Here is a 72,089-nt window from a genome sequence, read left to right as displayed (position 1 = left end):
AAAACGATATTTATATATGTTTCACATTTATTCAAAATCACATTGGAACTTGTCAGAATCCTGAAAGGTTTATATGCCAAAATGAAATTTCATTGCAAGTATGATAACAGCTGGTAGTCAAAACAGGACATAAGCAACCATCTGTTTAAAAAACGACATAAGCTGTGCTAATAAACGAAAATATAATTACACAGTACATCATTTCTTTCAGGTTTACAACATGTAGTGTATTTGCAATACCATGTTTCCAAAAAGTGTTACTTTATACTGTATGTTATTAATTAATAAGTTACAGCATGAAATGGCCATCATGTTTTGAGTATTCTTACTAACGTACGTACAAACTGAGTCAATGAAGTTCAAACTGGTGACAAGTATAATAAGATAGATGTTGACAGCGCACACTATTACAATCATAGAAATAATATTGTAAATATATTTACTTATTAATGATTCCGATTATTCTCCTATTATTGTTCTACTGTTTATATTAATACACTTTATCTTCAAACCAAAGTCCTTATGTAATTATACTTGATTTAATTTTGTCAATTAATTTTACAAAGACTACACTAGAACAAAAAAAAATGTAATAATGTAACAAACGGTTAAAAAAATTGTATAGATGTGTGCGAAATTTTAAAATTAAGTTAATTTACAAAGTATTTTCATCAATAATTAAAATCATTAATTAATAAAACCTAAATTATTAATGCTGACGACATACATATGCACAAATACATATTTCTACAATTATATATATATATATATATATATATATATATATATATATATATATATATATATATATATATATATATATATATATATATATATATATATATATGTGTGTGTGTGTAAATGTGTATGTGTGTGTTGATTAAACTTATCAATGCACAGTTCGCTGTACACAGTAATCAAACATCTGTATTGACTCGTTTAGTGACTGTGTATTCCTTAGAAGACACACGTTTTACTGTAATAACAACATCTGCCCTTTTTGGCTGCTTTCCGCCCGATTTTCTAATAGAATAGACAAAAATAATAGTCCCTAGTTAAAAAGGTACATAATTAATACATCTACGTTTGTGTTTAAAAAAATGAATGGTAAGAAAAATCTTAGAAAAAAACAACAAATAACGCATTTCTGAATGAAAACTTACCTATACAAATATACCACACAAATGGAGCCGACGAGAAGAAAGAGTAGAACGTAGTACACCAAAGCTGATGTTGCAACTTCGTATACTGTAAGCATTAAAAAATATTAGTCATTCAAAAGTTTAAAAATAAATGTGTACACTTCCATACTTTACACATTCAAGTACAAACAGAAGTTCACATTAATTTGTACTTGTGAAAAATGACATACCTGATGGACACATTCCCTGTTCTCTTTCAATGCAGTCTTGTCCATTACACTTTTCTTTACATGAGTATTTACAGTGGTGGCCGTATGTCCATTTTGGGCAAGCTGTGGAATCAGGAAATCTTTTCGAATGTTTGTATTATTTTCATACGAAAGGCTAAACTTTACAAGATCCTTTTCCTATTAAATTATTGTGTTAAGTGTTTAGTGTGTTAAGTTTTGTGTATCGTAATGTTCAACCATCAAGCAACGCGGCTTTATGTTAATTCTTTATGTCAACTCACATAAATACCCACTGGTTTATCACATTTTATAGTTTTTTTTAAAATAAGCTTAACCTTTAACTACATCATGCAGTTGTACAGCAAGCTATTGAGTCTTAGTGAATCATTACATATAGAATACAATAACGAACCAGGTTTGATAGAGATAGATTCCAAACAGAACAAATGTTATAGGGTAAATTTAAAAAAATACAATACACGTTTTGAGCCTTGTGTTTTATATCTAAAGACAGTGTTGTAAGAGCAAACGTCCAGGCTAAACTTTCTATAGTGACGAAAAACATTTTTATTTATTAAGTTGTTAGGAGTACTCACATTTCTATAGCAGCTTGGACTACTCACACATCCAACATTTCTACTTGGACTAATTACACGTCCAATATTTATCCATTAGCTGGGACTACTCACACGTCCAACAATTCTACTTGGACTAATTACACGTCCAATATTTATCCATTAGCTGGGACTGCTCACACGTCAAACATTTCTACTGAGACTACTCACACGTCCAACATTTCTACTGGGACTACTCACACGTCCAACATTTCTACTTGGACTAATTACACGTCCAATATTTATCCATTAGCTGGGACTACTCACACTTCCAATATTTATCCATTAGCTGGGACTACTCACACGTCCAATATTTATCCATTAGCTGGGACTACTCACACTTCCAATATTTATCCATTAGCTGGGACTACTCACACTTCCAATATTTATCCATTAGCTGGGACTACTCACACTTCCAATATTTATCCAATAGCTGGGACTGCTCACACGTCAAACATTTCTACTGGGACTACTCACACATCCAACATTTCTACTTGGACTAATTACACGTCAAATATTTATCCATTAGCTGGGACTACTCACACTTCCAATATTTATCCATTAGCTGGGACTACTCACACTTCCAATATTTATCCATTAGCTGGGACTACTCACAAGTCCAATATTTATCCATTAGCTGGGACTACTCACACTTCCAATATTTATCCATTAGCTGGGACTACTTACACTTCCAATATTTATCCATTAGCTGGGACTACTCACACTTCCAATATTTATCCATTAGCTGGGACTACTCACACTTCCAATATTTATCCATGAGCTGGGACTACTCACAAGTCCAATATTTATCCATTAGCTGGGATTACTCACACTTCCAATATTTATCCATTAGCTGGGACTACTCACACTTCCAATATTTATGCATTAGCTGGGACTGCTCACACGTCCAACATTTCTACTGGGACTACTCACACGTCCAACATTTCTACTGGGACTACTCACACGTCCGACATTTCTCCATTAGCTGGGACTGCTCACACGTCCAACATTTCTACTGGGACTACTCACACGTCCAACATTTCTACTGGGACTACTCACACGTCCAACATTTCTACTGGGACTACTCACACGTCCAACATTTCTACTGGGACTACTCACACGTCCAACATTTCTACTGGGACTACCCACACGTCCAACATTTCTACTTGGACTACTCACTAACATTTCTACTGGGACTACTCAAGAGTCCAACATTTCTACTGGGACTACTCACACGTCCAACATTTCTACTGGGACTACTCACACGTCCAACATTTTTACTGGGACTACTCACACGTCCAACATTTCTACTGGGACTACTCACACGTCCAACATTTCTACTGAGACTACTCACACGTCCAACATTTCTACTGGGACTACTCACACGTCCAACATTTCTACTGGGACTACTCACACGTCCAACATTTCTACTGGGACTACTCACACGTCCAACATTTCTACTGGGACTACCCACACGTCCAACATTTCTACTGGGACTACTCACACGTCCAACATTTATCCCCGATCCAACCATTGGAACACAGCTCACAATTCCCAGACCTGACGTCGCATGCACCATCACCAACACAGTAACCACATTGTTGGTTGCAATTGCTGCCGTATAATCCAACAGGACAGGAATCTAAAAATAAAAAATAAATATGTTCATCTTTTTACAAAATTATAGGGCAACTTTTCTCTGGAAAGGTATTGTAATATTTTATAAGTAGTATACGCACCTGTCAACAACTAGCTTTACTTACTAATGTCACAGGTATGGCACAAAGTGTTGAAGCTTTCCTTATCATGCCCTACACAATTCATCCCTTCATGTTTTGGTGCTAGATTTTCACACAAGCGCCTGAAAGAATAAGTATAATGAAATGCAGAGGCGTAGCGAGGGGGGGGGGGGGGCGGGGGTGCGGAACGCACCGGTGACACCATTTAGAGGGGATGACACCAAGGCAAAAAATAGTAACATTTATAGAGAAAAACTTGAGGGGGGTGCAAATCGAAAGTTTGAAGGGGGGGGGGTGCAAATCGAAAGTTTGAAGGGGGGGGGGTGCAAATCGAAAGTTTGAAATTTGTCCACGGGAAGGGTCGACCTAAGGGGGGGTGCCACCATTAAGTGCCGCACCGGGCGACACCCGACCTCACTACGCCACTGATCAAATGTAGTAGCATGGACAGGCAAGAATGCTTACATTATTCAACTACGTGATAAATAAAAAAAACAATACATACATACTGTTTACATATAAGGAAAAATTAAACTTTTTTATTATTGTGCTGAGTTAGCAATCAATTACTGTTATAAAAATAATTCGTAAAACAACAAAAAAAAACAACAACAATTATTTAATTACATTCGTGTAGAATATGTGTCATTGCACCCGTCACACTCTGTCAGTCCCCATTGACCCCATCCACCATCCACTAAAACATAGACATGTATATATATATATATATATATATATATATATATATATATATATATATATATATATATAATTTATATCTGCTTATATGTGAGCTAAAGATCATAAAACATAATATCACTCATTGCACAGAATTTGCTAATATCGCAACAATATATGCTATATAAACAATTGAAAATCTATATAGATGTTAATAATATTTATTTTAAATTAAAGTTAGTTAAACATAAGTATTAAATCTGGACAGTGTCGCATAATGATTGGTGTAAGAGCTTCACTCGAAAATAGCAGAACTATAACGTTAAAGTCTACCGAACACTGGATAATGTATTTAACATCGAAATCTCCAATAATAACATTAATCCCACACTAGAATATACTAGAAGACTACAGAGACAAAATTATTGTAAACACGTTTGAATTGAACCAAATCAAAAAGAAAGTTCGTTAAAACTGAATGTCCAAAAATATACCGGCTATTTCCCGATTTGTCGCCCTGACCTGTAGTAAGTATAACAATTTGATTGTACGAAAAAAAATTTTTTACAGCAAATTTTTTTTTTAACAGTTGAAAAGGTAGTTTTTTGTAAATAGTTTCAATTTTTTCAGGAAATATAATTAATTATTTTAAAAAGTCACCTTCAAAAGTAAAATAAATAAAGCTTAAAGTAATAATTTACTATGTAAGAATTTTTTAAAAAATGTTAGCTTAAGATTCTATATTTTCTTTAATAAACTTATTTCTAAATACAATTGACAATACAAAATATACTATTTTAACTCTTAATACCGATCCAATGTGTGTATTTAACAAGCAGACTTTCGTATATTGAAAGCAGGGCAAGGCATACCAGACGTATATCCTACTGTAAGAGATTAATCAATGACCTGTACTACGAAAGCCATTATTGTTATTTATTTTCCAACTCTGAGTACCAAGATGAGCTGTAGGCAGAGACGTAGCGAGAGGGCGCGGGGGGTGCGGACCGCATCAGGTGACACCATTTAGGGGGGGGGGGGGGTGACACCAAGGCAAAAAATAGCAAAATATATAGAGAAAAACTTGATGGGGGGTGCAAATCGAAAAGTTAAGGGGGGGGGGGGGGGGTGACACCATCAAGTGCCGCACCGGTTAACACCCGACCTCGCTACGCCACTGGCTTTAGGTGCCGTGTTTAGAATAACAACGACATTAATATAAATTGATCTTGCGCAGCTACTTTGACATACGTTGATTCAATAGTATAGCTGCGTGAATTAAAAATAAAAATGCTGTTTCAATTAAGAACTTACGTTGTTACCATAAGCATAACCAACAACATGTAGATATGCACCCTTATCTTTCCAACCAAACACGTACAGACCGAAGTTACTGAGATTTGTGGAGTAAGCAGAATGCCAACCTGGTGGGATTCGCAAGTATCGAACTTGATACGGGGTATGATTGACATCCGATACTAGAGCTCTTGAGGAGGAATATAGGATAGTGTAATGAACAGTTCAATGATACTTTAAAATTTGAAGTTTGTTTTTGAATTTGAAAAAAAAATTGAGAAATTTTGAAAAAAATATGTTTATGAATGTGTCAAACATTTAAAGTAAAAAAAATTTTTTGTGAATGTGTTTTACTTGTATGAATCAAATATTTAAAGTAAAAGAAAATGTTTGTGAATATGTTTTACTTGTATGAATCAAATATTTAAAGTAAAAGAAAATGTTTGTGAATATGTTTTACTTGTATGAGTCAAATATTTAAAGTAAAAGACAATGTTTGTGAATGTGTTTTACTTGTATGAATCAAATATTTAAAGTAAAAGAAAATGTTTGTGAATATGTTTTACTTGTATGAGTCAAATATTTAAAGTAAAAGAAAATGTTTGTGAATATGTTTTACTTGTATGAATCAAATATTTAAAGTAAAAAAAATGTTTGTGAATGTGTTTTACTTGTATGAATCAAACATTTAAATTGAAATAAAATGTTTGTGAATGTGTTTTATTTGTAAGAGTCAAACATTTAAAGTAAAAAAAAAATGTTTGTGAATGTGTTTAACTTGTATGAATCAAATATTTAAAATAAAAAAAAGTTTATGATTGTGTTTTACTTGTATGAATCAAACATTTAAAGTAAAAAAAATGTTTGTCAATGTGTTTTACTTGTATGAATCAAACATTTAAAGTAAAAAATAAATTACCTTCTTCTTAAACCACACTTTCTAACCCTACGTGCAGATAAACTGGCAACACTTACCTGTAGTTTAGAGCGTTCTTATCGTCAAGTAAAATAGTTGAATATGTATCTTTATCGGCTATCATTATAAGATAAGAGCCCATGTGTCTAGTAGTTGAATTGTACGGAAAGGGTACGCTGTAGTGAGAGAGGGAGAGAGACAGAAGATAGTCACATTGATGTCAACATAGGAAAAGTAATATTCCCCTTCAAATCCTGGCAGTCTATGGGGTAATTGAAGTAGAGTTCACCTGTTTATGTCACCTCGGCATATGAAGTGATAGTGTGGTAAGCACTATGCCCAGCCGCCTTTACTTTCCCTTAACGAAGTTAAGTACCCATCAGAGCTGGGTGGACTCAGGGACGGTCAACATACATCGACACTAAAGTTGTTCACAGTCTTATTTTGCTACACAAACCTCATCCGAAACACATTATCTTTTCCTGTTCTCGCCCAAGAAGCAGATGAAGTAGAGTTCACCTGATTCAGATACTTCGCATGTGAAGAAAAAGTGTGGTCAGCACTATGCCCCGCCGCCTTCACTTTTGATCAGCTCAGATTCCCATCCGAGCTGAGCGGACTCATTAGAACTCAAGCCAATCGGGTTAGCCAAAGAGCTTTCTACTGCTAGGTCGCAACGTCCTAAATAGATGACGTATACTTTAAACCATTGCTCGCCCACACCCTGCCAGTAGTAACGGCCACTGGAGCTTAAAGTCTGAAAAAAACACTGCGAATGAGACAATACAGTCTTCATTAATATACAATATTAATGGCTTGGATTGCACCATATATTTTGTTGAAAAAATGACAGGCTAATTTCACAAACACCAACTACCAAACGTAAACACTCATCGACCTGAATCGTAACTGCCCATTGAATTGAACCCTGCCCCGAAAACGTAACTGACCAAACCACTGACCTGAACACGTAGCTGAAGTAGAACAATTCAACGGGAATTAGCCAAGCTAAAGCCATGCTTGACGTACAATCATTGCCCTTGATCAGATAGTAGCAATCAATAAGATTGTTAGCTCTAACGTGCATAGGGCGTGTGTCACTTATTACTATCTGAAATGGTAATTAATCTCATTAATTAAATATGTTATTGCAATACTTTTTAAAGCAATATTAAAAATTATTTAAAAATGATAATATATATGGCGTATTCAAATTGTACAAAAAGTACTCTAAATTTAAAGACGATTGAGTTTCAATATAATTTAAAAAAAACAACAGCTTGTATAATTTTTATTCCCGACAAACGAAATAATTTTAAATAAGCCGGGAGTAATCTCCCCTAAACTTTCTCGAATATTCTAATATAACACTACGTGGGATGTCAACTCGGATTATAGACATGATTTTTGTTTACTTAAACTTTTAAAAATAGAATTAAATCTAGTAGAAAAAAATTGCGCACCAAGCGAGCACCAAAACCAAATGTGCGTAATAGTGCGCAATATTATTAGTCCTTTATAAATTTACATGCGTTTTTTGAAAAAATCGGAAATAGCGTACATTAGTACTTCCGGTCAACGGAAATTACTCAAAATTCGATAGATGGTAGAGAATAAGATCTTTTAGTTACATGTGAAATTTCATTTATCTATCTGAATTAGTACTCAAGTTATAGGCTTTTGAAAAATTCAAAGTAGAAAAAGTACCACTTTCGGTTAGCGGAAATCGCTCAAAAGTTGATACGGATCTACGATTTTGATATAATACTTATATATGAAATTTCATCAACCTAGCTGTAACGGTACTCAAGTAATCGTGTTTACACACAGACACACAGACACACACACACACAGACACACAGATAATACGGACAAGATTGCAAAATTATGTTTTTCCGTATCAGTGAGGTGTAAAACGTCGAGATTTGTAAAAATCTCGTCGAGATTTTTAAAAATCTCGAGTTGCGATGGTCAAGGTTAGCTTTAAGTTGATTATTTGTGAAAAGTTTATACAATTCGGATAAGTTTAAAAACAAAACTCACTGCCTAACAAAAAAAGAATATTTAAACAAAAACAACCTAAGTCTAGACATATCTTGGTCGCAAACATCCTTTTTGTTAGACTTGTATTCTCTTTTTCGTAAACGGTATTAGTCAAGTTTGTATAGTGTTGTTTGATTTAAAGTGTTTTTTATATAATTATTTTTGAAGGGTTAATTTTAAAATTGTTTATGCTACTCTCATGCTTGTGTAGTTCCTTATAACTAACTCTTCACCTTCGCCGAATTTGTTTAATTTATATAATATACAATCTTTAAATTTCCATTATGAAAAATGGTAGTTTTTTTTTGAAACATTCGCTTTTAACACACAAATACACACACACACACACACATATATATATATATATATATATATATATATATATATATATATATATATATATATATATATATACTTACTCGACCTGAGTGATTAGAAATACACGTTTTATGAAATTTAAAAACTCAACTTAGCAAATATATACCGCCTGAAAATACGGTTACCGTTTCGCGTTGATTGCCATGCAAAGAAAAATAGGTTTGACTGTTGACTGTCACTGTAGTTGGAAAGCCATAATTTGTGGCGATTATCAACTCATCATTGATTTTAGGCGAATCAGACGTCAACAATCGATGTCTACTAAAGACGATGAATTCCACCGCCTTAAGAAATTCGAAATGGTTAAGGCTGTCTGTGAAAAAAAAAATTAGGGTTGTATTAATCAACTCAAATTAATAGCAATTAAGGTCAGGTTAACAATGATTTTATAGGCATCAAGCTAAACAAAATACATACATTTTATAAGTAACATAGTATTTGTTGTTTAATTATAGTGTTGATTTGTTCTTGTTTTCATTTTACCCAAACACACAACTAACAACCGCAAAAGAAATTAGTACACACAACTAACAAACGCATGCGAAATTAGTACAAACCGATGAAAGGAAAATTAGTTTTCTGCAAATCACATTGAAAAGTAAACTCTGATTCACACGGCACAACTATAGCTCCTATTGGATAATCCATAGAAAAAAAAATCTCTGAAAATAATGGGTTCAAATGTCAGAAACCTGCACTCACGGCCTAAATATATATATATATATATATATATATATATATATATATATATATATATATATATATATATATATATATATATATATATATATATATATATAAATATATAAATATATATATATATGTATATATATATAGGCAATTATATATATAGGCATATATTTAGGCATATATATCGTCCCCCTAGTATTATCTTGTTCTATCTCCCAAAATGTAGTTTTTAGAAAAACGCATTTGAAGTTTCATGGGGTCTGATTTCCCTATTAAAAATATTTTAAACTCATTTATTTTTTGATAAAATGTTAAAGGGCATTAAACAATGAGCATTGATGCTATTTTTATGACTTTATGTAGCAATAGAAGCCCAAAATAATTATTTTTCATTTTTGAGATAGAACAAAATACTATCAACTAGATCAGGATAAGAAAATTGTATAATGTTCTAAGTCAAATTTTGTTCTTTTACTTTCTCGTATATACGAAGTATAGAGAAAGTATTGTAATCGTGCACAAAAATCACTTGAAATTTTAACAATTTTCACCGTATTACACCTCAGTCCTTCATCACATCCGAAGTATAGAGGACTTATTTTAATCGGGCAAAAATTATCAATCCAGATTTATCAAAATTAAGAGGTTTTATGCGTAATCCAGTCTGAAAAACTGGGCTTTGCAATTCTGTCCGTATGTCTGTGTGTCTGTGTGTCTGTCTGTCCGTGTGTAAACACGATAACTTGAGTACCGTTACAGCTAGGTTGATGAAATTTCATATATAAGTATTTTATCAAAATCGTAGATCCGTATCAACTTTTGAGCGATTTCAGATAACCGGAAGTGGTACTTTTTCTACTTTGAATTTTTCAAAAGCCTATAACTTGAGTACTATTTCAGATAGATAAATGAAATTTCACATGTAAGTAAAAGATCTAATTCTCTACCTTCTGTTAAATTTTGAGTAATTTCCATTGAACGGAAGTAGTAATTTACGCTACTTCCGATTTCTCAAAAAACAATAATGTAAATTTTTAGAGTACTAATAATATTGCGCACTATTATGCACTTTTTTATTTGGCGTTCACTTGGTGTGCAATTCTTTTGTCTACGAGATTTTTATTCTATTTTTAAAACTTGAAGTATTTAAAATGGATTAAAAATCATGTCTATAGCCCGAGTTCCCATCCCCTGTTGTTTTATATAAGAATATGCGAGAAAGTTTAGGGGAGATCACTACCGGTTTATTTACAGTCAGTTTCAATAGCTTTCCAGAAGTGTAATGCACTTTTTTATGAGTAATAATATACTTTTGTATGAGTAATATCTTCTTTTTGTAAATCTGACTGTCCTTGGTCATTAATTTTCACTTTTTATCACTTCCATGGCAAAATGTATATATTAAAGTACATTACATGGCATGTAATGTTTTTACAGTTCTTTATAAGTGGGTTTGTGCATTAAGATGTAAAGTTTATTCTGTAACTTTGGGTTATCTGCATACATTAACATAATTTGATTTAGTCAGTGGCGAGTCTAGTTAGGGTGACACTCGGTGTGGTAACTGAGGGTGTCAAACCTCCACCGTCTTACAATTTTTGGTTTTGCGTCACCCCTCTACCCTATAATTTTATTTTAAGATTAACTGGATAAAGAATTATATTGCCTGTAAATTTTAGTGTTTTTCACATTGGTGTCGCCCTCTAAATGGCGTCACGTGCGGATCACACCACGCCCCCAGCCTTGTGATACAACTGGAATTAAATTATAAATAAAATAAATGCAAAACTCAGGAATTAGCTTAAAAATAATGTATTAATTTTACACAATATACACAGTTCCTAATGCAAAAACAACCAATCTTGTAATTGAATATTGAGAATATACATAAACACTTTCTTTTCTCATAATGATGCTGCGCAGCTTGAATACAGGCAGCGCCAATACTCATATCATTGACACTACATTACCAGGTCTCTGTTGTTTTTATTGTTCTCTTTCGCACTTCTCTGTGGATAGAAATAAAGATAGACTACATCAGTACAAAGTGCAAAAACAGAAGGACTTATCCCCCCCCCCTCTGCTACACTAATACCAAACTGAAAACCAAGAATAAACATATTCATGGTGTCACATGACATGGAACACAGGTAAAATCGCTCACAAGATCACGGAAAAAAAACTACGTCCACAGGGCCACAGCCCCACAGGGGCCGCAACTCAATGGATTAAAACTTCATATTTTTATCCCCCTTGGCTGGTAACCATATGTGTTACACAGCCCCCCCCCCTCACAAATAAATGTACAATGGAATTCACATTTACATTTACATTTACAACATACATAATAGTACTTAAAAAAAGTTAGGTACACTAGTACACAGACATTAAGTCCTTTCAACTCAAATACATTCTTCCCGGCAAACCGGTAGAGGCTCTAGTGCAGGTACTGGTCACCACTTGATGCGCCAGGTTGAGTCGCTCGACGGGTCGTCGTTGACGGGTTGACCTCCGCAGCTCCGCTGGTGGTTCTGGGTTGATCCAAGAGTCATCCTCGTCCGATGCCTCGTCCCTCGCATTCACCTCATCCAGATGTGGGGCTGGCCTGACCATCACCTTGTCTTGTCCGTCCCGGGCGACCACCTCGGGCACGAAAGGCGTTGCCTCCGGCCGAAGTCTGGTTGGGACCACTACCTTGATTGTCAGTTCCTCACCTTCATCTGCCTCACTGGTTGGGATGATCTCTCTCCGTCGCTCCCCCTCCGCCACAGTGGGTTCAGCACTCGACATTGTATAGTCGGGTCGCTGCCAACCACGGCGGCGTCCACCACGTCGTCGGCCTCTCCTCCGGCGGCGTCTCCGACCTCTGCTTGTGTCATGTCTGTCTCCCAAGCGACGATCTTGCTCGCGCTGAGACTGACATGCATGGTGTGGCTGTCTACCCTCCTCACGCGCACCCTTCGGCTGCAACCCTCCTCCACGGCGGAACACCCGACAGCCGTACCCCCAGCCGCTAGGCGAGGTAACCTGAGCTGTGGCTGCTCGACACTGTGATGATCTCGGTGGCGTAAACTTGGGCTGGGGGCTTGGCAGAACACGCATCAGCATCCGCTCCCCGACGCTGATGGACTGGCGTTTCCCTTGCTGCTGACTCCGTTGCCTAGCTGCTTTCCTCGGACAGTCGCGGACGAAGTGCTTCCTGGACCCGCACCCGTAACAAGCTCCCCTGTAAGGCCGTTGTTTCCGGGCTAGGATAGCTGCTGCCACCTTCTCCGCCAGACGGTCAAGTTGTTCCTCCGTGAGTATCAGCGGCGTCGTCTCTTGGCGAACAGCTGCCGTTAGTGAGTCTACCTGGATAGTCCTGTTAGCTGCTGCCGTGGCTACGACTGGGGACTCAGTTGTCCCATCCAGCCTTTTAACAGCTTCCAGGACGGACTCCATCTTCGGGCTAGCTTCCCCTGCAAACCCGCCCGTGGGTAGAAAGTCGGTGAACTCGTCCAGATCACTGTGTACTGGAGCACACACCTTCACCGTCATGGGCCGCTACGCACTTGCGTGTTGTAGCTCCGCCATCTTAACCCTCAACTTGGCCAGTTGCTGAGACAACTTCTCGAACGTCAGATCGCTGTTTTCCATCCTCCCTCTCAAGGTCAAGCCCCACGTTGGGCGCCAAATGTAACCCTCACTCAGTGGGGATGCTTTTACCCACTGAGGTGTTGTGGTTTAGACGGGCTGACCCTGAGATTAAGTACACACCGACACCGACAGTTGTTGTCAAGTACTCGCTTTATTTACAGCATCGAGCCATGACGGCGATGCAACACAGTAGTACAAAACAAACTAGCCAAGAGAAAAAAAAACTGTAGCCCTAAAACAAATGTAAATAAAAAGTTACATTCATGACAACACCACGTATAGGCTACAATATACACAGGTACAATAAAATATGTTTTGGCCAGTACACAGTACTGCAACAAGTACCAATACGTAGTACTACAAATAAATACTTATATTAATACTCACCCTAACTAGTGTGCACATGCAGCACTAGCAGGAATACACAAATAAGTATTTTAACAAACATAATTTATGTAACTACTCTACCTTCATTAGGTCTACATCTTGGTCACCGTGTCCACAGACAGCAGCCTTGCGTGTGCGACACGGCTAGGCATGAAACTACCCACATTCCCATGTCACATGACATGGAACACAGGTAAAATCGCTCACAAGATCACGGAAAAAAAACTACGTCCACAGGGCCACAGCCCCACAGGGGCCGCAACTCAATGGATTAAAACTTCATATTTTTATCCCCCCTTGGCTGGTAACCATATGTGTTACACAGCCCCCCTCACAAATAAATGTAATTACAATGGTTTTAAGACGAACAATGAATTACTTCACATTTTGATCTGTAACAAAGACATTGTTTTCATCATCCATATATTGGAACACTTCCTCATTATGATTTTGATAATATAAATACAAATAAACCCTACCGATATTATACTGCTAAACAATACAATTAATATATTTTTAATATAGGCGTATACTACGGTATACATTAACAAGATTAGGCCTATTATCAATTAAAATATTTTAATAAACAAACTTTGAACTAAATAATGTGTAAAATAACACAGTTAAGACAACATATAAAAGATAAATATACTTACGATTCAGGATCCGGTAATTCAGTCAGTTTATTTGCATGACAACCAAAATCGACTAAAAGATGTTCACACGCCGCCATTTTGATCAACGACGCACAAGTCACATGACTTAAACAGCTAATTTCATTGGCAGAATCGGACATAGAACATTATAATTCTAGCGTCTCCAAGGAAAATTTATACAATAATTATATACTGTTTGAACAAAATCATATTATAAAATTGACATAGAACAAGATTATACTGGCCAAATGCATCAACTTGTAGTTAGAACAATGTCAAATTGAAAAGTTAGGAAGCAGATGACTTAGAGTCACGTGGATAAGTGGAGATTGAACATTGTGCTTTCCTACATCATAGGGTCGAGTTTTTCGAAAAAATCAAAATTTGTAGTTAGAACAAGATAATACTGAGGGGACGATATATAGACATACATATATATATATATATATATATATATATATATATATATATATATATATATATATATATATATATATATATATATATATATATATATATATATATATATATATATATATATATTTATATATATGTATACATATATATATGTATACATATATATATATATATATATATATATATATATATATATATATATATATACATATATATATATATATATACATATACATATATATATATATATACATATATATATATATATATATATATATATATATATATATATATATATATATATATATATATATATATATATATATATATATATATATATATACATATAGGGGGTGTAGGTGTGTAAAAGTAAACATTAAAATACGCGTGTAAATAAAACCACAAGTAGCTACTTCCTCCTTCAGTAGTCTCCATTTCGTAGGAATCCAAACCACAAAGCATTTGACTGAATATCATAAATTCGTCTCTATTAGAAAAGAACAACATTGTTTTCAAACAGTAACATTTCGTGTAGTAATTGAAATACAATTTTAAGTTCGGATTTTTACTCAGTATGTTGTATTTCGTAATCTACAATCTAGAGTATGTTTAAATAAATGTAATGCTTTTATTTAAAAAAATTGATTAATTTTCCTCTTTTAAACTTTGTGTTCATTAGTGTAGATCAAATAATGTGGCGTTGTGGCCGAGCTGTAGAGCACTTGACTGTTAACCCAAAAGTCTCGAGTTCGTAGTTTAGATACATAGTATAATCTGCATTTCCCTACGTCTACCAAGCCTTGTGTATCCGACTCACAGTAGGGAAAGTAAAGGCTAGTGGGCGTAATGTTGGCCACATCATTCGCATATATGACGAAGTAAATACCATAGCTATATTTCCCACTGATGAAATAGACATAAAGCTTAAAAATAATGAAAGTGCGTTGAGAGTGTATTTATTCTTCTATTTTGTATCTAAAATCGTTTCCTTTTTAAAAGAGAGTTAAAAGCAGTGATTAATTAAATAAAAGAATTATATTCCATAATACTTATTCGTAATGAAGATAATTATGTTTTATAAATATGATCAATAAACACTTAGCATAATTAATCAGACATAATATTAAGACAGCGATTCTAAAACAAAACACCTAACCTATGGAGAATAGTTTGCCGTAGAACTGCGTAAGAATGGAAATACCAGGACCAGTACCAGATGTCAATTTTGTTATTGTCATCAGCAGATATAATAATGATTTGTTTGGCGTAATTTCTAAAGACAAAGTAAATCAGCATATAACACACAGACACAATCATATCTATCTATCTAATACTACTAAAAGTCAAGTTTGTTTACATGTTTGAATATTTATTTGTTTGTTTGTTTGTTTGCCTGATTGACTATTGCTCATGATTGCACTCATCGTGGAAAGCTGTAAAATAGTATGTAGGTAGAGAAAATTTTTTGTTTTAAGACAGACTGTTAATCACACATTTATTTAAAGACGTTAATTAATTTATTGATTTATTCATACGCAGAGTAACCCATTTTTTTTTAAAAAGATTAAAACGACCACTACACTCGGCGGGACCGTGACGTCACAGGTTTTTGTTTACTCTTTAGTACAATAAAATGGCGGCGTCTATCGAAGAAAATTGTGTTCCCATTCACAAGTTTAACGCGTTCTAAATCTAATTTTCTGTCGGTCATAACTTTAACAATACGTCCGTTTGCTGTAATTATTACGTTCCAACACTTATATCAATTTTCAACTGTCTTTTTCATTTAGTTTTACAATAAATTTCTCTAGATCTAAACATCAGCTGTCGAAGGAATGTTATGAATCTAGAATCTAGCCTAGATCTAGATTCTAGATCTAGGTCACTAGACTCAATGTAAATTCTAGATCTAGATTAATGTAAATTCTACATCTAGATCTAGAATCTATTTCGGGCCTTAATTATTTTATATAAATCTTTGTTTAGCTTCAATGATCATCTAATTCGAGAATACATGGGATTTTTTTGTTATCTAGGTTCTATATCTAGATATAATAGGATTACTCACTAACTTGGAGGCGTGGTCGGCTGCTAACAACAATATGGCGTACGGACCGGACGCATGTCTGCCGACCATTTTTAGGCCATGTTTACCACGAGCAAAATGGCGGGTGTTCACATTATTTAAACATTGTATAGGTGGCCAAGGCTAGATATGCCAGAAAAGCATTTTAAAATTTGCTTTGGAGAATGAAGGCTAAATTTTAAAGTCAGTGTCATAAACATTAATAGAACTTTTTTTTTTTTTTTACGTTTTCAATTATTTTTTCTTAAGCCCTATATGTGAATGATAAGGTTGACTATCAGGACCTCGCGGGGCACAGGGCAGGTGAAGTAGGGTTCATCTGTTTCTTTGTCCTAAGCAAATGAAGGGATAGTGTGGTCAGAGACATGCTCGGCTGGAATAGTTTTTGTTGTCTGAGACTTGGCGGGACACTGGGCAGGTGAAGTAGAGTTGAGTAGGTTACCTGTGACGTCAGTATATGAAGGGATAGTCCGAAATCGTTGTTTTCGGTGTTTTTAAAAGATAAAAAACATATTTTTGAATGTGGGGTCTGTTTTTGTGACGATAAGTGACACTGCAGTAGCGTAGCGAGGAGGGGGGGTGGGCGGGAGGGGAGGCGGGGGAGGTGGAGGGGGGAAGGGGGGGGGGACATATTGTGACCTGCTTAGGTCTCTTTATTTCCTTTTATTATTTAGTCTCCTGAGTTTTATTATTGACCTTGGGAGAATTATCAGTTCATTGGTACGCAGCGGTCAACTGAACTCAGTCACGGCATGTGACTTGGATTTTAATCCTTGTCAGAACCTCGGCCAATGGTTGTTTAGTATTGAGGATCCTTAACCGATCCTCGACCAATGGCCTTGCTACATTATAGTAGCTCCCTTGGGGTTTTATCTCTGATAAAAGGTCGAGACACGACTTCTAAAGAAGACTTTGACCTAGACTCCGGGAGGCAACAGTGCGGTGTGTGTGTGTGGTTTTTACTTGAATGTTTCAGTTCGTGGTGATATATATTAGTTCCTCACCATAGGAGTTGTTTATCACTCCAGTGTTTAAGATACATTGTTTAGGTGTGATATTTCACAAAGTTGTGTGATTTTTCCAGTGTTAATGAGTTATTGCTTAGGTGTGTTATTTCACCAAGTATATGGTCTTTCCAGGACTTATGATATTGTTTAAGTGTGATATTACACCAAGTTGTGTGATTATTCAAATGATTATGAGATATTGCTTAGGTGTGTTATTTCACCAAGTTGTATGGTCATTCCAGGTTTATGATATTGTATTTAGGTGTGGTATTACACCACGGCTTTACCTGTGACTTTAATATCTAATTGTTAGAGATATTACAGTATCATTGAGTTATCTGTGAGTGATATTTTTATGGTTTATTTTATTGCTCTTAATGAAGTTTACTTTGGTGTTGACTTATTGACTATTGTACATTCTTGTGCATAAATTAAAATAGTAGTTGTCAGTTTAACCTAAGTTGAGTTTCATCTATCCTACGTGTCAATACCCCTAGACTTTTGTGACAAGCCCACGTAGATGTAGGTGTGCTCATACTGTCCAGAAAGGTTTCTGTCTGACTACTTTAAACGAACATGGGGACGTTCGCCTATTCTGCGTCTGACAGAAGGCGTCCGTTACAAGTGAGGGCTCGACCGGTATTTTGATTTGTGTGCAAGTTTGGCACTAGTTTGAGTTTGTGATCTAGAGTTTGGTCAGAAGTTCAGATACGTTGAACTAGTTCTTGAGTAGTTGTTTTTGTTATCAGTTGAAGGTAAACATTGTTACTTTGTAGCTATGGAGGCTTTGTTGTTAAGTCCTACTGTGGAAGCAGTTGAGAACTTAAATAGGAAAGATTTGATAACAGTTGTCAAAAAGTTAAACCTGGACTATATTGTTACTCAGACCTCTAGGGTGTTGAAGGACAAAGTTATTGTTTACTTCATTAATGAAGGCATGTTAGATGAGAGTCTTCTTTCTGAAGTTTTGGCACGGGAAGTGAAAATTGTTGATAGGGAATTTGAGGCCAGACTAAAGTTAGAAAGAGAAGTTCAGATGAAGCGGTTAGAATATGAGTTTGGTATTATTGACAGTAGTTCGAGGTCAGAAGGTCCTTCTCAGTTGTCTGTGGCCCAAACATTGGCCCAGTTTTGCAAATTAGTCCCTAAGTTTGATGAGTCAGATCTTGTTGTATTTTTTAATACATTTGAGAACATGGCCGAAAGTTGTCAATGGCCTAGTAACGTAGTCACAACGTTACTAAGCACTGTTGTAATTGGTAAGGCTGCCACCACATACCAAGCACTCTCCCGGGAAGTCCAATCCGATTACAAAAAGGTCAAGGCTGCCATTCTGAAGGCTTACGAAGTAACCCCAGAAGCCTACAGAATTAAGTTCAGAAAAATTAGGACACAACAGAACCAAACCTATGTTGAGTTCCTTTTTGAAAAAGAAAAAGTCTTTTCAAGATGGCTCCATTCTGAGAATGTCGACGACTTCGACCAACTCAGAAGTCTGATACTAAGAGAAGACTTTCTCAACGCAGTACCTGAAGAGATCAGACTACACATCTTGGATAACCGAATAACAGACATCAAAAGGGCAGCAGAATCAGCTGATACCTACGACCTGGTGCATAAGAAGTCACAGGGTTCTGGTACCAAATACAATCCGGTACTACCCCTCATCAGCAACAATCCCCCTGCTGGCCAGTTGCTGAGATCTCGTCAGTCACCACAGAAACCCAGAGTCTTAGCCAGGCAACGACTGATCTGCCACTATTGTTCCAAGCCTGGGCACATCATCAAGAACTGTTTCCTGCGACAGCGAGACAACAGAGAGTATGTACGAACATCATCTCGTAACGCTCTCCCCCATCAAGCAAGTCCAAAGGGGAACCTCGCCCGTCGTGATGACCCTACACCAGCGTGTCCACAGGGAGGTAACGAAGTGACCACCACTTTCGTCCAGTCATCTTATGACTATCCTCTTCACCAACCGGTTACATCAGCAGCAACCAATTGTGAAGAATCGAGAACTGTTGGCTTCACGCCATTCATGACAGATGCTGTCATCAGCAACCCTGGAGATCCAGCATCATCGCGGAGCATCGTAGTCCTAAGAGACACTGGGGCTTCTCAGTCACTTTTGCTGAGAGACTCATTGAACATCGCTCCAGAAACCAACACCGGTGATGTCACCATCATTCAAGGAGTGGGAGCTGAACCAACAGTAGTTCCACTACATAAGTTCAACCTGAGACATCAGCTCATCCAAGGAGATGTCATCCTTGGGGTGATAGATTCCATACCTGTCCCAGGAGTACACCTGCTTCTAGGGAATGACCTAGCGGGAAGCAAAGTCCACCCCCATGAAGTTCAGAACCCGTTCTCTACAGACCCCGACGGTGAAAATGAACTGTTCTTTTGGCCGAGAATGCACAACGATGACACCCGTTATTGCAGACATTGTAAGAACTGTCAGTTGGTTGGGAAACCCAGTCAAAATATTCCCCAGGCCGATGAAACAGATTCTTGTGCTAGACGAAGCACTTAACAAGATTACCAAGGACTGCGTCACCTACTTCCCAGACCGGAGAAAGAAACAGACAGTGTATCATGTTAACTCACTGAAAAAGTTATGATAATTGTAACAATTTTCATTCCACAGCTAAAATTACTTTACCTGTATGTTCAAATGTTTTTGATGATGCTACTCTTAACAAGTTAAAGGCCCCAAAATTGTTAAATACTAAATTTTTGGCCCATTTAGAAGACCAACGTGTACATTTATCTTCTAATGAGAATCAGACATTCTCACAGGTAATTAAAACTTTACCCTCCATGTTTAGAGATGGCTGGTTATTATAAACTTTTTTGTAAAAAAACTTTTCAGCTGTAGCTGAACCACTTACGGCCTTATTGAAAAAGGGTGTTGAGTTTGAATGGTCAACTAAATGTCATGAAGCCTTTTTGACCATTAAGTCATTTTTATCTAATGCTCCTGTTATGGCTGCACCAGATTTCAGCAAGCCTTTTAAACTTGCCATTGATGCTAGCAATTTAGCCATTGGCTCAGTCTTATTCCAGGAAGACAACCGAGGGATCGATCATCCAATAGCCTTTTTCTCTAGAAAGTTAAATGAGAATCAAAAGAATTACTCCACTATTGAAAAAGAAGCATTAGCTTTAGTCCTGTCCTTACAGCATTTTGAAGTCTATGTCACCTCTTCCATAAATCCAGTCATGGTATTTTCTGACCATGATCCTCTTAAGTTCACTACTAAGTTGGGGCAGAATAACAACAGAATTTTAAGATGGTGTCTATTTTTCCAAAATTTTAATCTGGTAATTTCCCATATTAAAGGAACTGACAACAGTGTAGCTGACTGTTTGTCAAGAATGTAAAACAACTTTTGATGTTCACATGGATCTTGTGGAACTTTTTTGGTTAGTTATAACCATTTTGCAAATGTTATGTTTGATTAAACTGTAGCCTAGTGGCTGGAGTTCCAAGCTTTCAATCAGATCAGGATTGTACGTTTTGTACGAAACTGATTACTTGTTGAAAATGCCTGGTATTTTCAAATGAACCTTATTTAAAGGTGGTTTTGTATAATGTGCATTGAGTTGTTATAAAAATGTATCACATTATTCAGTTGATGTTGTAGTGGGACATTTAAATAAAGGAATTAAGTTGTAAGTTTCCCACATATTATATCCAGATGGATATGTTTTGTTTCCTTTGCATAAGGAACCTTGATGTATTCTTATTTTGGGAAGGATTGTTTCCCTTTGGTAAATTGTAAAGGTGAATTGTTTCCCTTTAATTTCTGAGGATGTTTTTTCCTGATATAGAAATTTTGTTAATTACTATAATTGGACATTTTTTGTGTCAGATTTGTTCCATATAGTCATTGCCATTTTTGTGTAACAAAAATGCCTCTCTAAAAGGGAGGGGATGTGACCTGCTTAGGTCTCTTTATTTCCTTTTATTATTTAGTCTCCTGAGTTTTATTATTGACCTTGGGAGAATTATCAGTTCATTGGTACGCAGCGGTCAACTGAACTCAGTCACGGCATGTGACTTGGATTTTAATCCTTGTCAGAACCTCAGCCAATGGTTGTTTAGTATTGAGGATCCTTAACCGATCCTCGACCAATGGCCTTGCTACATTATAGTAGCCTCCCTTGGGTTTGATCTCTGATAAAAGGTCGAGACACGACTTCTAAAGAAGACTTTGACCTAGACTCCGGGAGGCAACAGTGCGGTGTGTGTGTGTGTGGTTTTTACTTGAATGTTTCAGTTCGTGGTGATATATATTAGTTCCTCACCATAGGAGTTGTTTATCACTCCAGTGTTTAAGATACATTGTTTAGGTGTGATATTTCACAAAGTTGTGTGATTTTTCCAGTGTTAATGAGTTATTGCTTAGGTGTGTTATTTCACCAAGTATATGGTCTTTCCAGGACTTATGATATTGTTTAAGTGTGATATTACACCAAGTTGTGTGATTATTCAAATGATTATGAGATATTGCTTAGGTGTGTTATTTCACCAAGTTGTATGGTCATTCCAGGTTTATGATATTGTATTTAGGTGTGGTATTACACCACGGCTTTACCTGTGACTTTAATATCTAATTGTTAGAGATATTACAGTATCATTGAGTTATCTGTGAGTGATATTTTTATGGTTTATTTTATTGCTCTTAAGGGCAGGTTAAACCCCCCAAATTGAAATTTAGGTGTTAGGACTTTTTTGAGTGATAAGGAAGTTGTAACTAGCATAGTATATGAAAAAAATGCAAAAAAATCACTAAAAAGTTATGGTTTTGTGAAAATATTTTCTAAAAAGTGTCATTTTTAGGGTAAAATAGCTCAAAATTAGCTCTCATTGAAATCAAAATAACTCAGCTTCTGTTTGTCAGAATAACACAAGTCTTTAATATAGTGTAATATACGCAATTACAAAAAAGTTGAACTAAAACAATTAGAAAATAATAAAAAATGGAATTTAGCCAAATTTTTTAAATGTGAGACCTAAATTTTTTCCAAAAAGTAGGGAGTAGACTTAGCTTTTTTTTAATAAAATGATAAGTTTCGATGATATAGACATTCTTTTAGTTCACCTTTACAAGCAGTGTTTATTAAACATGTGTGCAAAATTTCAGCTAAATATCTCAAGTAGTTTTTGAGTTATAGTGATTTAACTGGTACTATTTTGTTGAAAAGTAACATTTTGAGAAAAACGCTAAATAGTGAAAAATATACTAAATTTGAAAAAAAACGAGAAAAAGCGAAAACTATACCAAATAAGTCATTTTTAAAACCTCCCAGTTACATAAATTGCATCTGGGGCCTCTTACTCAGCAATAAGAACATCTATTTTAGTTAGTTTTTAATTTTTATGTTGCTAAATGTTGCTTAATATAGGTCAATTACGTCATTAGTCTCATTAATTAAAAAATTATAAAAAATACTAGCAATACGAAATTTTGCAAAATCATTATACAAAAATGTTCAGAATTGAATGTAGTTTCAGAAACAATAGATTTTTCAAAAATCAACATTTCTGACTTAATTATGTATTTTGGGGGGGTTTAACCTGCCCTTAATGAAGTTTACTTTGGTGTTGACTTATTGACTATTGTACATTCTTGTGCATAAATTAAAATAGTAGTTGTCAGTTTAACCTAAGTTGAGTTTCATCTATCCTACGTGTCAATACCCCTAGACTTTTGTGACAAGCCCACGTAGATGTAGGTGTGCTCATACTGTCCAGAAAGGTTTCTGTCTGACTACTTTAAACGAACCTGGGGACGTTCGCCTATTCTGCGTCTGACAGAAGGCGTCCGTTACAATATGTTGGGGCGCCAAAATGGTTTGGAAATATAAATTGAAAGGTTGAGGGGGGTTCAAATCGAAAGTTTGAGTGGGGGGAGGAGGGAGGGGGGGGGGGGGGGGGTTGAAAATCGAAATCTTGGGGGGGGGGGGGGGTTAAAATCAAAAAGTTTGTCCCCGGGCGCCGGGAAGGGTCGCTATGCCTCTGAGTAACAGACGTGATGTTTTTTGATTGATGACCCCCAAAACCCACAGTTATCCAACGGATGACGGGTATTCTAGTATATATCTATAATATAATCGGGCTGAGCGTGTCCTTCCGTCCGTCATCGCTATAGATTTTGGGACTATAAAAGTAAACAACGCACCATGCTGTGCTTTTCAGTGCACCGCAGTGTCTTATTATAAGTAAAAGAGTTGGGTTTGCTTATATAATGACATAGAGCTATTTTATAATTTCCACTGTTTGTACAATTTTGCATAGCGTAAAGAGAATATTAAATACACGCACATTGCTAAAACATATTAAAAGGATCAATGTCAAATATCGTTTTCGTTAATATTCCTAGAAAAAGTGGATACATTTTAATAACATAATAACTGTAGGTTAGAAAAATCTAATTAAACTGTTTAGTATGTTTGCCAAGGGAGGTATTTTAAAAATAAATTGAACTCACGCTAAAAATGTGATTGCAGAATCTACAAGACGGAATAATTGTTGGAATAATATAATTAGCAAAATGTGAATGCAAATTATGCAAATTATGCAGACGTGTACGAGTACATTATTGTTGGAATATTATAATTAACATTGATTGATAAAAGTCTATCTTTTATATATTTTATTCACTGAATGTAAAGTTTACTACTTATAATTTTTAATCAACTATTAAGCACTATTATAGACGCGTCATCACGTTCATTGGGTGCGCAATGGTATTAGTTATGAAACTCTATTGTAAATTTTTAAAATTTAAAGTACTGGGGAAAAAAATGCGTGAATCGATAAAGTGATATAATATGGTAGGTAAAACACGGATATTTTAAACTAGCTGCATCCCGTGCTCCGCCACGGTAAATCTTTTTTAAATGCACCAACTTGGGAACAGAACAAAACTAAACACAACACAAACGAACGCAAAAAAAAAAAACACAAACGAAAAAACAAACACAACACTCATAACATAAACACAATTTAAATGCAATCATAAAGGCATATTGCTCACAGTCTAGCCCGTAGCGCCAAATCGCGCCCTTTCCGGTGATTTGCACCCCCCTCAAACTTTCGATTTGCACCCCTGTCCCCCCCCCCCCCCCCGCCCTAAAACTTTCGATTTCCACCACCCCCCACCCCCCTCGCAAATTGTTTCCAACCCACTTTGGCGCCCCCTAAGGTCGGCACCAGGGGACATATGCCCCCCCCCCCCCTCGCTACGCCTCTCCTATAAAACCCCTAGCTTGTTCGCAAACCGAAAGATAGAATAATAATTAGTAAGCAGTATAAGTAATAGGCAGTATTTAAAATATCCGTGTTTTACCTACAATATTTCACTTTATCGATTCACGCATTTTTTTTCCAGTACTTTAAATTTAAAAAAATTTACAATAGAGTTTCATAACTAAAACCATTGCGCACCTAATGAACGTGATGACTATTGACGCGTCTATAATAGTGCTGAATAGTTGGTTAAAAATTATAAGTAATAAACAGTAGGGCCTACATTTAGTGAATAAAATAAATAAAAGATTGCTAATTATAATTTTCTAACAATAATTTACTCTTACACATCCGGATAATTTGCATTCACATTTTGCTAATTATATTATTGCAACACTAATTCCTTCTATGACGACCGTATATTTGCATTCACGTTTTTTTATTAGCGTGAGTTTAATGTATTTTTAAATTACCTCTTTTGTCAAAATTAGAAAAAAGAGTTATATTAATTTGATTTTTCTACCGTACTGTTATTATGTTATTGAAATGTATCCATTTTTTTCTGGGAATATAAACGAAAATGATATTTGACATTGATACTTTTAATATGTTTTAGCCGTGTGTGTATATTTAATATTTTCTTTAAGTTATGCAAAAGAGTAAACACAGTGGAAATTATAAAATAGCTCTATGTCGTTATATAAACAAACCCTACTCTAATACTTATAATAAGACAATGCAATGCACTGCAAAGCACTACATGGTGCGATGTTTACTTTTATGGTTCCAAAATCTATAGCGATGACGGAAGGAAGGAAGGAAGGACTGACACACTACCAGCAGCGTTATATTATAGATACTGCTGGGGGTTTTATAGGAGAGGCGTAGAGAGGGGGGGGGGGACATATGTCCCCGGTTGCCGACCTAAGGGGGCGCCAAAGTGGGTTGGAAAAAAATTGCGGGGGGGGGGGGGGGGGGGGTGGTGGAAATCGAAAGCTTGAGGGAGGTGGGAGGGTGCAAATCGAAAGTTTGAGGGGGGGGGGATGCAAATCAAAAGTTTGAGCGGGGGGGGGGGGGTTAAATCAAAAGTGGTGCAAATCGAAAGTCTAAGAGGAGGTACAAATCGAAAGTTTGAGGGAGTAGGGTGGAAATTGAAATTTTGAGGGGAGGGGGTGCAAATCGTAAGTTTGAGGGGGGGGGGGGGTGCAAATCAAAAGTTTTTCCCCGGGCACCGGAAAGGGTCGCTATGCCTCTGTTTTTTTAGTCATTCATGTGTCAGACGCGTTCGGCGGCGCTCGGAAAAGGCGCAATTTGGCGCTACGGGCTAGACTGTGAGCAATATGCCTTTATGATTGCATTTAAATTTGTTTATGTTATGAGTGTTATGTTTGTTTTTTCGTTTGTTTGTGTTTTTTGCGTTCGTTTGTGTTGTGTTTAGTTTTGTTCTGTTCCCAAGTTGGTACATTTAAAAAAGATTTACCGTGGCGGAGCACGGGATGCAGCTAGTATAACATAAGCGGGCTGAGCGTATGTCAGTCCTTCCTTCTGTCATCGCTATAGATTTTGAAACCATAAAAGTAAACATCGCACCAAGCTGTGCTTTGCAGTGCATCGCATTGTCGTATTATAAGTAATAGAGTAGGGTTTGTTTATATAACGACATAAAGCTATTTTATAATTTCCACTATTTGTACAATTTTGCATAACGTTAAGAGAATATTAAAAACACGCTCATTGCTAAAACATATTAAAAGGATCAATGTCAAATATCGTTTTCGTTAATAATCCTAGAAAAAGTGAATACATTTTAATAACATAATAACTGTAGGTTAGAAAAATCTAATTAAACTGTTTAGTAATTTTGCCAATGGAGGTAATTTAAAAATAAATTGAACTCACGCTAAAAATGTGAATGCAAAATCTGCAAGACGGAATAATTGTTGGAATAATATAATTAGCAAAATGTGAATGCAAATTATGCAGACGTGTACGAGTATATTATTGTTGGAATATTATAATTAGCATTGATTGATAAAAGGCTATCTTTTATTTATTTTATTCACTGAATGCACTGTTTACTAATTATAATTTTTAATCAACTATTCTCCATTATTATATTAAGTCATCACGTTCATTAGGTGCGAAATGGTTTTAGTCATGAAACTTTATTGTAAATTTTAAAAAGTACTGAAAAAATGCATGCATTTATAAAGTGCAATATGGTCGGTAAAACACGGATATTCTAAATACTGCCTTTAATTTATTTTATACACTGAACGTATTGTTTACTAATTAATCCTATCTTTCGGTTTGCGGACAAGCTAGGGGTTTTATAGCAGATGCGTAGCAAGAGATGGTATATGTCCCCGGCCGCCGACCTTAGGGGCCGCCTAAGGGGGTTGGAAAAAATTTGCGGGGGGGGGGGGGGGAGGGTGGAAATCGAAAGTTTGAGGGGGGTTGGTGCAAATCAAAAGTTTGAGCCTCAGGCAGATGAGGCTCGTATATATATATATATATATATATATATATATAATATATATATATATATATACATATATGTATATATATATATATATATATATATATATATATATATATATATATATATATATATATATATATATATATATATATAAACAGTGTACGCAAACAAATAGAACAATTGAATAGCTGTTTGAATAAACATTAAACATAATTTGATTACAATACTAAAAATACACGGCATCATAAAGGCTGTAAACCGTATTAAAGTTAAGTCCATAAATGGAGCCTAACATCAATGGCACAATTTAAACTAATGAACGCTTGAAAATATCGAACACGGTACGGCATAGTGTAGACAAAACGTTCCGCAAGGCAATATGTATTAACACAAAACTCAGTACATAAATACGTGTCAAATTTGGAAACGTAAGTAGTCACCCAAACCAAGGTAGAACCTGCAACTTATTGAATAAGGTCACCGGTACCGCCAATATAGAATCGACCCAGAAGCCAGTCCGTTTATCGATGAACAAGACAGTTAAGGCAAAGGTGTCCGAGTCTTCTTGACTTCTGAACACGATCGATCTGTACTCCTGGGCGTTGCTGAAACAATTGAGATCACGTGTTACATACTTATATTTGGTTGCAAAATGCCATTTCACTTTCTCTTCTTTCTCAATCTATATACACCTCTTAATATATATATATATATATATATATATATATATATATATATATATATATAGGCCTTTATATTATATTATATATATATATATATACATATATATATATATATATATATATATATATATATATATAGATATATAGATATATATGTATATATATATATATATATATATATATATATATATAGGCCTATATATATAAATATATATATATATATATAAATATATATATATATATATATATATATATATATATATATATATATATATATATATATATATATATATATATATTCTTAGATTACTTAGATTACTTACTTAGATTTTTTATTTATTAAAGTATATATATACACTTATATATCTACATATACCTACATATCTATCTATTTATTTATATCTAACTATATACATATATAAATATAATATACATATATATATATATATATATATATATATATATATATATATATATATATATATATATAATATATATTCATAAACACATTTATGTATAGCTATTTTATTAAAATTATACTACTAATTAATTAACATATCCCCTTACTTAAGATCGATCGATTTGACACTCGTTTTGAATTTCCTCAAAGAAATATTGGTAGTGTAAATTTGAATGCCTTGAGAATATACGTATGCCTTTATTCTGCAAGTTACAATAAATGGATCATGCGACAGTGTAGCCAGAGAAAACTCAGCAACAGCATCCTTGTACTTGGGTACCCCCAAGACGAAGTAATTTGAATGAGTCGCACCTGTAGCGAAATATAAGGTGTTTTATTTCTTTTAAAATGTAGGAAAAGTGCAGAAAGTTTAAACTGGTCATTGGTAGGCTACTTTCTGTAATGTGTACAAGCTATTTCTCAATTTTAGGAGTTACAATGTCTATACTGAATAGTTGTAACAAACAACCATGAACGGTCAGTACTACCTGAATGGTCAATACTACCTGAATGGTCAGTGCTACCTGAATGGTCAGTACTACCTGAATGGTCAGTACTACCTGAATGGTCAGTACTGAGTGGTCAGTACTACCTGAATGGTCAGTACTACCTGAATGGTCAGTACTACCTGAATGGTCAGTGCTATCTGAATGGTCAGTGCTACCTGAATGGTCAGTACTACCTGAATGGTCAATACTACCTGAATGGTCAGTACTACCTGAATGGTCAGTGCTACCTGAATGGTCAGTGCTACCTGAATGGTCAGTACTACCTGAATGGTCAGTACTACCTGAATGGTCAGTACTACCTGAATGGTCAGTACTACCTGAATGGTCAGTACTGAGTGGTCAGTACTACCTGAATGGTCAGTACTACCTGAATGGTCAGTGCTACCTGAATGGTCAGTGCTACCTGAATGGTCAGTACTACCTGAATGGTCAATACTACCTGAATGGTCAGTACTACCTGAATGGTCAGTACTACCTGAATGGTCAGTACTACCTGAATGGTCAGTACTACCTGAATGGTCAGTACTACCTGAATGGTCAGTACTACCTGAATGGTCAGTGCTACTTGAGTGGTCAGTACTACCTGAACGGTCAGTACTGAATGGTCAGTACTACCTGAATGGTCAGTACTACCTGAATGGTCAGTGCTACTTGAGTGGTCAGTACTACCTGAACGGTCAGTACTGAGTGGTCAGTACTACCTGAGTGGTCAGTACTACCTGAATGGTCAGCACTACCTGAATGGTCAGTACTACCTGAGTGGTCAGTACTACCTGAGTGGTCAGTACTACCTGAATGGTCAGTACTACCTGAATGGTCAGTGCTACCTGAATGGTCAGTGCTACCTGAATGGTCAGTGCTACCTGAATGGGGATATGCGCATAAAGACCACCAGAACCCTGATTTTTCGTCATAATGTGTTTCTTGCACTTTGGAATACTTTCACCATTTTCGTATTAAGAAAATAATTATTTTCAAGAGAACATTGTTTTTTTTTAATGTGTTTATTCCATTAATTTTTTAAAAAGTTAATATTTCCCAAAATTACAGGATCCCTTGGCAAATTTTAATATTCGTCATCAAATAGAGTTTAGCATCATTGGAATTCTGGATTTCTCATGTATTTGATAATCGTATTTTCTATCATCTCGGGAACATCCAAAGCTTTCAATCGTCTTTACAAGTCGCACATAAAATGTTATTTTCGTGACCAACTTTTCATAATATTTGCTGTTTTTCTCATTTCACAGTTTTTTAAAACTAAAAAGCCTACTACTGTTTGTTTTTAATTTATAATGTAACGCCTGCCCTATTTTCAGTATTCTTTCTTCATGTAAAAATAAAACTTCTGTCACGACGGAAAAGTAATGGCTTTCATAGAAGAAAAAAGTTTATGGTTAATAATATGCACGTTTTTATTCTTTGCCTACTAAACATAGAGTGATTTTCGGACCTTGTAGAATTCCGACCAGTATCTCAATCAGAAAGTTCTATTTCCCAAAGTTTTAATATATACTGAAATATAAGCCGTGTTAGTTTGATTACTATAAGTGCATATTTTTAAAAAATGAAGTGTTTTTTTTTTTAACTACCGGAAATTAAAAATGACGGAGGTTTTTTTCCGGGTTCCATTTCGGATGAAGTTTTTTTTTAGCCATATTTTTGCTGTTTAATACTTACTTTCATGTGGCAAACATGGTAAAAGTATTCAAAAGGCTTTAGATCAAAAATTCTAAAAAAAAATAAAATAAAAAGCATATCCGCTGAATGGTCAGCAATATCTGAAAGGGCAGTAGCATCTAAATGTTTAGTAGCACAAGAATAGTCCGACAAAGCTGAGCGGTCAGTAGCCCCAAACAGAAGGCGCAATACATAAGTTAGTCATCATGTCATTCTACAAAAGGAAAAAAACATCGTAACATATTAAGTGTAGTTTTTTTTACAAATTTTTGGCTCATAATAGTTTATCAGAAACATATATTCTTATAATAATAGATACATATAAATTATTTCACTATTTTTAAAATAATAAGTAGTATGTTACAACTATGCAATTATAACATTATAAATGTAATACCTCCACGTATAACTACGATATGTAGAATCAAAGTTGTCAGAAATGTTGTAAATCGAAAAATCATCTGTAAACATAAAAAAATATTATCGTTTTTTTAAAATGCAAATCATTTTGTTATTATTTTTTATTAGCACTTCATAAACTCGTAATAAATGCCAGATAAATTAAACTTATTTACTCTTCTGTTAATCTTTTAAAATGTATATGTAATTTTGCTTTTAAATGTAAGAAGATGAGATTTATGAAACTCGTGGTATTCCAGTTGTAATACTATAAAATCACTGACAGGACAATAGGTTTACAAGCAAGTACCAGTAGTTTTGGTATGTGTCGCATGCCGGGTGGAGGGTTTGGTAGGTTCAAAACTCCGACAGATGTGCCTATGGGGTCATCCATAAATGACGTCACGCTTTTTTGACGATTTTTACCTCCCCCCCCCCCCTCCCCTCCGTCACACGTCGTCACAAAAAGCTAGACCCCCCCCCTATTTCGACGTCACACTTCAAACTACACCCCCCCCCCTCAAAATTGCAGTTGAATTTTTTTTTTAAACATCGATATTTTTCTAAAATCTTGTCTGAACTCTGTCAAAATAGAGTATTTTAATCAATTCCTATTACAATTTATTAAAAAAGTTTTCTAAAACGCGAAATAACGTCTAAAATTCGTTTTCTAACATAGTTTTTTTTATGATGCAAAAGTGTGACGTCGCACCATCTGAACCCCCCCCCCCCTCCCCCTCATCACACACAGTCACAAAATTACGGACCCCCCCTCCCCCCTACGAGTGTGACGTCATTTATGGACGACCCCTTTGGCGTAACTAGGAATTGGGTGTGTTCGGGGGAGGGGGGGGGGGGTGGCAGTCTAACCGGTATTTACCTACAACACCCTGCGACGCTCTCCGCATTTGTTCTTCTACATCGCCCTTGTGGAGGCTGATTAACGCATGCTTTACTTAACACACTGGGATGTAGTGTGGCAACAAAAAAAAAAAATCGCACGCCGGCAACATTTCATGAAATGAAATGCCGACATATATTTAGATTACATTCATAAAACTCAAGCCTTAATCAGCCTGTAAGTGTCAGTCTTTCTTACTTAAAATTTGAAATCTCGTTAGCCAAAAAAGATATACTTTTTTAAACAAAATTAATTGTTTAGAGCGTGATTTCTGTTGATAATAAAAACATGTGAGTGATTTGTTTCTAGGCCCAAGCTTTGAGATTTTAATATACCAAGATTTCCAAAAAACGCATTTTTTTTTTTACTTAAAATACTTTTATGAAAACCTTTTTACAGATTCAAATAAATAATAACTAACTATACGCTTAATTTTTTTTAATCATAATTTATCGTAGCTTTTTTTTTCTTTAAGCTAGCTTCTTTTTGTAGTTTATCATTATCAATGTTAAGGATTTTAAATAATAATAACGCAAAGAACTCTTATATAGATTTTTATTATTTTTACCGATTTTATAAAAATAGTCACTTATTTTTTGAAAATACTAGTTGGCAAGTTCATGAACGAGGTGTTAGGGTATTACTTGCAAGCCTATTTAATAGCTATTAGTGCCAATGGTTATCCCGTGCTAATATATAAAGGACAACTAAAATATATAGATCTAGATCTAGGTTTAACTCAGGGTAAAACATTTCACAACGTCCAGCGGATGCATTATCTTGTAGGTTAACACGAATATTGAACTAAAATGGTACTTTGCAATGTTTTCCATAGTAACATATATATAAACTCTAAACATTTTTTTTAAACTTAGAGCAATTACTAGCTACCAACTAATCACGACCTTAAGATCCATTTTAGTAATCCACTTGTAAACATTTTATTCCGCCATATTTGTTCTGCACCCATATTGCATTTTAATATTTAAGTGCACAAAAAATAGTACTTTGCGCACCGTATTTGGTGCTCATTACTGTACATCTTAAGATAACAATATATTAAATCTACGACAACCAATTTAGGAATGATGATTTTGTAATTCGTGTAAAGTTGTAAAGTAGACATTTTTTATTTTGTATATATTTCATATACAGTATACAAATTTCAATTTTATTTCTTCATCCATGTTGTATTTCCAGGCCATTGGTGTGTTACGTTGACATACTATTCATAGATTTGATTAAATGGATCTAGTAATTTATAATGAGTGTTCAGTATTTTCGATACTACGACTACGAGACACACCCCATGTGAATATTGGGTTATGTTTGATGGAGTGTGTGTATTGGGTTGTATTTGATGGAGTGTGTGTATTGGGTTGTGTTTGATGGAGTGTTTGTATTGGGTTGTGTTTGATGGAGTGTGTGTATTGGGTTGTGTTTGATGGAGTGTGTGTATTGGGTTGCGTTTGATGGAGTGTGTGTATTGTGTTGTATTTGATGGAGTGTATGTATTGGGTTGTGTTTGATGGAGTGTGTGTATTGGGTTGTGTTTGATGGAGTGTGTGTATTGGGTTGTGTTTGATGGAGTGTGTGTATTGGGTTGTGTTTGATGGAGTGTGTGTATTGGGTTGTGTTTGATGGAGTGTGTGTATTGTGTTGTGTTTGATGGAGTGTGTGTATCGGGGATGTGTTTGATGGAGTGTGTGTATTGGGTTGTGTTTGATGGAGTGTGTGTATTGGGTTGTGTTTGATGGAGTGTTTGTATTGGGTTGTGTTTGATGGAGTGTGTGTATCGGGTTGTGTTTGATGGAGTGTTTGTATTGGGTTGTGTTTGATGGAGTGTGTGTATCGGGTTGTGTTTGATGGAGTGTGTGTATCGGGGATGTGTTTGAGGGAGTGTGTGTATCGGGGATGTGTTTGGTGAAGTGTATTTGGTTGTGTTTGATGGAGTGTGTGTATTGGGTTGTGTTTGATGGAGTGTGTGTATTGGGTTGTGTTTGATGGAGTGTATTTGGTTGTGTTTAATGGAGTGTCTGTATTGGGTTGTGTTTGATGCAGTGTCGATGTTGGGTTGTGCTTGATAAAATGTCAATGATTTGTTGTTTTATATGAATGCTTCCATTTAAATTATCCTATGATTTTTCAATTATCTTTATCTATTTGTTTTTCAGATTGCTTTGTCTGATTGGGTGGATTTGTAAGTGTTGCTTTAAAGGATTATTTTGTAATGAATGTAATTGTTTATTCATTTAAACATTGTTGTTAAATTTTTTTCTGTTTTATTTTTATGATAAGTAGTTAATTAATTGCTCATGAAACTCTCAGTCCTAACATTTTAGTTTATCAAGTGTGTCTGTATGCCTGCGAAAATGAAATTACGATACTTTAAGTACCTGTTTAGTTACGTTGATGTACTGTCTTTTACAAATAGAACTTCTAATTCTAGTTTTGTCAAATTTAAAGGGATTTCATGTAGACAGAAGTGGTACTTATCCACCTCTGATTTCTCAAAATCCAGAACATAGATTACCGTTTATAGATCTATCAGATGAAAGAAATTTAAGAAAAAAATGTTATTTTGAATACGCTGATGTATGTCAACTTCTGAACAGTTTTAAGTAATAGTAAGTTGTACTTTACTTCCTTGTGAACACTACAAATGGATTACGGTTTCCAGTTAGCTTTACAAAATTTCATATATACAATTATAATATCTTATACTGAGAGTACTTGTATTTCTTCAATAACTTCCAATGTTTAGAAATTGTTCTCAACTTGGCTCTGTTTTGTTCTGAAACCAGCGTAGTTTTTTTTTTCTTTCAGGGGATTAGCTCAGTTTACTTCTCTAAAGTCTTTTGAATAGTTGTACGATCTTTGGCACTTGAAAGTAGGTATTAAACAGCAGAAAAAAAAACATATTTTGTTGTCATGGAAACCTGAAAAACCTCCGCCATATTGAAAATGTTCGGTACTATTAAAAAAGCTTGTGTTTGTTTATGTTTAAGCGGCGTATATTTCAGCATACAATAAAACTAGTGTCAGAATTCTACAAGGTTTAAAAAATCGTACCGTTTTTAAGGTTCAAACGTTTAAAAATTTGCATATTATATACATAATCCTTTTTTCTATGAAAGCCATCACAAAAGTTGTATTGGTGAATGAGGAACAATTACTGAATATATAGTGGGCATTGTTTAATAAATAAAAAAATAGTAGGCTATTTTAGTGTGTAAAAACTGCCAACTAAGGGGGGAAAAAGCGAAAAGTAATGAAAATTAGTTTACGAAAATACTATTTCTGTTCAATTTGTAAAGCCGATTGTAAGCTTTGAATGTTTTCGAGGAGATGTAAAAAAATTACGCGTATCAAATACATGAGAAATCCAGCTCTCCAATGAAACCAAATACAACTTGATGACAGATAAAAACGTGTGTAAGATTGAGAAAAACTGATTATTATAATCTTTATTTAGATCGCAACGTCTGTGTGTTTGTTTGTTTGTTTGTAGGTTTGTGTCGAATCTTTTAACTAATGCAGCAATTTCGTTTCAACTTTTCAGATACGTTCCACTTTGACAACACTAAAAGTCTATCTTTTTGTAATTTAATTAGATGTTTAGTTACTTTAATTATTTATAGTAAAAAAAAAAATAAACGGGTTCGAAACTAAAGGGGGATTTAAAAAAAAAAAAACTCGATAGATTACTTAACAAAAGGATAATTACTAGCTGAATGCGAACAGTCTGGTAAGCTTTGGTTCACGCGAATCTTGACTATCGCAGTGCCGGTGGATCTTGAGAAGGTGTTAGTGGCAGATAATAAAGTTATTAAACTATCTGCAACTAAAGGGAGGTAGTAAGATAACAAATAATCATCCTTCACTCTATCAGCTTGCTAATGTCTGTAATTTGTGGTCACGTTCGTCTGTTTCACGGGGAGATAATCATATTTCAGATATCGTGAGCTACTGGTTCTGTTTTGAAGCAAATATTTTTAGTCGTGTCGACTTCTTAAATTAGGAATCACTAAATATAGAAAATAAAACAAATATTAAAAAATTGTTTAGGGACAAGATTTCAAATGCACTGAAAAAAAAGTAAAACTAATGTGCTTTCTGTAATAAAAACTTTGACTGCTCAAGAGATCTTTTACATATTTTAGCGACAAAAACTTATTAAAAACTGATTAAAGAAAGCAAATTAGTTTTATTTTCTTTTTTTTTAAGTGCATTCAAAAACTTTTTGCTATAATTTTTTTTTTTATATTTGTTTTATTTTTTAAATAATAATGAGGTCACACAATACCTTTTTTTCTCGTTAAAGTTTATATTTTCGTAATAGAAAAAAGAGCAAAGTATCCGAAAGTACTATACCCATTTAGCCAAAAATCAGGATATTGGTGAATTTTTTAACGCGCATAACCCTTAGGCAAACACATTTTATTATATTATTAACAACATAGTTACTCAAAAAATATCAATATTTTGCATTTGCCTTTATTGTTGAATGTTTCTTTACAATATTGTTTGTGTGCATGTATATACAAATACAATCTATTTTAATAGTTACAAGATCAATATGTAAGAGGTATTTTAATGTTATTTCATCCTAATACACAAAAAGATCGTACACAAAAGATGGGTAAAACGTCTTTAAATTAAGCTCATTTGTTTATGAGAAAATGTGAGGAGCCAGGCGTAAAATATGCGAGGAACCAAAGTGGATTATGTGTGGAGTTTGTGCTGATCCATGTGTGGAACCTATAGTGGACTGTGTGTTGAATCTGTGGTAGGCTGTTTAAGGAATTAGCTGAGAAGACATGTAGAAGACGAACATTAAAAAAAAAAAATTAAAAAAAAAATCTTAAAAATTGGTTTGAAAACCTTTAAAACAATTGAAATAGGAGTCCAGGACCTATAAAGGTTGCTGGGGTTTCAAGATCAATTTTAGTTTAAACAAAGGTGGGTAGAAACAAAGATGCTCTACCCAGGATTATTTTTGGTGATGAACACACAATAAAATAAATTAATCCCGTAGCGGTTTATAACTACAGAAACTAATTAATCTCGTGTTTCCTTAGACATAGATAAAAAATGAAAACACCAAAATGGATCTGGTTAAAAAAAAAACATTGTAGTGGCTACAATACCATGAGTATCATCAAAAAGCTAAACAACCACACTTCAGACTAAATCCAATCTTTGTTTAGCAGTTCCGTGAACATGACCAAGATTGCTCCGACGCAGATTATGATAGGATCTGTAGAATACAAATGTTCAAATATCTATACATTCTTAATAAAATATGGCACACTACGTTTATATTATGTTAATATAAATGTACTAGACATTAGGTCTGATATTTTCGATGCCACTCAGGATAATACAGTGGCGTAGCGAGGTCGGGTGTCACCGGTGCGGCACTTAATGGTGTCACCCCTCAGAGGCGTAGCGACCTTTCCCGGTGACAAACTTTCAAATTTTCTATTTGCAACCCCCTCAAACTTTCGATTTGCACCCCCCCCCCCCCCCCCGCCGTCGAACTTTCGATTTGCACCCCCTCAAGTATTTCTCTATATGTTTTGCTATTTTTCGCCTTGGTGTCACCCCCCTAAATGGTGTCACCCGGTGCGGTCCGCACCCCCCGCCCCCCCCCCCCCCCCCTCGCTACGCCTCTGCGATAATATTATAGTGACCAAGGCACCGGCACTTGAATTTGGAAACCCAAATCAAGAAGTACCGATACACTAGATCACAATACGCATCTGACAAGTTCGTACAGCTTAACAGGGAGTGGGACTTAGAACATCGTCTAAGTAGTCCAAAGTACTCAAGATTCAACAGAAAGGCAAAACCTGCTATCAAGTCGATACAAACACAGTTTGTTAAAAACAGTGAGGATCGGCGTTTGGCGTAGCTACACCAGCAAAACACGCCTGGTCAAACAGGTAAACACCCGTGGTCAAACAGGTAAACACCCGTGGTCAAACGGGTACAAGCCCGGCGTGTAATCATTTATCAACAATCTGTCACCAGCTCCCCAAAACCTGGGACATGAGCAAGAAGTGAACTAAAGATAGAGCCAGAGACAAGACCTGTTGTCTGAGCTGTGTGTGAATATGAATAAATTACTAAAGTTAACTCGAAGAATCGCGTTTGTTCTGAGAGAATCCATTTATTTAACGTGTGTGTGTATAAGTGGGTATGGGTGTAAGTGTAAGTGTGTTTGGGTGAACGTATACGTGAGTGTTTGATATTTTAACATTTTTTTCATGTTACATTTGAGAGATCATTAAAATGTAATTTTATCAGAGAATATTAAACAGACGAAGGACTACCTACCTGCTTGTAGCTGGAGTTTTCCGTTAGTGGAGGCCGAAAAAGCATTAGTTCTCAATGCCACTGCAAGTAAATTTAATTAATACAGAGCTTATATACAGATAAGGTAATTTCAAGATAGTGTTAACCAAAGACGTAACACAACATTCAACGCACGTTTTTGCAGACAACATAACATAAATCATGTTAGAGCACATATTGTTCAATGTTTGCAGACAATTTAAAATACACATGAGGTTTTCATCTATAAAAGTAAAAAGTAAAGTTTACCTTTCAAACCTGACGGTCTATGGGGCAAGTGAAGTAGAGTTCACTTGTTTCTGTGACCTCGGCATATGAAGAGATAGTGTGGTCAACACTATGCCCAGCCGCCTTTACTTTCCTTAACGTGAGTTAGGTACCCATCAGAGTTGGGTGGACTCAGGGACGGTCTACTGACTTGAACCCGGATTCAAATTCGAGACTTACGGGTTAGCAGTCCAGCTCTCTATCGCTAGACCACTCCGTCCCTTTTTCATCTATACCCTCATGTATATATCACAGACAATGAACTTAGTCCAACATTGTGGCTTAATGAAATAATGCTACCGTTAATATTATTTTAATCTCTACTGAAAACATCTGCCTAAATAAGCATGTTCTCAAACTGCTCTGACTCTAGTTAAAAGCTGATAAATCAGAAGTCCAATGTTTACATTAGCTGAACAATCAATATTCAATGATAAGCGTTGGTGTTTTTGGTTAACAATTTCTTTATACCTTTAATACTCTGATATTAAATCTCTTGTTTAAAAATCTAGTCATCTTCTCCGAAGACACATTTTAGCGTAAGGTCATTAATTATTAGCTTTTATTTTTATACAAGTCATATAATCATGGTTGTAAATTTTGAGTTTCATGGCTGCATTTTCTGCCGATACTTTTTGCAAAATATGATTTTTTTTTTTTAGTTTGGTATTTAAGAATATTTAGTTTAAAAAGCTAAGGGCTTAAGAAATATCAGTAACGTATCGAGGGGGTGGGGGTGGGTGGGGGGGCGGGGCGGGGGAGGGGGGGGACGGGACATATGTCCCCGGGCGCCGACCTTAGGGGGCGCCAAAATGGGTTGGAAAAATAAATTGAAAGGTTGAGGGGATGCAAATCGAAAGTTTGAGGGGGGGGGGGGGGGGGGGGGGTGCAACAAATCGAAATCTTGAGGAGAGGTGCAAATCGAAAAGTTTGTCCCCGGGCGCCGGGAAGGATCGCTACGCCTCTGGGAAATATAAATGCAGACGTAAAGATAGTCAGGAGGTTTGTATATTTGTCGAGTTTGAAATTTCAAAACAAGACGTCATTAGGAATTAGTTTAAATTGCTATCTTACAACAATAGCACCAACACAATAAAAAGCAAACAGACCATAAAACCACACACATACATACACACAAATATATAAAGCAGATGAACAAATAAACCTTGAGTGATCTCCCCTAAACCGTCTCGAATATTCTTATATAACACTACGCAGGGATGGCAACTCGGGATATGAACGTGATTTTTACAAGCTTTCATGAATCCATTTTTAGTTACTTAAACTTTTAAAAAAATAATAGAATCTCGTAGAAAAAAGAATTGTGCACCAAGTGACGCCAAAAAATGTGCGGAATAATAATAGTAATAATAATTCACCTGCGGTTTTATTTTGTGGAGAAATCGGAAATAGTACTAATTACTACTTCCGGTCATCAGAAATGACTCAAAATTCGATAGAAAGAGATAATTAGATTTTTTACTTGTGAAATTTCATTTATCTATCTGGAATAGTACTCAAGTTGTAGGCTTTAAAAAATCTAAAGCAGAACAAGTGTCCCTTCTGGTTACCGGTAAACGATGAAAAGTTGACACAGAACTACAAATTTAATATAATACTTGTAGATGAAATTTCATCAACATAGCTGTAACTGTACTCAAGTTATCGTGTTCACAGACACACATACACACACACACACACATACACAGACATTCTGAGAATATTGCAAAATTATGTTTTTCCGACTCAATGAGGTGTAAAACGTCGATTTTTTTCTAGCACGATAACAATACTTTCTCTATAATATGTATACGAGAAAGTAAAAAAAAAGACAAAAGCATATACATTTTAAACAGAGTCGAAGCTTGTGGGAAGCAGGGTTTTGCATATCTTATTGGAACCTTTTTTTTTTAAAAGAAAGAATTCGTCGAATTTATCTCTAGAAATAAAATATTGTTTTTCTTTCCTAATGAACTTTCCTTATACCCTGTCAAGAAAACTTGGAAACGCCACACAGTTTATTTTTTTAAAATTACCTGGTGGATTTGAGACATCGAACTTTTCGCTGACATTATAGGCTCTATGATCCCATGGTAACGATTCATATGATGCCAGTCGATACCAGGAATTCTTGAATTCTGGACGGGATCTGAATTTGTAGGGATTGCTTTCATCTTCGCAGCAGCAGTGATCATCATCACTAATTTGTTTACACCCTGTTCTAAAACAGCGCCCTGGGAACAAGCATTCCTAAGACAAACCAATCCAAAATATGTAGATGAATTAATTAATAAATACATTTATTTGTATATGTATATATGTATATACAAATATAGGGATACCTATACCCATACCCATACCCACACCCACACCCACACCCACACTCACACCCACACCCATACTTATACCCATACCCATACCCGTACCCGTACCCGTACCCGTACCCGTACCTATACCTACACCTACACCTACACCTACACCTACACCTACACCTACACTTACACCTACCCCTACACCTACACCTATACCTATACTTATACCATTACGTATAACTATACTTACACTTTTATCTATAATTACAGCTACAGCTAGAACTAGAACTAGAGCTATAGCTACAGCTACAGCTACAGCTACAGCTACAGCTACAGCTACAGCTACAGCTACAGCTATTGCTACAGCTGTTTTGTTTTGTTGTGTTGTGTTTTGTTTTGTATTGGTTTGTTTCGTATTGTTTTGTTTTGTTTCGTTTCGTTTCGTTTCGTTTCGTTACGTTTCGTTACGTTTCGTTACGTTTCGTTAAGTTTCGTTTCGTTTCGATTCGTTTCGATTCGTTTCGTTTCGTTTCGTTTTGTTTTGTTTTGTTTTGTTTTTATTTGTTTTGTTTTGGTTTTTTTTTTTTTTTTTGTTTTGTTTTGTCAGCTTCGATTTGTTTTGTTTTGGTTTGGTTTGCTTTGGCTGGGCAGGTTTATATTTGTCTATGTTAGCCATAGACAAAAATACTTCACATACACTCTTTACAAAGAGAAAGAGTATAATTCTTTAGGATTAGCCGATTTACCTACCTATGATCTTTAAAATTCGTATTAAATATAGTATGCAGAGCTCACCTTAAACCAGTTTCCTGAATTGTGAGAACAATCCTTATCTTTATTACAATTCTCCAAGTAAATCCATATGCAGCCACCTTTATTGGGACTGAAATCACCCACTATGTTTCCATAAATGCGACCGGTGTAGACACAGTCGGTGACACCCTTGCACTCTTTTTCATACCCCTCGATTGTCATCTTTAATCCTGCAAAGCTGAGAGTGCCATCTGAAATGATAAAATATATCTGACTATTGGACGTCTCTTCATAAATATCAGAAATTAAAAATAAATGTTTTGAATGCCGTTGACATTTAATACACGATTTAAGTTAAATTACCCACATGACAAAACAATTTAAAATTACTTATTACAATGATCTTATACATAAAAAGTTGATTCTTAATATAGTAAGAGAAAGTCTCCTAAAAGTAAGATTACTCTTTTGATCATATAGCTCAAAATAGCAGGCGAAGCAGAGTCTACGTGTATCTGTGACATCTTTACGATGTGAAGTTGTTGTCATATATATGTCAATTTTTGTGTTTAAATGTACTTTACATGAGTGAGGCACCTGAACAAACGGAGTTGGGTTTGAGACCGTATTAAGTAGCGATTTAGTTTGAGTGTAATTGATCGCCTGTGAAAATATTTTGCGGACAAAGAGAAAGAGAGAGAGAGAGAGAGACACAGTGAGAGAGAGAGTTTTGCGAACATTGTTTTTTTTATATTAGTATTGTCAAACTAAGATACCTACCTAGAAGACTAAAGATACAAAAAAGACGTATTGAAAGTATCACGTGATTGTTCATTCTTTCATTCATCTGATGATTCTGTATACATATGAAGGATTATTTACATTGTTGTTAGATTGGTTAATAGAATAAAATCGTCATAAATTTTGCCACTCTAAATCTCGAGCTGTACAGTTTAATATAATGTGGACTTGACAATAGGTTTATTTATGAGGAAAACTGTACATTTTCTACAAATATATCAAGGTCATTCAAGCAGATTAACTCTACTGTACAGATTCGTAAGGTAACCTTGCTTTGCCTTATAACCCTACCAATGGACATGAGCGAGAAAAGTCTCACAGGTATTTGAGAGGCTCTTTGATTATTTTAAATATCATACACGACGTATAAAATCCTGTCCTTGTGGTATTTTTAGGACTTTACAAATTATATTCGGTAACTAAATAAAAATTTATAAAATTTAAAAAAAAAGTGTTTCCGCGTGTTATGTCAACATAAACATCGGCATCCTGTTTTTCGATAGGTAGCATAAATTTTATTGAAAACAAAAAATGGCAGAACTAGGACGTATGGTATAAATTTGCATTGTTATTTAAAAAACATTATCTGCAAAGTTTTTAAACAAACAACTATGATATGGGGCTGTCAGAAATCAAACACGGAGTTCTTGTACAGCCAATGAATGTTTGTCTTACGAAAGTGAAACATCATATAACTTAGGCTTGATGAAAATAAATAGAAATGTAGCCTTAAACTCAACAAATTATTGTAACATTCTCTGTATTTGCAACTTTTATTACATTGATTCAAAAATTCTATTACATTTCTGAATTATTTTTAGGCTTAAGTTTTAATTTTTAGCGCAATTTCCATTCTGGAGAATTGCGTTTATTAACCCGTCATTTCTGGATGGATGAATGGATGGATGGATGAATGTATGAATGTGTGTCCGCAGCTTTAAGTCGTATCTCCTCCTCAACGAAGCAGTATCGAGGACTAGTTCCAAAGCAATTATGTTAAGCAAGTTACGAGGATGAACATAGGCCATAAAAAATCCGGGTTTCTTTCATGTATTTCTCGGAAAAGCCAAAAAACCTCGAAAAAATGCAGTTTTTGGCCCATATCTTGGCAACCAGACCACTTAGCGACTTGAAACATGTACCAATCGATTCCTGCCATAATTTAGGACAATATTGCCTAAGAAAGTTTTCAAAAATATCCTATCGTTCGGTCACAAAATTTTTTTTTCATTAATTAAAATTTGGACCGAATTAGTAGGCATTTTTATCCAACCACACCACACGCGTCATCACGTTCAATAGCTGCGCCATCACGTTAAATGGCTGCGTCATCACGTTCAGTAGCTAGGCGCGCAATGATTTTTAGTCAGGTAACTCTATTGTAAATAAAACATGTATTTTAACCAATGGTTTTACTAACCCTGCTCTTGATTTACGCTACGACAGAGCTATTATTAGATAACATAAGGAAATTGCGCTTAAATGTCACTAGACTTTTTAATTAACTTGTTTTAAATTGTTTTTATCGTCGCAAAATCTAAATAAAAAGTTTTGATCGCAAAATCTAAATAAAAAGTTTTTTTATCCATTTCAACAATAAGATGGAAGGATTCTTGTCAAATAGGTCAGCTCCATTGGTAAGGTCTAACTTCATTACCGAAACCTATATCAATTTAGCTGGAAACTCAATGGAACAATTAGCAATTAGTGCTCTCTGCTATTTTTTAAAGATCCACATTTACGAACAGAAACATATTTTGTAATATATATATACATATATATATATATACATATATATATATATATATATATATATATATATATATATATATATATATATATATATATATATATATATATATATATATATATATATATATATATTATATAGGTAGGTATATATATATATATATATATATATATATATATATATATATATATATATATATATATATATATATATATATATATAATATATATATATACATTACATATATGCTTATAAATTAAAATATAGCACGCTAGATTAGGTGTCATTCCATAATTTTAATTTACAATGGAGTTTATGCACTTTACTTAAAATTTAGATAGACTCAACAAAAAGAATATGTTCCACTGTATAGTTGCTAATATATCCGATCTAGATCTAGATCTATAATACATAGATATTTGAATTTGCAACACATCGACCGCCTAAATTAAAAAAAAAACCTGATGTAAATTAACTAATGTCTGAAATTTAAAGAAAAACACTGTCGATGTAAACAAACTACTTACAGTAATTATACAATATTTCCTCTTTTTACTGATGTAAATACAATTATTTTATTAGATCTAGATTATAGACTCTAGATGACAGCGGAATGGAGAGTCGCCATTTTTTGTTTACCCAATGACGTTATACGCATTCACGTGACTTTTTAGTAGCACAATGAGAACAATTTTGTTTAGAGAGTATATAAACTATCCATCCTATTATAATATAATAGTATAATTTTAATAAAATAGCTATAAATAAATGTGTTTAGGGGTCATCCATAAATGACGTCACACTCGTAGGGGGGAGGGGGGGTCCGCAATTTTGTGACGATGTGTGATGAGGGGGAGGGGGGGGGTTCAGATGTTGCGACGTCACATTTTTGCATTATAAAAAAGCAATGTTAGAAAACGAATTTTAGACGTTATTTCGCGTTTTAGATAACTGTTTTAATAAATTGTAATAGTTTAGACAAGATTTTGGAAAAATATCGATGTTTTAAAAAAATTCAACTGCAATTTTGAGGGGGGTTGTAGGTTGAGGTGTGACGTCATTTTAGGGGGGGGGGGTCTGACTTTTTGTGACGACGTGTGAAGGAGGGGAGGGGGGGGAGGTAAAAATTGTCAAAAAAAGCGTGACGTCATTTATGGATGACCCCTTATGTATATATATATATTATATATATATATATATATATATATATATATATATATATATATATATATATATATATATATATATATATATATATATACATATATATATATATATATATATATATATATATATATATATATATATATGTAATGTAAATCATTCAGTTTGCATGTTTTAGCTTCACTATAATGATGTAATGTTACTTGTAAAATACTTCATCTTTTTACCGTCAGTTCCCAAGACAAAGGGTGCATATAAAACACAGTTCATTCTCAATTACGTCGACCACACCGTCCACCATTTTAAAGTAATCATATACAAATAACATATTTACTTTTGAAATATTTATTTCCATATTGAAGTAAAGTTGAATCAAAAACACGAAAGCTTTTTAAATAAATTAATGAAAATAATGTATACATTATAGTTTTTAACAATAGTAATATATATTATGTTTAAATAGCATGCAGATAAAAATGGCACGTAACCCATTCTATTTTTTTCTAACAGTTCAAGTTCTACAACTCGAAAAAAAAACAACCGCTCAACAAGAATAACTGAAAATCAATTTACACTAGGATATGTAATGCATGACTGATCAACACACTTATATATACACATGTCAAGTCCATTAGAATTATAATTATCACCGCAACTTTACATGTACACATTAATAACCATAAAAACTAGACATATACATCCCCTCGCAATTTCACGTACACACATGCATTCATCGTCACTTACTTTTACACAGGTACTTCACTCTACCATTTCACTTACGCAAAAACATTACTTTAATATTACATTTATACACTAACAACTCATGTTTTTTACTTTCGCAACTCTACATCCAAAATTACACATTCACATCACACTACAAATAAAACGTAGACATTATTTTACGTGATTATGTAATTGCAGTTGTTCGTCCTATTCCTACATTTCTATATCTTACACAAGCATTACTTACACTAATATTTTATAACACCAAAAGTTCAGTAATTTATTCATCTTTACGATGCCATGCATGAACGGTAAACTATGAAAACTAACAAAACAACACATACATCTACACCGTTGATCATTCGCTGCTGTCGTTGATGGAACTTTCAGAACTCGACAACTCGTTACCACTCTCGTCATTGGAACTACTGTCACGACCAGAATGTGATTGTTTTGTGTCCAGCTTTTGGTCCAGTTTCTTTGGTTCTGGGGAAGGAAAGCGGTGTGTTTTAAATATGGAGAATATATTAATATCAAGTTGATATCATCATATTAACTTGACGTCCGCATGTAAAATTGACGCGAGTTATGAGTAGGGAATAAAGTTAATACAAAGTTGACGTCCATAGAAATTGACGTCACTACACAAAGTTGCCATGCAGACATATTACCAACCAAACTTAACGTCTCTACATAATTGTTACGTCCTCACTTAAAATTGACGTACATACATAATCTCGACGTCTACACAACACATAGATGCGCATAATAACAATAATAACAACGATGTACATAAATAACTTGATGTTGATTGAACAAAAAATGCCAATACTAAAAATGTGCATTCTCTTTACATCAACTTGACGATGTAAATACAGATGGGGTCCACACATATCCACATAATATATAGTTGACGTCCACACGTATGCTTGGCATTCATACGTTTAGTTGAAATCACGACACATAGTTGACGTCACGACACATAGTTGACGTCCACACGTATAGTTGACGTCCGCAAGTATAATAGACGTCCACACGTATAATTGACGTCCACACGCATAATTGACGTCCACACGTATAATTGACGTCCGCAAGTATAATAGACGTCCACACTTATAATTGACGTCCACACGCATAATTGACGTCCGCAAGTATAATAGACGTCCACACGTATAATTGACGTCCACATATAGAATATATGTGTGCGTAGTTGACGTCAACATATAGAATGGACGTCATCGTAGTTGACGTCACATAACACTGACGTCCATACACACTGTCCAAGACAATTCATACATTTGACGTTCATAAATTCAGTTGACATTAACAAAGTGTATACGTCCACATATATTTTTAACCTCACCAATACAGTCTATTAAATCATTTAGAAAACAAACATAAAGCACATACCCTCGTATGATATATGTTTCCCCGTCATATGGGACGGCCCAGCCTGCCTCTCTGGTGGCGTGGCACTCTGTGTCTGTTCTTGTTTACCCAGATTTTCAACTGGTAAACTCGGAAGTTTAGAGTTCGTGTTCTTTAGCCTCTCCACGTGCAAGATTTTTAATCTATCCGGCAGAAACAGGTTCACTGGTGTCCAATTCTAGGAACCAAAGTAAAAAAATATATGTTGCTACTTAAAAGATTTGTTGTTATATTACAGGGTAGCCTAATGGCGTTTATTTAACCAACATCACAGATGCGGTTATCTAGGACTGAAGATGTTAACTATTAACCAATGTAAATGTTGTAACACATATTGATTCACCTACAAATTTGGCGTAAGTTTTGGCACGTAGATCTAGCAGTTCCTCAAAGTTTTCGTAGTACTTCCTCTGCGGAAAAAAAAAGGAAATTACCTATGCATTCTATTAAATAATAAGTAATGACAAAGACGGAAGAAATGTACATCTGGTAATGTTTTTTTTTTTTCAAGTTTTTTTTTAATAATATAAATATATAATTTTAAAAATTTTAAGCATACTGCTATAGCATCATACTGGAAATGTTAAATCTCATTATTGAATAAATTAGCTAATTAATTAACTAAATATCGTTAATGATAATGAAGGGTTAAGGCACGACACACAATAGTGTGCGTGCGTGGTTATAATGTGGACTGACCGCCTGAAAGGTGATTGTTTATATTATTGTTTTGAGATTATATATAACTCAATGCAACAAGCCCGCCGGTTGGTTGAGGCAAGACCGGGGGCACGTTCTGTCAGGGATAAAAAGGGTCAAATCGAAATATCGTCCGAGTAGTTAAATCAGTATTGTGTGTTTATCGTTTACTTGAAATAACATAACACGCTCCACTGATAAAATCTCTTCGCAACTACAACAGCACCATCTTGACCAGTGTTTCTTTCAAATATTTTTTCTCCAGAATGGTGGAACTTGCTACTTTCGGGGTGGGGGGGGGGGTCGCTTTTAAATTTTGGTGGGGGAGGAGGGGGGAAGGGGGTAGGGGCGGACTTTTTTGGGAAAAATATGTACATTCTCTACACAAGATATATGTTGTTGTTTTTCTATTTCGTTAAAAAAGGAGGGGGTGGGGCAATAAACTTGCTTCGTAGAGCAATGTTTCCACCCTCTCTAAAGGTATGGCTAAAACAAACTCTGACATTAATCCAGTATAATGGTTACTGTACTCGAGCACACTATTTTGGGTATGTAAAACAAATACACACCATTTACGCTTACACAGAGGGACTAAATTCGTGTGATAGATAGGTTACCTAATACACTCTAACACACCGGTGTGTAGCACTATGTAAAACCACGTCTTACAATATGGTCAGTGCACCTGGGTGTTGTAAACATTTAACGTTATTTATACAACACACACGTACAACAATACTTTTCTCTATTTTAAATGACTTATTTTGACACCTGATATTATATCTAGAAGTTGTTCAGACTTGAAAATATGACATAATATTATCCTTCTCGATTGGATTATGGGATATTATAGCACCCTTCTAAATTTGAATACTTAACGTGACAAGAAGAATATTTCATATAATACCGGGATTCTCTTAAGGAATAATTGCCATAATGCTAAACTGTCTAATTGGAGTAGTTCCCATTATACCTTCTATTCCGGAGAACGCTAACACTAACTTTACTTGGACACACCAGTTGTGTAACTAAATCGATCAGATAAAATATTTAAACTAACCTCTTCTTTACTTTTAAAACCATTTTGTCTCCAAACTTCGATTTTCTTTGCCATTGAGGGTCATTGAACCTAGTTTAAACTGCGACCATTGCTTGTGTTAATATGATTGTGTAAAGTCTAGGAACGATTGTTGTTTACAAAGTTTAGCGTGTGTATGATCCGGCGTCCATTGTTGTCGTTCCCAGGTATCCTAGCATTGGTTGTGTAAATACGTCCCACCCCTTCCCATCCCACAACACACAGATGAACACAAAGTTAGTTTACACACATTCGTGGAGTTAAAAATAGCTTTTGGTAATACAACATTCAATTGAGCTCAGTTCATGTGGTGCTTCTAAGGTACTGTACTCGTGTTTTACAATTCTATTACCTCCCCTTTCTAACCGCCATCATTATTTGTTGATGTCAATATTAAAGGGGGAGAAGCTTTTCTTTTTTTTTTTTTATTGTTTATTGTCTAAAAATAAGACAAACACAATTTTGAATTTTTTTAAATGTAATTACAAAATAACAAAATTCCTGGTTTTTCGTCATAATGGGTTTATTGCCCTTTTGGGTACTTTATCAAACCTCATGTGATTTTTATTTATATATACAATCTATAGAGAAAACTCGCAACCACTCGGGGCTCCGAACATCAGAAAGCTCCTTCCTTTTGTGTTGGTCACCGGCAATTTTCCTGGCAGTCCCCCATGACAGTGCTGCCTCTGTCAGCTGCTACCTGTCAGTCCCCCATGACAGTCCTGCCTCTGTCAGCTGCTTCCTGTCAGCCCCCCATTACAGTCCTGCCTCTGTCAGCTGCTACCTGGCAGTCCCCCATGACAGTACTGCAGAGGCGTAGCGACCCTTCCCGGCGCCCGGGGACACATTTTTCGAATTGAACCCCCCCCCCCCCCAGCCCCTCGAACTTTCGATTTGCACCCCCCCCCCCTCGAGATTTCGATTTGCACCCCCTCAAACTTTCGATTTGCATCCCCCTCAACCTTTCAATTTATTTTTCAAACCCATTTTGGCGCCCCCTAAGGTCGGCGCGTTCGGGTACATAAGTTCCCCCCCCCCTCGCTACGCTACTGCAGTCCTGCCTCTGCCAGCTGCTACCTATCAGCCCCCCATGACAGTCCTGCCTCTGCCAGCTGCTACCTATCAGCCCCCCATGACAGTCCTGCCTCTGCCAGCTGCTACCTATCAGTCCCCCATGACAGTCCTGCCTCTGTCAGCTGCTACCTGGCAGTCCCCCATGACAGTCCTGCCTCTGCCAGCTGCTACCTGGCAGTCCCCCATGACAGTCCTGCCTCTGCCAGCTGCTACCTGGCAGTCCCCCATGACAGTCCTGCCTCTGCCAGCTGCTTCTCCCCACTGTGCGCCTCCACGTCTCCCTTGACCGTCATTGCTATCTTTTCCTTGATGTGTCCAGTTTAGCGCAGAGGCGTAGTGACCCTTCGCGGCGCCCGGGGACAAACTTTCGATTTGCGCCCCCCCCTCCCCCCTCAAACTATCGATTTGCACCCCCTCCTCAAACTTTCTATTTGCAACCCCCTCAGAATTTCGATTTGCAAACCCCCCCCCCCCCAAACTTTCAATTTGTTTTTCCAACCCATTTTGGCGCCCCCTAAGGTCGGCGCCGGGGACATAAGTCCGCCCTCCGCCCCCCCTCGCTACGCCTCTGGTTTAGCGACAACTTATACATAAAGTAAAATGTCTAAATTAAATTTGTTTTTAACCCTGAAATTTAAACTCTTTTAAAATGATGTGAAGTGAAGAGTATGTGGTTTGACGGGTATGAGTTTATAAATAGAGCTGAAATAATGTGGGGATTAAAAGAAAATAATAGTATCATTTTCTGAGCAAGCTCCGAGGTCGGCGTTGTCGAGTCGGTTAAGCTCATTGTTGCTAAAGCGAACAGTCCCGAATTAAATAAACCGGGAGTGATCTCCCCTAAACTTTCTCGAATATTCTAATATAAAACTACGAGGGATGGCAACTCAAGACATAGACAATATTTGTAATCCATTTTTAATTACTTAAACTTTTTATAATAGAATGGAATCTCGTAAAAAAAAGAATTGCACACCAAGTGAACGCCTAATAAAATGTGCGTAATAGCGCGGGATATTATTAGTACTTTATAAATTTACGTGCGTTTTTTGAGAAATAGGAATTAGCGTTAATTAGTACTTCCGGTCAACGGAAATTACTCAAAATTTAACAGAAGGTAGAAAATTAGATCTTTTTTTACATGTGAAATTTCATTTATCTGTCTGAACTAGTACTCAAGTTATAGGCTTTTAAAAAATTCAAATTAGAAAAAGTACCACTTCCGGTTATCGGAAATCGCTCAAAAATGGAAACGGATCTACGATTTTGATAAAATAGTTTTATATGAAATTTCATCAACCTAGCTGTAACGGTACTCAAGTAATCGCGTTTACACACAGACACACAGACACAGACACACACACAGACACACAGACATACGGACAAGATTGCAAAATTATGTTTTTCCGTATCAGTGAGCTGTAAAACGTCGAGATTTGTAAAAATCTCGATTTTTTATTTTTGCACTATTACAATACTTTCTCTATACTTCGTATATACGAGAAAGTAACAAACTAACAATGAAGAATAAATAAACGCGTATCGATATATCCTATTTATATAGCAGGCCACTTACAGTGATGTAGATATAAACATCTCAAAATAAATGGACAGCAGCTTTTAGAGAGCTAGACTGCTAACCCGAGAGTCTCGAGTTCAAATCCGGGTTCAAAATCAGTGGAACGTCGCTATGGCTTACCTTACGGCTGGCCACAATGTTAACCTCACGAATTCTTCAAATGCCGAGGTATCTGAAGCAGATGAACTCCTCTTCGTCTAACCCATGTGTCGTGGACATGAACGGGAAACATCGACAACATTTACATAATTTCAGACATCTGTGAAACCTAAGGATTTAACATAATGAATTTATATAAGAAAAAAGAGGAATTATTAAATTTTTTTTTTTTTTTTTTTTAAACAATCTTTAATATCGCCTCTATAAATAACATAAAGACATCAATTCAATTTCAAGTTTACAAATACAACTTCCTAATACGAAAAGACGATCTCTCATTTATAATCTGTACATTTATTTGCCTGACCATATGCTTTCTCTACTGGATACTTTATAGCATTTGCCTCCATCTTTTTCACAACAGAAGTTGGAAGGTCAATGTGACACCTGCTTGCAAAGTCTATAAGGTAGATGAGTATATCACTCAACTCCTCACCAACATGCACCTTTTCTTCTTCACTTAATTCTGGTAAACCTTGAGTTACTTCCCCTTTCCATTGGAAAATCTCAGCTAATTCTCCTACTTCTCCAACCATGGCTAAGAGGACATTTCGAGGGCTGTGAAATTTATCCCATTCTCTTTCTTTTATAAACTTTTCATTTAGCTTCCTCAAACTTTCCAAACTCATGTCTGTAAAACAGAAGCCTTCATTTCTGTTATCTTTACTCTCGCCACTTCCTGGTTCACTTGGTGTTTCATTTGTTTGTTTGTTAACATTAGTTACTTCTTCCATTGAAAAGCTGAAATAGAGAGAATAGCCCTGTTACTGTTTCCCTTCCTTAGCTTAGCGGCTAGCACCTAAAATTATTAATTTTTTTTTTTTTTTTTTTTTTAAGTAAAAAATAATTTATTTTGGTTATTTTTCGAAAGTTAACAACAATACAAATGAAAACTTTAAAAAGGAACAAATCCTAAATGTTCACAACACACCAAGACCTATCACCCTCAAATTTATCAACAATACATCACAATTAGTATACAAATGCTTTATTTGGAAATCATTCCAATTCTTTAGGGGCATCCATCAATAAATGACTCCTAGCAAAGATGTAAGGCAAATCTTTTTACAACTTAATTGCAACTTTTATTGAAAGATAACATCAGAATAAATAGGTTTAATCCAACTAAGCTTGATCTATAAGTGCAGCAATCGCCACACAAAAAAAGTGGACTGCTAAGAGACTTGCATGTATATCAAGACGTTTCACTTGTTTTATCTGATGGTGTCTCTCTAAATCCATATGATTTGAATTCATTATTGCAATCAGATATGCCCATGCCAGTACCAATGCCACCTCCCAAAATAACGGGCCAGGATTTTCGCTTGAAAAATAGTGCTGAAAAGACAATGCCTACTCCCACTCCAGTAACAAACTTTATGAGACCATTGTATAAACAACGGTCGAGCTTTTGACCGTAGACATCCTCTGACTTTTAGCTTGGACTCGCCATGTTGGTTTATATAAAAAAAAAATAAAAAAAATTCTTTTTTTTTTTTTTTTTTTTTTTTTTTAATTTTTTTTTTAATTTTTTTTTTTTTTTTTTTTTTTTTTACTGTTAAACTTTGTTTAATGCATACTATCCTGTATAACTTATAACTATTCAGGTTATTAAACAACTCATCCACAAAACAAGACAGCCAGTATTTTGGGACACAAGTATTTAGACAACTCCAGCCTCTTTTCCCAATGCACTCATTTCAGCATTTTCTTTTTCCTTTTTAATTGCCTCCATCTTGACTCTATGTTTTTATTTAATAGCATTCTCGTGCTTCTGTATCTCTATTTCCCTGTGGGCCAAGTATTTATATCTATATACTCCATAAACAATGCCTGAAAAGAGTGCCGTCCACCTGGAAAACCTTATGGTTATTTAAATTTAAAGTCTTTTATTTACTCTTAATACTTTTAATTGTTTTTCTGGATTTTAAAATATTTCTTGGAATATGGTAAAATGATTGTATCCCTTGGACGTTTGAATACATAATGGGAAGTAATCATTTTAAAACTTGACGTAAAACATACTGTAATGTGGTAGGTATTTACTTACGTGTAAATATATATAAATATATATATATATATATATATATATATATATATATATATATATATATATATATATATATATATATATATATATAGTTGAGGCTCGATAGCTGGGGAAAACAATTCTTCTATGTGAGCGATCTTCAAAATCGAACAACTGCTGCCTTGTAGCTTGTTCTTGGTTGGACAAAGAGTATGGATGCAAATCCAAAAAGAACAGCTGAATGAAATCGGAGTTAACGGCCTAAATAGCGCTAGAAAGTTGATACGTTCAACTTAATTGGAAGGTATCCCTTCCAACACTAGAATTAATTACACCATCTGTTACGGAAAAAAATACTTTTAAAATAGTTATATTTTTATGTCATTTTTACCGAGTAATCGCAAAATCAATTAAATGATTCTCATTCTGTCAATTATTTTGAGTACACTTTCAATTTTGTAATGACGATGTTATTTTAAATATGCTTAAAAATATGTTTTCACTGCTGTTTTTTTGAATACTTTATGGTATAAAAATAAGTAACCGATTTTCCTCAGTGAGATGTGTGTTATATTTATACCCTAATATTACTTATTATCTGTTATAGGCTAACCGATGTTGAATTATTGTTGATTGCATTGTTATCGACTACTGAACACAACTGAAGAACACCAATACAACTTCTATTTAAAGTATTTTGATTGAAAGCTATAAAATATGTTTTCTCAAAATAATTATCTAGCCTTTACTTTCTCGTATAAACTTTTTCGCACAGAAATCTCTCCTGGAATACTTTTATCAACTCTCCAAAGTTTCATGGCTATCATATGAAAGGTGCAGTAATACATGAAAGACAGACAAACTAACATACATTGCTTATATGAATATATATATATATATATATATATATATATATATATATATATATATATATATATTCGTAGTTCTGTATTAGCTATTCGGCAATTGAGGGTAACTGAAAGTGGAACTTATTCTACTTTCATTGAGAACTTAAGTTTCACATCTATTTAAAAGATCTAATTCTCTTTTTTGTATCAAACTTTGACTAATTTCCGGAGACGCATAAGATTTTTTTAACTTGTTTTTTCTGTGTTTCGCCAGTCATCTTCGGAAATTTGCGAGCAAAATTTCGAACTCTTCTACCGGACTTATTTATTTAACACTTTTGATGCAGGCCAAGACAATGTTTTATAACATAAAATATTACGTAGTTAGATGATTTATTAACTCTTTGAAAATATTCAAAATAATCAAAATACTTTTGTGTAAAATTGTGTTCGCATCACTCAAACTGTTCTCAAGATATAGGCTTCTGGGAAGCACGAAGTAGAGTAAATACCGATTCCGGTTACTGGAAAGCATTCAGAAGATAAAACAAAGCTACAGATTTGAAACGGAACTTATATTTTGTCAATATAACTGAATCGGTACTCAACGTATGTTGTTCACAGACACACACACACAGACATGCACGACAAAATAGCAAATCTAACTTCTTTGACACAGAGGGGTTTAGAACGTCGATTTTTTTGCATGATTACAAAACTTCCTCTATATTATGTATACGAGAAAGTAAAAAACATTGTTTAACGATTATTTAAAGATGTGTCCATGTTGTGTCAGCCCCTTAAATTGTGTCACCCGGTGCGGTCTGCTTCAACCCCCACCCCCGAATTTGAGTTGTCGTATATTTCTATTACAGAAATTCGTCATATGTAAAACTTAATAATGCATTCGTATTGTTTTATATTGCAATATATGTAGGCCTAGATAGTATTATTTATATATTACTGTTAATAAATTAACAATTGGACCTTTTTTGTACAGATTCAACGATAACAAATCATGGACGAGACAACAAGTACCACCACTGTGATAAATATTGTGTCCAGTACAATATGTGACGTGTCTTTCAATTCGGTCGTGACAGCAAATTTGGTTTTAAATTGTTTAATCACTCATATTATTTCTGTTTCTGGAATTGTAGGGAATGTTTTTACAATTATCATTTTAAAGTATAGTGGACTCAACAAATCAACAAACATAATTCTAACAGGACTGGCAGTGTCTGATTTGTGTTTCTCTATAACTGAACTGGTGGGTAGTATCCCTAAAATAGTGTATTATTTTGATTTGTATTCATATTTTAACATGGCTACCCACTACGCAACGTATATTTATGGATGGAACCAATACACGGTTTGTCTCAGCGTTCATTTTGTGACGTTAATAGCATTAGAAAGGATGGTAGCAGTGTGTTTCCCTTTTGCGGCTTCTAGTTTTCTCACAACATATAAGATAAAATGTATAGTAATTTCCGTATATGTTATAGATGGAATGCTTTATATTCCTCGATCTATTATGTATGAAATAAAGTGGGAATTCTATAGTGGAGCTAACAGGACACTTGCATTTCAATATGAAACAGATTTTCACCGAAGCGAAGTGTATTTTATTTATAACGAAATAATATTAAGCCTCATAGCAGTTATTATCCCGTCAATTACAATAATAGTGTGCACGCTTGTTATCACAATAAAAATAACAATATCTTACAAAAACATAAAGAGAATTTCCTCGACAGATGCAAGATCAAAGAGAGTTAAAGACATCAAAACTGTTAAAGTAACACTTACTATTTGCGTTTGTATGTTGTTATTTGTTTTACTTCCAACCAACATATTTGACTATACTTCTAAATTCACAAGTTTTTTTTCAAGGAACTGCTCTGCATTAATATATTACTTGGTGGATTTTATCTACCAAGTCAACGCGTCTATAAATTTTATAATTTATGTGGTAATGAGCTCAAAGTTTGTCAATACTTATAAGAAAATACTGTTGTGCTCTTTATAAAAAAAAAACTAAAAAAAAAAGATATACAAAAAGTGTAGAAAATAAGAAACCATAAATACTTTACTTGTGATCTAAAATTAATCTTACATGTGCGCGTAATTTGTAATCGTTACTTTTTCGTATTATATTTACATCTATTCATATTTTCCTATTTAGAAGGAATATTATGGTACATACGATTTAAAAACAAAATTAAATTTCTTTAGTCCAAGCAACTACTTGCCATTTAGAAATAAACCGGTAGTGATCTCCCCTAAACTTTCTCGAATATTCTTATATAAAACAACAGGCTATGGTAACTGGGGATATAGCTATGATTTTTAATCCATTTTAAATACTTAAACTTTTAAAAAAAAATTCATAAAAAACGTTTTAATAACAAGCTTTTATGTAATGATGCACTAAAAAGTAGAAAATAAATTATAGACTACTATTTAAATAACTATAAAGAAAAGCGTGGGTCACTTTAGTATCTATTGGATACCTTTACTAATGTTAAGGAAGACACCCACGCTTTTCTTTATAGTTATTTAAATAGTAGTCTATAATTTATTTTCTACTTTTTAGTGCATCATTACATAAAAGCTTGTTATTAAAACGTTTTTTATGAATTTTTTTTTCAGTACTTTACATGTTTTATCTACAATAGAGTTACATGACTAAAAACCATTGCGCGCCTACTGAATATCACGTTCAGTAGGCGCGCAATGGTTTTTGAACGCAGCCATTACGTGGTCGTGATGGCGCAGCTATTGATGACGCGTGTGGTGTGGTTGGCTAGACATGCCTACTAATTCGGTCCAAATTTTAATTAATTCATAAAAAATCAATTAGGCATCCAATTAAGTCAAATTTAGTTTCAGATTGCATTGTCTTCATGTCTTGACCCACGTGCCAACTGTGAATCGTGTCGGTCAAGTAGAACTGTCCGAATTTTCACTCCTGCATTTCCGTCTAGACAGACTGACGACAGACTGACGACAGACTGACGAGGAAGTGAGTTAAATAAAAGCTTGTAAAAATAGAATAGAATCTCATAAAAAAAACATTGCGCACCAAGCAAACGCCGAATAAAAACGCGTATAATAGTACGCAATATTATTAGTACTTTAAAAATTTACATTAGTTTTTTGAGAAATCGGAAGTAGCGTAAATTACTACTTCCAGTCATGGGAAATTACTCAAAATTTAACAGAAGGTAGAGAATTAGTTCTTTTACTTACATGTGAAATTTCATTTATCTATCTGAAATAGTACTCAAGTTATAGGCTTTTGAAAAATTCAAAGTAGGAAAAGTACCACTTCCGGTTGTCGGAAATCGCTCAAAAGTTGATACGGATCTACGATTTTGATATAATACTTATATATGAAATTTCATCAACCTAGCTGTAACGGTACTCAAGTTATCGTGTTTACACACGGACAGACACACACGCAGACACATACACACACAGACATACGGACAAGATTGCAAAATTATGTTTTTCCGTATCAGTGAGGTGTAAAACGTCGAGAACTGTAAAAATCTCGATTTTTTTTTTGCACGATTACAATACTTTCTCTATACTTCGTATATACGAGAAAGTAAAAACAGTTAAGTTGCAACTTTATAAAACATGCCCATTATTTTTCGGAAATGGATATTCAATTTTTTATTTTCATTCTCAACCATTTACATTTGGTTTGCGAGTAGGATCTGTGGCGTTTGCATCAAATACTGCATCTGTTATTTCCCGCTGAAAACCCGCTTTTAAAAATATGATACAGCTCGTTAAGTACACTAGCTTGACCAGATAAGTTTTCTTGTACATTTTCGCCCGTAAACCGTGTTTTGATTATATGTTAATGCGTGATAAAAATGTTATTAAGTTCTTTGAAAAATTAGCAGTTAACATACAGATTTAACACAATTCCTAGAGAACTAGAATAATCAAATGAAAATCAAGTGTCTTGTTTTAAATCGATTATAGCTTTTAATTCAATTTAATGTAGTTTATATTACACTATTATGTAAAATGTCAATTAACGTTTGCTTGAAGTGTAAATACTATGTCTTACGCAAAAAACATAGTTCAGCGATAATTTAAATAAATCAATAATTAAAATAAACAGGTTTTTGAAAAGTTTGGACTGCTTTACAAATCATAAAATGTAAAATAAAATAGATCAGTTAGAAAGCGGTGCAATTTTTAAGGGTAGCAGATGACAATTGAAAAAATCTTCTTCAAAGCTATTATTTCACATTTGTAATATATCTTGTGAGAAACAAGGGGTTGCATTTGATGCTTATTCAATAACATTAACTAATCATCAATTTTCTTTCTTAAAACATCTCTTCAATAATTGGTTTAAAATATAGATATTCACAAACAGGTAGGCAAAAATAGTATATCCCAATTTAAAGTTAAAGAACACTTTAATAGATAGGATTTTTATAAAGACTGTTTCCAAATAAAATAAATCAGTAAATCAGATACTGCTAAGGATATTAGAGCAACGTTTGTTTAAGTTTTAAAACCATTGTTAACTAGAATAATACAATGATAAAATTGACACAGTATTAAAAAACCCATTGAGAATTCTCAAGCACTTGAATTTCCGATATGTTTATTTCACCATCACTTTGATTTTGATTTTCATTATCCATTGCATTTTGTAGCGTGCTGAAAAAAAAAACAGTTTTATTATTTTATATTTAATTTTCGTATAGACTTGATGTTACTGTGATCTACCAATTCACTTAAGAGTGATTCTATATTTTATAACGGTTTCATCAACTATTACTTATCGTGAATGTTTGGACGTGTAACCTTTTTTTACTTAACTTAAGCTATTTAAACGTAATCAATACAAGTGCTATTCTTAAATCTTAGTTGTCGGTGCGCAGGTTTGTCCATACTACCTCCCAGACAACCTAGGGTGTTTTGTATGAAAGCCTTGGGTGTACTATCACACTCTGAAATAGTAAGGTAACCCTGGCGACCGTTCATGTGCCAGACCCTTTACGCGGCGGTCAATGAATCCAAAATTTAAACTATCGCTAGGGCGCCGGGAGCGACCCCTGGTGTTGTCTAATCGTCGAAAATAGTGGCCATCCGTTTATGAGGATGTAAATAATTGTGTATGTCGTTGTGTATGTGTGATTCAAAGTGCGAAATTTAATACTTTAAGTATAATTTCAAATGTGTAATTGTTTGTCTGGAAGTAATACGCTACTTACAGTTTCCTACACGACTACAACTTGAGTAGGCCTACCTTTCAATTTTAGGTGAACGAAATTTCAAATATAATTAGAGTATTATAATTTAACTACTAAAATAAAAACACAATTTATTCCGACTTTTAAAATGTTTATGCTTTTTACCACCCTCTGATTGATAATAAACAATCGACCTAATTTACCCATATCATACTATTTAATATAATTTCAATTTTCATTATTGTTAATGTTTATTTAAAGGCAAGTCTTGTTCAGAATCAATGACAATCGTGAGTCACAAAGTAACTGTGACACTATGATTACATGACTCCACCAAAAGGGTAGAAACATTCATATGTGATTATTACCGATCTCCAACAACATAATTATTATTCATTGTTTTTTTTTCAAAGAAATCGTCGCCATAAATTTCATACATTTGTTTTAATTTACCTCCATTTATCTTGGTGGCTTGTGATTTTAATATAATTCATTGTTTTTTACCTAAGAAATATCACTTACTAGTTGCGTTTGTGTGTTGTTATTTGTTTTACTTCAAACTAACATATAGGTTTTTCTTCTAAACTATCAACTTGTTTTTTAATATACTGCGTGATGGATTTAATCTATTCGGTTAACGCGTCTATAAATTTCATAATTTATGTGGTAATGATTCAGAAGTCTATTAATACGTGTAAGAAATACTGTTGTGCTCGATATAAAATAAACTCGGAGTGTTCTCCCCTAAAATTTCTCGAATATTCTTATATAACACTACGGGAATGGCACCTCGAGATATAGGCATAGATATGATTTTAATTCATTTTTAATTATTTAAACTTTTTAAAATAAAATAAAATCTTGTAGAAAAAAAGAATTGAGCATCAAGTGAAAGGCAAAAATCATGTGTATAATAGCCCGGAATATTAGTTCTTTATAAATTCATATGCGATTTAAAAAAATCGGAAATAGCGTAAATTACTACTTCCGATAAATAGAAATTACTCAAAATATGACAGAATGCAGAGAATTATATACTTAACGTAGATTTGAAATTTCATCTATCAATTGGAAACACTACTGAAGTTATAGGCTTTTGAAAATTCAAAAGTAAGATAAGTTCCATTCCGGTTACCGGAAATCACTACAAATTCGATATAATACTTAGCTGTATCGTTACCCAAGTTATTGTTTTCACAGACACACATACACATAAACATACGGATAAAATTGGAAAATTAAGCTTTTGCGACTCATGTTGCAGTGAAAATTCGAGATTTGTGAAAATCTAGGTTTCGATTTTTTGCTCGATTACAATACTTCCTCTATAATTCGCATACGAGAAAGTAAAAAGGACAAAACAATGTTGCTTTCAAACGAAATATTTAAAAGTGACAAAAAATATAAAATTTTATAATAGCAAGCTTTTGAATGCGCTGAAATTAATAAAATAAAATAGTCTGTTTTCTTTTACAAAGATTTGATCGCTTTTTAGCGTCCTGGGTTTTATTAAAGAAAGTTTATTTTTACTTTTTAAAAATTTTCGATGCATTTAAGAGCTTGTTAATTGCGATTTATATATATATTTTTAAAAACTGTTCATAAAATTGCTAAGCTATTTTGGCTAATACACAATCACATTTTCGAAGACTTAAATTTGACGAATTAGTATAACCTAGTATTTTATAAAAACAAGATGGGTTGTGTATATTGAAACAATAGTTATATGAGAAATTGTATCCACCTAACTTAAACGATATTCATTAAAAAAATAAGTACTATCATCATTGAGGTAATGTCAAGCTTACGAAAAAATCAAGCGATGAAAACTGATAGGTGCGTTGTTTAAGTCTACAAGAAAGACACATAATTTAGACTCAAATATTTAGTTTTTATATTAGTAGTCTGTTTGCTGCTCGGATCGTTAGGAAATAATTGTGCGGCCTCAACGAATAAATAATGAGCTTGATACTGGTATAAATGATTGCTGTAAATACAGTCATGTCTTTAAAAACGACTTGAATTATTTCCGTTTTATAAAGTGGCAGCCGATTGGAACTTCGTCTAAAGTTTTAATTTAAAAAATACGAGTTAAAAAGTTGAAAAACTAGATACCCCGGCTTACAATTAGAACTAGCGAGTTAAAAGGGAAGGCGTGATAGATCCACGTTTCCAAAAGATTTCTGCTCTTTATACCAGCTCAAGACTAAAATAATTCAGCGTTTACCCAACCCTCATGTGTAGGCATACATCAGTTAGTTTGTGTGAGGCATAGGCATGGTTGTGGACTGACATCGTGCTTTACTTATATTTTCAGAACAAAACATGTCTGAGAATAAAACTGAACCATCGACGTCAAATGAAACTTTGATGAAATCTTTTTCCACTCCGTTCTGTGACATTTCATTTTCTTTACTGATGGAAGAGAATTTTGTTTTAAACTATATATTGCTTCCAATAGTTGCAATATTTGGTATTGTTGGAAACTGTGCAACGATCATTATTCTGATTTACAATGGATTAAACGAGAGTACAAACATTATTTTAACGGCGTTAGCGCTGGTAGATTTATTCTTTTCAATGACCCAGATTTGGAATCAATTGATTTATTTTGTTAGTACTGTTGATTACAGATTAGGATTAAATATTTATGCTTATTACATCGCGATTGGGCAAGGGTGGAACCAGTGCGCAGTCTGTGTAAGCGTTCACATGGTGACATTAATAGCTGTAGAGAGGATGATAGCTGTGTGTTTTCCGTTTTTTGCGTCATCCGTTATAACACCCTATAGGATAAAATGTATTGTTATCACGATATTTGTATGTGATGGAATATTTTACATTCCACGCGCTTTTGCCACATATATAAAATGGGGCTTTTACAGCCCGCTCAACGACACAATTCCTATAGCATATAATAGCGACTTAGCTTACACAAATGAATATACTATTTATCTCACAGGTTTTTTAGCAACTGTTGCGATAATTATTCCAACATGTTTAATAATAATCTGCACCTGTATGATCATAGTAAGGCTAACAATATCTTACAGAAACATGAAGAAAATGTCTTCATCAGAGGCAAGAAATAAGAGAGTTAAAGACATCAGGTCTATCAAAATAACATTGACAATATGTGTCTGTGTAGTAATTTTTGTTTTAATTCCAACAAATACATTTAATTTCACATTAGCTGATACAAAACTGTTTTCATTGTATTGTTCCATGTTTATACAGTACTTAATCTTGTTAATTTACCAGCTGAATGCCTGTATAAATTTTATTATCTATGTAATATTGAGTCCCAAATTTGCAAATACATACAAACGCTTGTTCTTATGTGGCACAAGAACAACAAAATGAGGTTCAGTATAGGGCTTGTAAGTAGGTCACAACTTCTCGTTCTCGTACTTGTCAGCTAGTAGATTTCGAGACCGTAGACTTACAAGCCCTATAGGTTAGGTTAGATTTTCCCTACGCCCCTCTTGGGACATAGAAGCTTTCAAGGCATCTGTGTCCTGTCCTAGTCTTTTCAACTGTCCCCAGGTGTATCCAATCTTCTTGGTGTCTTCTTCTAGGCCTCGTCTCCTGGTCTTTCTTGGTCTGCGTCTTTTCCTTTTACCATGTGGATTTCAGGTCATGGTCTGTCTTGTTATTCTGGATACAGGCTACCTGAGTGTGTGTTCAATCCATTTCCATTTTCTCTGTAGGATCTCTTCTTCAGCTTGCAGTTATTTTGTCCGTTGCCATAGAAGGCCTACCTAATTTTTATGGTTTTAGGCAAGCGTGTTAGAAGGATTATATAGAAGCCTATAGGTCTATATCAAATTATCAATAAAAACATTTAAATTTAGCTCTTACTATGATATACATATATATATATATATATATACATATATATATATATATATATATATATATATATATATATATACATATATATATATATATATATATATATATATATATATATATATATATATATACATATATATATATATATATATATATATATATATATATATATATATATATATATATTATATAATTTTTTTGAGTTGAATGTATCAATGTTTTGTTTTTATTTATATAGCTGAAGATTATTGTTCAAGTCAGTAGATTTGTGGTAAAATTGTCTCACCATCTCGATTCAAAATATACTAAATCATCAAGTGGTATTTTTTTCTAAAATATAAATGTAACGAGTTTTTTTTTAAATTATAAATTTACATTTTGATTATAAGTTTTAAAAATATCCACATTTATTATCAAATAAAATAGCAAACTGTCATATAAAAACTCACTTTTTTACTTTGACAAACTGCACACTTTTGATTGTTTTTGTATGATGTATTATACTTATACTTGTTATAGTTAAACAATGTATTTTTGCTTTTATTTTAGTATGACATAGAGCCCAAAATTAAGACTTAATCACGTGTTAATATAGTATATTATTCGTTTAATAAGTAAAGCAAGAAAAACACAAAATTATGTTTTCACGATATTTGAGCTCCATAACAATTAAATTAACTTTAATAGAGTTTTATCATTTCAATAAGATAATTGTATTTTTATCCTTCATCTGTTTATGTTCCTTATATCGAAAGGCATGTCATATAAATTAATTAACATTTTTTATGCATACAACTCTTAAAAACATGGTTTAATGCACTTTTGCTGTTTCTTAGTTAATATTAAACTGCTCATATTAGTTGTTCATTTTTTTTATTATTTTAGTAATGTAATCGTTTGAACAATGTTTTAAAATTTTAAAGCAGGCTAAATTTTGCTGTTAACTTTAAATTTTACATTGTTTAATGGTATTTAGTATGTGCTTTCTTACTAATTGCACCTGCAATTAAATTAGCAGAAATTCTAGAATAGATTTCAAAAACATTTTAATATTGCACTTGTGGAATAAAGTTGTTTCATGTTAGAGGTTTATGTTATTAGCTATGTAAGATTTATTACAAAAAAAAAGTAATACAATTATGTCATTTTAAAGTGTTATTTGTGTGTGTATGTGTGCATACATATACTACAAAATGTATTGTTAAAGCAAAAAACAAGTTCCAAAGTACCTATAGTATTATAAACATTACAATTTGACATTTTTAAAATAAAAGTATGCTTTTAAAAAATACAAAATAAAACAAAAGCTCTTTTTTAAATTATCAAGATGCATTTTTCTCAAACCTTTGTTTTGATGACATAACATTTAAGAATCTAATATTAAACATAAGGCTACTTAAAAATGTATTTTTCGTTTCAAATATCCTAGTAATACTTCATGTTTCAATGCCTTATTACTTAACAGTTCTAAAATTAACTAACAAAATAAATTCTCTACCAAAATGTGTTTCTCTCTTTGTGCTGGTGTAAACACATTATGTTTTATATCGAATAACGTATACCTGGCAACATGTTCTAGTGAAGATGCTGGTTTTGCTTTTACTTGTTCAGAATGGCTGTTAAAATATGTTCGGTTTGATTTCTATTATAAATCATCCACATTGCTGTCAATTCCTTTTAGTAAATTATGATGGTAAGAATATTAATTGACGTCAGTAACTTAATGGAACAAATAGACAATGCTATCAACAGGTTTACATGTAAAAATTTTGCATAAATCTTCCAAATTGCTAAGGTATCTGTTGCAGATTCACTCCTCAAAATTACCTACAAAAATGCTAATATTGTGATCATCATTAGTTTATATTTTTTGTATGGCTAATGTGATTTCTAATGACAACCACGGGAAAGTGGTTATATTTTTGAGTTAATGCAATATTTTAGATGAAAAATCGTTAATATTTTATAAAGGATTCAAGGATGAGTTGTGAGAAAATGGCTAATACTGTATCAAGCAGCCAAAATTTAACTAATATGACTGTTTACAGTTAAAACAAATATTTTTGTTGAGTGAATATGCAGTTATGGCGTGGTTGATAGGTATAGTTCAGATTCTGCTTAAGTCAATACATTATTAAGTGTATGTCACTTGTCATGGTAATAAAGGGTAGTGGACATGAATTAACAAAAATAAATATCAGGAAGAATTATTGTCATTGAACACTGGAAGATATTAATGGATAGTAAAATTAAGATTATTTTTTTACTGACTAGTACTCTTGGAAATTTTATAGTATCATAGTCAAAGCACAAATAGTGTGATGCATATTTAGCTAAATAATTATACTATGGCTTATTTAATTTCTTGAAATCTGTAGCTTTGAATTATTGAATTTATTTTTAAGACGGATCTCACTGACGTCATAATAAATGTGTTGTTGTTTATAGACATGTAAAAAAATATGATTTATAATTTCTAAGTTCTGTTTTTTAACTTGTAGTTTGTCAAAGTGAAATCACTTTGAAAAATTAAATAAAGAACTTAGGCTGTTTCATATTGAGTTAAAACAAGAATTTAGAACCACAATTCCTTTTGTGAAGGTAATTTGAAACACATTCATGTTTAAAAAAAAACCCCAGTGGTTTCATATTTCATGTGAAATTGCAGTGATGTAAAAGTGATTTTTAAAATGACTGTCGTTATGGAATTATGTATTGTGTACCAGATGCGACTCATTTTAATCAGTTTTAGAACAAAACATCACATTTTTCACTTTCTATCTTTTAATGTTAAAATACATCATGTATACGACACATGTCTATAACAGAAAGACTGCCAAAATTTATTTTTATCTATAATATTTTATTTTATTTTTAATGTTATGATATTTTACAAAGTACTTTAATTTTTAAAAATGTAACTGTAATTTTATCGCTTGCCATGTTTTAAAAAGATTTTTAAAAATGTATTTATTATGATTACATATACTTTTCAAACCTACCAGCGTTTTAAAATTTTTAATAATATAAAAATAAAAATAAATACAAATTCTTGCAACCTGTGCACAATTTTGAAGAAGCTTTTTATACACGCTGTAAAAACAGAAAATACATTTACATGTGTGTTCACTGAACCGCTCTGTTTTCATTCATAGTTTTAACAATGTTGGGTTAAAATTCCTCAAGTAGCCATTTACTACATACCTACAATGAAGGGGGTATACAGTAGTTGAAGTGTTTAAATATGCTTGCCGCTTTGAAATGACTATAGTTGTCTTTATGCTGACCAGTAGCCAGAATTGCTAGCGTTTAATGGAGGTAATATGTTAGCTCACAAGTTTCGGCTTATTTATCTATTAGGAATAACTAGGGGGTAAGGACAATGGTAAAAATACACGGCCTACAACAAGCAACATATACCTTTGAAATTAATTATAAAGAATCACTACACGAGGCTAACCTGATATAGTATCAGAAGCGTCAAAGTGCGTATGAAATGACTGCATGCTATCATTAATATTGTTATATTTAATCAAGCCTGTAGAAATCTACAAAGCTCTGTTTGGTACCTGACTCACGACAGGGAATCAAATGCAGTGTTGATTATGCTATCCCATCTTATTCCAAGATCAATGAAATATATGAACTTTACTTCAACTACCTCCTTACTCTGCCCTGGGCAAGAAGAAAGGATGATAAAGTTCAATGTCGAATGATCAATTTTACAAGACGCCCTTTTGGGCCATTCAAATCTTGATTCAGTTCACATACAGGCCGTGTAGTCAGAGGTCTCCAGGTGCTAAGACCCGCATAGGCACAAACATTTAAGAAATATTCCGCATTGTTTACTTTACATTGTTATTATTGTGTTAAAAATCATGGCCCTCTCTTCTGTTTCCGAACATAGAATTATATAATAACATAGGTTGAAATGAAATTAGTACATATTCTATAATTCAAAAATATCTCCAATTATTAAACAGATTTTTTTTATCAAGAAGCTATCAATTCCGGCATAAATATAGTGTTTTTTTCAGAATAGATGAATATTTTATTATTTTCCATCATAATCCGATACAGCTAAAGATAAAACGTATTATTAATTGCTGACATTAACCCATGACATTTCTACATAATTTTCTTTTTTTTCTATTGCTCCAGAAACAAAGATTATTAACTATATTTTTTTCAGATTGTGATCATGTATGAGATTATATTTGTAGTTTATCTGACTAATAACGCTTCAATGCTTTAATTTTCAATAATCGTTATAACTGTTTTTAATTTGAAGGTTTTGACGAGTTAATCTATGTTTGCTGTATTCTAATTTGCGGTTGCCTAGTAATCAAATAGTGATGTATTTTACAAACAAAAAGATTATTTAAATACACAGTTGAATTTGGCTTTGATTTTGTTTTATTAAAGGTATGATGTTAGAATAAATTTTAAAATAGTTTAAATATGTATAATTTATTGGCATTTAGGTGTTTATTTAAATATATTGAGATTTTTTTTTTAAATTTGTGGAATATATACATGGAAATAAACAATGTATTTAACATTTTGATTTATACAATTCTTAAAACAAAGTGTGACTAATACAAATTATTTAGAAGAAATAAAGTGGAAAAGCAAATCAAATCAATCTGATATGCATATATATATATATATATATATATATATATATATATATATATATATATATATATATATATAAATATATATATATATATATATATATATATATATATATATATATATATATATATATATATATATATCTTAAAAGCTAGAAAAATAAATTTAACTCGAATATTCAGATGTATAAGATAAAATATTAAGGTTACGACAGCACTTTTTCGGCTAAATTGAGTTATTTAATTAGGCTTTTTATCTCTTTTTTATAAATGTAACAGAAGTGAATTTCAGGTAAAATTAAATGAATACATTCCAATGCGATATATTTAACACAAAAAACTGTCATTGATCACAGACATAGCTTTAGCAGTAATGAATTCAACAACAAATATCACATTAAATAATGTAAACAGTCCTGTGTGTAATATTTCTAATGAGATGGTCGAAACTTTGGGATTTGCATTCAATGTCGTCATAGTTCCGTGTATTTCTGTGTTTGGAATTATATGAAATGTATTAACTATTATTATTCTAAACCACGAAGGATTGAACGAGTCTACAAACATTATTTTAACAGCCCTGGCTGCTGGTGATTTGTGTTTTTCATTAACAAAATTTATGAACGCGATTCCACGATATCTATTCTATTTTAATTCTGATATAGCTGAAATCATGTCCATTTATTACCTAGCTTACATACAAGGTTGGAATCAATACGCTGTTTGTATAAGCATCCACTTGGTGACACTGATAGCCCTAGAGAGGATGATAGCTGTGCGTTTTCCTTTCACTGCCTCAACTTTACTAACTCAACTTAGGATAAAACTTATTGTTGTTGCAATTTACTTTTTAGATAGAATTCTTTACATTCCAATAGATTTTATACTTGAATTAAAGTGGGAAGTTTATAGCGGAAAAAATAGCACCATAGCAGTTTTATCTGTTAACGAATTTTTTTACAGTAATGGATATGTTATTTACAGTCAAGTAGTTGTAACTACAATTGCAATCATTATTCCATCAATTGCAATTATAGTTTGTAGTTTTATTATCACAACAAAACTAACACTATCTTACAGAAAGATGAAGAGAATGTCGTCATTTGATGCTCAGTCAAAGAGAGTTAAAGACGTCAGATCTGTTAAAATAACCCTCAAGGTTTGCATTTGTGTAATATTGTTTGTTCTTATACCAAAAAACATATTTAGTTACACCGCACGTAATCCTAATTTATTTTCAAGTAATTGCATTATTTTAATTTCAGCTTTGATTTATTTAATTGACCAAATTAATGCGTCCATAAATGTTATTATATACGTAGTAATGAGTCCCAAATTTAAAAATAAATTTATAAAAATTTGTTTTCGCTAAGTCGATCTGGAGGATTAAAAAACGCAAAAAGCGTGAAATGAAATATATTGTGTTCAATATTAAAGCATTCACGTTTACATACAATGCTACCCAATAGCCGTACTTGTATAAATAATAAAACACATGCAGCTATTTTATTTTTATTTTTTTCCTTTAATAAGTCATCTTATTACTTTTTTTCTTAGGGGTCGTCTATAAATGACGTCACACTCGTAGGGGGAGCAGGTCCGTAATTTTGTGAAGGTATGTGATTAGGGGGAGGGGGGGGGGTTCATTCGTGCGACGTCACACTTTTGCATTATAAAAAAGCAATGTTAGAAAACAAATTTTAGACGTTATTTCGCGTTTTAGAAAACTGTTTTAATAATTTGTAATAAGAATTAATTAAAATACTCTATTTTGACGGAGTTCAGACAAGGGGTCATCCATAAATGACATCACGCTTTTTTTGACGATTTTTACCTCCCCCCTCCCCTCCGTCACACGTCGTCACAAAAAGCCAGACCCCCCTAAAATGACGTCACACTTCAGCCTACAACACCCCTCAAAATTGCAGTTGAATTTTTTTTAAACATCGATATTTTTCTAAAATTCGTTTTCAAACATTGCTTTTTTAAAATGCAAAAGTGTGACGTCACACCATCTGAATCCCCCCTCCTCCCCCTCATCACACACCGTCACAAAATTACGGACCCCTCCTCCCCCCTACGAATGTGACGTCATTTATGGACGACCCCCAAGATTTTGAAAATATATCAATGTAGTAAGAAAAAATCAAATGTAATTTTGAGGGAGGGGGGTGTAGACTGAGGTGTGACGTCATTTCAGGGGGTGGGTCTGGCTTTTTGTGACGATGTGTGACGTAAGGGAGGGGGGAGGTCAAAATCGTCAAAAATAAGCGTGACGTGATTTATGGATGGCCTCTTATCGCTGTGTCTCTATCTTTAACTTCTATATACTAGCAAACGCAAAAATACGTTTTGATATATCAAAGCAGTTTATTAACGCTACAAAATCTTGTGGAGAATAAAAAGTCTCAGATTTCCTTAAAAAACGGTTTTTAATTTACTAATGAAACTTCTTTGCTATGAAGTAAACTATTTGGTCCAGTCTTTTTCATTATACGCAGGAGTGTATGCTTTTAATTTTTATGCTTCTAATTCGAAAATGTTGAATTAGTTTTAATCAATTAAATTAATTAGAGGAGTAAGTCGTTTTACAAGATGTTAATCAATTAAATTATTTAAGAAATTCTATTTTTGCGACTTTTTAAAATACTTGCGCTTTGTAGAAAATTAGATTCCACTGTCCCTTTACATACCAAGCATTCATACATGTATTCAAAATTAGTTTAGATTGTGATTATAGCTACATTAATAATAAAGCGTGTTGTTTATAAGGAAATACTTAATCACACACATTGAGAGTGATACGTTTGCGTTGTCGCAACTGCATTGTTTCGTTTTTTGTTTCTTTTAGGAGTTTTCACTTATTATAAGACAGCGTTTCGGTTCTTATGAAAGCCTGATACGAGAAAGAAAGTAAACCTATTTTATTATCATAGGAGCATCTACGTGGTGGATGAGGAAATTTGAAAATCAAATCACAACATTTAAAACAAAATGTTTATCACATTAAGAATAAATTAAATGTTGATGTATCATCTTTTTTCATGGAATT

The 72,089-nt window shown here is 33.9% G+C and overlaps 4 protein-coding genes across 5 annotated transcripts; all 4 read right to left on the bottom strand.

Annotated features, from left to right (window-relative positions):
• Positions 1 to 885: 885 nt before the first annotated feature.
• Positions 886 to 15,275, bottom strand: LOC131949071 (uncharacterized). Its single transcript, XM_059310836.1, has 13 exons — positions 15,236 to 15,275; positions 9,594 to 9,698; positions 9,162 to 9,349; positions 7,578 to 7,726; positions 6,675 to 6,791; positions 5,718 to 5,889; positions 4,898 to 4,925; positions 4,353 to 4,422; positions 3,750 to 3,847; positions 3,491 to 3,628; positions 1,373 to 1,474; positions 1,164 to 1,248; positions 886 to 1,023 (listed from the first exon to the last, which is right to left on the bottom strand). Exons 1-13 carry the CDS (start codon positions 15,255 to 15,257, stop codon positions 918 to 920), a joined length of 1,380 nt encoding a protein of 459 aa, XP_059166819.1. The 5' UTR covers positions 15,258 to 15,275; the 3' UTR covers positions 886 to 917.
• Positions 15,276 to 36,783: 21,508 nt separating this feature from the next.
• On the bottom strand, positions 36,784 to 45,164 carry LOC131949080 (uncharacterized). 2 transcript variants are annotated; one of them, XM_059310842.1, is made up of 6 exons: positions 45,061 to 45,164; positions 42,763 to 42,838; positions 42,025 to 42,233; positions 40,954 to 41,167; positions 38,633 to 38,692; positions 36,784 to 37,550 (listed from the first exon to the last, which is right to left on the bottom strand). In XM_059310842.1, exons 2-6 carry the CDS (start codon positions 42,827 to 42,829, stop codon positions 37,480 to 37,482), a joined length of 621 nt encoding a protein of 206 aa, XP_059166825.1. In that variant the 5' UTR covers positions 42,830 to 42,838; positions 45,061 to 45,164; the 3' UTR covers positions 36,784 to 37,479. The 2 variants fall into 2 exon arrangements, with proteins under 2 accessions (XP_059166825.1, XP_059166826.1); XM_059310843.1 differs by lacking the exon at positions 42,763 to 42,838.
• A 905-nt stretch (positions 45,165 to 46,069) lies between these two features.
• LOC131949081 (uncharacterized) lies at positions 46,070 to 49,777 on the bottom strand. The gene is made up of 4 exons (XM_059310845.1): positions 49,608 to 49,777; positions 48,196 to 48,258; positions 47,831 to 48,026; positions 46,070 to 46,906 (listed from the first exon to the last, which is right to left on the bottom strand). Exons 1-4 carry the CDS (start codon positions 49,659 to 49,661, stop codon positions 46,779 to 46,781), a joined length of 441 nt encoding a protein of 146 aa, XP_059166828.1. The 5' UTR covers positions 49,662 to 49,777; the 3' UTR covers positions 46,070 to 46,778.
• Positions 49,778 to 52,646: 2,869 nt separating this feature from the next.
• LOC131949058 (dCTP pyrophosphatase 1-like) lies at positions 52,647 to 53,239 on the bottom strand. The gene has a single exon (XM_059310820.1). It carries the CDS (start codon positions 53,172 to 53,174, stop codon positions 52,716 to 52,718), a length of 459 nt encoding a protein of 152 aa, XP_059166803.1. The 5' UTR covers positions 53,175 to 53,239; the 3' UTR covers positions 52,647 to 52,715.
• Between the last annotated feature and the right edge of the window lie 18,850 nt (positions 53,240 to 72,089).

The sequence above is a fragment of the Physella acuta genome, unplaced genomic scaffold (genome assembly GCF_028476545.2).
Source record: "Physella acuta isolate Inbredline_101_S28 unplaced genomic scaffold, ASM2847654v3 ptg000672l, whole genome shotgun sequence".
Taxonomy (NCBI): Eukaryota; Metazoa; Mollusca; class Gastropoda; family Physidae; genus Physella; species Physella acuta.
The sequence above is the reverse complement of the archived record's forward strand: the minus strand, read 5'-3'. Positions and strand labels throughout refer to the sequence as shown.

Coding starts and splice junctions, on each gene's coding strand:
- LOC131949071 (XM_059310836.1), bottom strand. CDS start 15,257: ATGGAGACTACTGAAGGAGGAA. Junction 6,792..7,577: donor TACTTCAGCTACGTGTTCAG/GTCAGTGGTTTG, acceptor CTCTCACTACAG/CGTACCCTTTCCGTACAATT. Junction 3,848..4,352: donor GACACATATTCTACACGAAT/GTAATTAAATAA, acceptor TTATTCTTTCAG/GCGCTTGTGTGAAAATCTAG.
- LOC131949081 (XM_059310845.1), bottom strand. CDS start 49,661: ATGGCAAAGAAAATCGAAGTTTGGAGACAAAATGGTTTTAAAAGTAAA. Junction 48,259..49,607: donor GTTTTAAAAGTAAAGAAGAG/GTTAGTTTAAAT, acceptor TTTTTTCCGCAG/AGGAAGTACTACGAAAACTT. Junction 46,907..47,830: donor GAAACATATATCATACGAGG/GTATGTGCTTTA, acceptor TTCCTTCCCCAG/AACCAAAGAAACTGGACCAA.
- LOC131949080 (XM_059310842.1), bottom strand. CDS start 42,829: ATGAATGAAAGAATGAACAATCACGTGATACTTTCAATACGTCTTTTT. Junction 42,234..42,762: donor TTGTATCTTTAGTCTTCTAG/GTAGGTATCTTA, acceptor TTATCATTTCAG/ATGGCACTCTCAGCTTTGCA. Junction 41,168..42,024: donor ATTCAGGAAACTGGTTTAAG/GTGAGCTCTGCA, acceptor GGTTTGTCTTAG/GAATGCTTGTTCCCAGGGCG.
- LOC131949058 (XM_059310820.1), bottom strand. CDS start 53,174: ATGGAAGAAGTAACTAATGTTAACAAACAAACAAATGAAACACCAAGT.